The 72,089-nt window shown below is 40.5% G+C and overlaps 1 protein-coding gene across 1 annotated transcript; it reads left to right on the plus strand.

Moving 5' to 3' along the window:
* The first annotated feature begins 28,712 nt into the window (after positions 1 to 28,712).
* On the plus strand, positions 28,713 to 35,522 carry LOC130838906 (ADP-ribosylation factor-like protein 13A). Its single transcript, XM_057712626.1, has 7 exons — positions 28,713 to 28,771; positions 29,147 to 29,217; positions 32,675 to 32,924; positions 33,804 to 33,909; positions 34,431 to 34,618; positions 35,233 to 35,323; positions 35,418 to 35,522. Exons 1-7 carry the CDS (start codon positions 28,713 to 28,715, stop codon positions 35,520 to 35,522), a joined length of 870 nt encoding a protein of 289 aa, XP_057568609.1.
* Positions 35,523 to 72,089: the final 36,567 nt, after the last annotated feature.

A 72,089-nucleotide genomic window follows, 5' to 3' on the forward strand; every position in this document is an offset into this window, starting at 1 on the left:
TGTAAATAAGTTTGTTTATATATCACTTTTTTAGATTCCACATATAAGTGATATCATATGATTTTTGTCTTTCTCTGACTTATTTGACTAAAAATGATAATCTCTAGCTCCATCAGAACAGTATTTATAGCCTATTTCGATTTGTTTAAAAAAGAGGGAAAGAGGGATGTACGTAGACACACACACACACACACACACACAGAGAATATCTCTGGTAGGCTACATAAGAAACTAGCAAGAGTGGTGACATCTGAAGGACTAGAAGCCAGGAATAAGAAAAAAACTCATCATTCACTGCATGCACGTGCACTCTTATGTACTGTTTGAATTTTTTCTGCCATATGCACATACTGTCGTTTCAAAATAAAATTTTCTTGCCTTTTTGAGGCCATATTTATTGTTTTACTCAGGCTGAGTGTTAGCAGAATCCTAAGCTTACTCTTAATCGTTGCCTTTTTTAATCTATTGTTTTGCACAATAAATATTTTCATTTTATTCAAAAGTGCAACAACATATAAAGGTATATAGTGAAGTTTCTCCCCACCTCTGACTCCCATCCCTGCAGTATTCCCCCACCATAGATTACTATTATCAGTTTCTTTTGGGGGGGGGCTCCATGCCACACAGCATGTGGGAACTTGTGTCCCCTGCAGTGGAAGCACAGAGTCTTAACCACTGGACCTCCAGAGAAGTCCTTTTTTTAAAAAATTTTTTTTCTACTATAAGTTTCTTATAAAACTTACCAGTTTCCCTATGCATGTACAGCAAATACAAATCAATATCCTTCTCTTCATCTTTTGCCCTTTTTTACAAAGATAGTTACTATTATATAAACAATTCTGCATACCTTGCTATTTCCACTTAGAACCAAAAATCACAAGCCACAAAAGAAAAAAACACACTGGACATCATCACAATTAAATAATCTTGTGCTTCAAAGGATAATGTCAAGAAAGTGAACAAACAACCCAAAGAAAAGAAAAGTTTTGCAAATCATGTATCTGATAAGGAACTTATATCTAGAATTTTAAAAGAATTCTTAAAACTCAATAATAAAAAGATGACCCAACTGAAAAACGGGCAAAAGATCTAAATAGGTCTCCAAGGAAGATATATATATATATATCCAATAAACATATGAAAAAATGTTCAACGTCATTACCATGGGGAAATGCAATCAAAACCCCAAGGAGGTACCACTTCTCATCCATTAGGATGTATATAATAAAAAAGACAGTAGAGCTGACAAGGACGTACAGAAATTGGAACACATATACCACTGGTGGGAATGTAAGATGGGACAGCTGCTTTGGAAATAGTCTGGCAGTTGTTCAAAAGGGTAAAATAGGTACCATATGACCCAGCAATTTCATCAAGAGAAATGAAAACATATGTCCCCACAAAAAGTTGCACATGAATGTTCATAGCCACATTATTCATAATAGCCAAAAGGTGGAAACAACCTAAGTATCCATCAACTGATGAGTGAATAAAATGTGGTATATCCATAAAATGGAATATTATTTAGCCATAAAAAGGACTGAAGTCCTGCTACATGCTACAACACAGATGAACCTTACAAACCTCATGCTAAGAGAAAGAAGCCAGATGCAAGGGACCACATTTGCAAAGAACTTCACTGGTATCAGTTGTGCAGAACAGGCAAATCCATACAGACATAAAGTACATTAGTGCTTGCCTAGGGCCAGGGGGTTAGGGAAAAATGGGACATGACAGATCAGAGATGCTGGGTTCCTCTTGGAGTAATGAAAATGTTCACAATTAGCACAAGTCTGTGAATGTACCCAAAACCTCTGAATTGTACATTTTAATTAAGGATGAATTTTATGATATGTGAATTATATCTCAATAAAGTTGTTAACAAAAAATAACATACCTTAGAGATCTTTCCATATCAGTAAACAGAGAACATCTTCATTCTTTTTTATAGCAGCATGGTACTCCATTGTATGGCTGTAGCATATCTGATTTAACTAGTTCCTCACTGATGGACTTTTAGGATATTTCATCATTTGCTGTTACAATATTACTATCAATTAATCAATCAATGCATGTCATTTTACATGTGTGTCAGCATATTTGTAAGATAAAGCGTCAGGAATGGAATTCCTGGGTCAAAGAGTATATATACATTTATAATCTTAATCTAGATTGCTAAATTTCCCTCCATAGGGATAGTGCCAATTTACACTCCGACCAGTAATTTTTTAGAATTCATGTTTCCCCATAGTATTGCCAACAGTACATTATTGAACTTTTGCCAATCTGAGATATAAAAAGTGGTATCTCAGGGTACTTTTAATTTGCATTTCCACTATAACGTAAGAGACTGAGCATCCTTTCGTGGTTCATAAACGCATTTATGTTTTCTTTTTATATCTTTCGTTCATTTTTCTTTTAGGCTGTTGTTCTTTTTCTCATCGATTTCCAGTTCATTATAAATTAAGGACAAAAGTCTTTGTGGTATGAACTGCAAATTTTTTCCAGTTTGTATGTTGTTTCCTCTCTTTGCTTTTGATGCTTTTTATCATACAAGTTATTGATTTCTTAAACTGTTTTATTGCAATGTAATTCACATACCACACAGCTCAACCATTTATTCAGTTCAGTGGTTTTTAGCATATTCACAGGGTTACGCATCTATCACAACAACCAATTTTGGAATATTTGCATTAACTCCTTAGCAATCATTCCCCAGTTCTCCCAAAACCCCCCATCTTAAGCCCTAGGCAACCACAAATCTACTATCTCTAGAAATTTGTCTAGTCTGGACATTTCCTATAAATGGAATCATATAATATGTGGCCTTTTGTGTCTGGCTTCTGGATACCAGTCTCTTATCAGGTAAATGATTTTCAAATATCTTCTCCCATTCTGTGGGCTGTCTTTTCACTTTCTTGATGGTATCATTTGCAGCACAAAAAGTTTTTTTAACTTTGATGATATTCAATTACACACATACACACTTATAGCTGTTCCTTGGGTCTTTGATGTTATATCTAAGAAGGCTTTGCTTAACCCAAGGTCACAAATATTTACTCCCATGTTTCAAGCTCTTACATTTAGTTCTGTAATCCATTTTGAATTCATTTTTGTGCATGGTGTAACAAAGGAAGTTGTGTTTTTTGTAGCCAAATTTAACAACCTTTTATTAGATGGCTTCTGAATTTTCATAGTTAGAAAGGGCTTCTACACTCCAAGATTATTAAAAAAAATTCTCTGATTTCCTAGGATCCATTTATGATTTACCCCTTTTACACTTAAATATCTTAACTCTTTTCAAACAGCATTTGAACCTCTTTATCTAAGGGAGAGGACATAGGACTCTTGCTAAGAAGCTGGGCCCCCTTGTAGTTGGGGCACAGGCATGCGATTAGGCTCCCTCAATCCAAGGATCCATCCCTTGAATTGGGAGCCAGTGACCCAAAGAAGTGGACAATCTTCTCCAGTTCAGACAGTCATGGAAATGTGTCTCTCGGTTCTTCCAGTGTGGGGTGTGTCACTGACCTTTGCCCCAGCTGCTGTGCTTTAAATTCACCCCAATATTTCCTGCTTTGTTCTGAAGGCACACTGCTCCCAGCCAATGACTGAGCACAGCAGGGATACTAAGTCAGGCCCATTTCTGGGAGACACAGGACTATATGGCCTGTGACTTTGGCAACAGGACTCCCAATCAGCTTGGTCGAAATTTATTAGCAGTGCACTTCAGTCTATGACTCTTCCTACCTAACCTCCTTCTTTCCTTCTCTCATCAATAAAGGTCAGACTTACACTACAGTTTAACACCTCTCCCAGCTTCCTCCAGCTCCCTCCCTATGTTCTCTTACAGACATTTTCCCCAATAAATCTGCATGTTTAGTCCCAGCTTGGTTTCTGCATCTCCGAGGACCTGACTTAACCCACTAATGGTGCTAGCATGGTGGCAGTAATGGTGACAGCTGTGAGGTTGGCTGTATAGCCCTGAGTCTGGTTCTCCAGTCCAACTTGTGATTCTGTGAGCTATTCAATATGCTTTCAAGACAGGCATTTTCTGCTTCAATTAGCCAATCAATTTCTGTTACTCACAACTGAGGATCCTCTGGATTATAGGGGAAGGGACAAAAACATTCAACTACAATACAGTGTGACAAGGGTTATAATAGAAGCACAGTCTGTGGAAGCACATAGGAGGCACCTCACCCAGTCTTTATATCTTCTCAAATGAAATATCCATATACTACCTGGAATTGCTAGTCAGCTCTTCTCACTAACTTTACAGGCCACCCCAAATTCAAAGACTAATAACCATCCTCTCAATTTACCATTCCTTAGGCAGTAGCTCTCATAGTTACATTCATATAAGAATTATTTGGGGAAGAAGACTACTTACAGACTCCAGGGCCCCATCCTTCAAGTAATGCAGGTGCTCAGAGAATCATAACTCGAGAAAAACTGTCCTAGGGATAGCTCTACAATCTGTTCCTAAAACAATTTTATCCATCATCATAGTGCATATTTCATAAATATTGGCAGCAGTTGACCCCTCTGTGGCCTGAGCCAAAATGAAGACAGACTTAAGAGTTAGTCCACACATGAGTCCTTGATTTCCTTGAGATGCCCACAAAGAATATCACCTGTAGTTTGCTCCCTAGCACAATTCAGTAAGAATTAAACTATCCGCACACACTTTCATATTCTTTCCTACTGGGCACATTATATACTCACTGGACCTTAAGGTGCTCAGTCTTATGGCCAAGGAAAGGAGATATTCCAGCCATGCCAAGAGGAGAAAGGGACTCCCCCTAGACTATACAATGACTCACTGGATGAACTAGGAGTAGAAAGCTTGGATAAGATCGTAAATCTTATGCCATTACCAGACATCCTCCCCAGTACTCCTACTTCTCCTACTTGGCTTTACTACTAAAGGGTCCCCCAATTGTCAAGGACTTCAGTTCTAACTTATTAAAAAAAAGATGGAGTTATTATTAGTGGGAGAAGTCAGAGCATCAGGGAAAAGTAGGGTAAATTAGGTTAGCAAACTCAGATCCTGGGAAGAGAAATCACGTAAAGACAGGGTAGTGAGATCACAGTGGGCCAGATAATGCACAGCCTTGCCTGTCAGGACAGAAACCAGGCCATGCCAGATCTCTCTGACCCACAGCAGTGTGGTGTAGCAAAAAGAGCTACGTTGTAGGACTGGAATAAAACACTGTGGGTTTTAATCCTGGACTTGCTTCTAAATCTCTGTGTGATCTTGGCCCTCTCTAGGATTTCCAAGAGTCTGTCTAGCTTAACATCCCATGACATCTGTGTAGTTAGGCATGGCTAGGCCTCCTAGAATCTTTGATTTCACACATAGTACTGTGGTTTTATCGCCACCAAGCAACTGAACAAGCCAATGACCCAAGTACCCTAACCAATTCCTCCTAGAGATATACCCTCACAAGTGAAATATAAAATGTGTAAGCATGTTTATAATAGCCAAAGGTTGGACACTACCTAAATGTCCACCAACAAAGAACTACTTAAATAAACTCTGGTATATCTATAATAATTATGGAATACTGTGCAGCCACGCAGCCATAAAGAAGCTCTTTAGGTACTGATATGAAACAGTCTTCTATGTAAAAAGTGAAAAAAAAGATTTGAATAGAAAATTTGAATATTAGGAATCGATTGAACAATTCCAAGGATACCAGCCAGAAAGAAGATCAGGATCTGTGAAGTTCATATCTGAACTACTTTAACAGTCACCTAACTGGTTTCCTTAGCTAGTTTCTATATCCTACAGCTTCTCTCCTTAGCAAGCTTCCTATAATTCCTCTATCATCATGTCACTCATTTGATCAAAAAGCTTCCAAGGGCTCCTTTCTGCGTATCTGATAGATCTCAAACTTGAATGTGCATCATACACACCTGCGGAGCTTACTTATAATACTGGTTTCCTGAGCTGCAACCCAGAAAATTTGGTTTAGTAGGCTAGGGTGGGGCCTGGGGATCTGTGTTTTAAGCAGGCTTTGCAAAACATTGGCCTATGTGGGCTTCCCTGGTGGCACAGTGGTTAAGAATCCACCTGCCAATGCAGGGGACACGGGTTTGATACCTGGGCCGGGAAGATCCCACATGCCACGGAGGAACTAAGCCCGTGTGCCATAACTACTGATCCTGTGCTCTAGAGGCAGCAAGCCACAACTACTGAAGCCCGCGTGCCTACAGCCTGTGCTCCACAAGAGAAGCCTCCGCAATGAGAAGCCCATGCACTGCAAAGAAGAGTAGCCCCCCGCTCGCCACAACTAGAGAAAGCCCGTGCGCAGCAACAGACCCAACAAAGCCAAAAAAATAAATAAAAATAAATTTATAAAAACAAACAAACTGGCCTATGTGGACAAAGCCTAAATGCTTTGTTCTAGCACTCAAGGATGTCCATGACCTGGCCCCAACCCACCTAACTCCTGATATGAATACTCTATTCTAGAAAGGCCATTGTCCTCAAACGTCTCATATAAGAGGCATTTCTAACTCAAAACCTTTGCCCACACCCTCCTACCCATCTGAAATGACCTCCTGCCTTCTTTCCTCCTATCCAAACACTATATATATCCTTCAAGTTGTAGTCTAAGTTTCATCTGCTCTACAAGACTTGAAATCCTTCAACTCTCCAGCCCAGAAGGGTATCACTCTTTTTCTGAACAATTAAGTCTCTACTGTCTGACCCCAATCCTTTTGGTATTTAACTGGTTTCAAGAGCATATACCTTTTACAGATTCAATGCAATCCCTATCAAATTACCAATGGCATTTTTCACAGAACTAGAACAAGAAATTTTATGATTTGTATGGAAATGCAAAAGACCTTGAATAGCCAAAGCAATCTTGAGAAGCAAAGATGGAGTTGGTGGAATCAGGCTTCCTGACTTCAGGCTATACTACAAGGCTACAGTGATGAAGACAGTATGGTACTGGCACACAAACAGAAATATAGATCAATGGAACAGGATAGGAAGCCCAGAGATCAACTATGGTCAACTAATCTATGACAAAGGAGGCAAGGATATACAATGGAGAAAAGGCAGCCTCTTCAATAAGTGGTGCTGGGAAAACTGGACAGCTACATGGAAAAGAATGAAATCGGAACACTCCCTAACACCATACACAAAAATAAACTCAAAATGGATTAAAGACCTAAATGTAAGGCCAGACACTATAAAACTCCTGGAGGAAAACATAGCAAGAACACTCTTCGACATAAATCACAGCAAGATCATTTTTGATCCACCCCCTAGAGTAATGGAAATAAAAACAAAAATAAATAAGTGGCACCTAATGAAACTTCAAAGCTTCTGCACAGCAAAGGAAACTATAAGCAAGACGGAAAGACAACCCTCAGAATGGGAGAAAATATCTGCAAGTGAATCAACCGACAAAGGATTAATCTCCAAAATGTATAAACAGTTCATCCAGCTCCATATCAAAAAAACAAACAACCCAATCAAAAAATGGGCAGAAGACCTAAATAGGCACTTCTCCAAAGAAGACATACGGATGGCCAAGAGGCACATAAAAAGCTGCTCAACATCACTAATTATTAGAGAAATGCAAATTAAAACTACAATGAGGTATCACCTCACACCCGTGAGAATGGGCATCATTAGAAAATCGACAAACAGTAAATGCTGGAGAGGGTGTGGAGAAAAGGGAACGCTCTTGCACTGTTGGTGGGAATGTAAATTGATACAGCCACTGTGGAGAACAGTATGGAGGTTCCTGGCAAAACTAAACGTAGAGTTACCATATGACCCAGCAATCTCACTACTAGGCATATACCCAGAGAAAACCATCATTCAAAAAGACACATGCACTCCAATGTGCATTGCAGCACTATTTACAATAGCCAGGACATGGAAGCAACCTAAATGTCCATCCACAGAGGAATGGATAAAGAAGATGTGGTACATATATACAATGGAATATTACTCAGCTGTAAAAAGCAATGAAGCTGGGACATTTGTAGAGACATGGATGGACCTAGAGGCTGTCATACAGAGTGAAGTGAGTCAGAAAGAGAAAAACAAATATTGTATATTAATACATATATGCGGAATATAGAAAAATGGTACAAATCAACCAGTTTGCAAGGCAGAAATAGAGACACAGATGCAGAGAACAAACATATGGACACCAAGTGGGGAAAGCGGGGAGGGTTGGGGGGGAATGAATTGGGAGATTGGGATACCAAATTATACACTCTAAATACATGCAGTTTATTGTAAAAAGTAAATAAATAAATATATGCAGCTTATTGTATGTTAACTGTATCTCAATAAAAGTTCTTAACAAAAAAGAGTATTATGCCTTGCTTCCCCAATTAGACTGATGGCTACCACTACCTACATGTGGCTATTTAAATTTAAGGTAATTAAGATGAAATAAAATTAAAATGTCTGTTCCTCAGTCACAGTAGCCACATTTCAAGTGCTCAACAGCCACATGTGTATTGGTCAGCACAGATAAAGAACATTTCCACGTCACAGAAGATTCTAATGGACAGCATGGCAGGAGTCTACTATGGCTGTCACAACCCCAGCTAGCTTCTTATATACTCTCCCTACAAACACTGCTTGCTCTGAAGTTAAAGTAAATATGTATCCTGACCACAAAAAGTGATGGGTTTTCTTTTTAAACTCTGATTCCTATTTCTAGTAAAAATAAGGCCCTCAGAAGATAAGCCTCAAATGTAAATATCACTCAGCACTTCTAATCAAGTCTCAAAACCCTTGCCTTTTCTGAATTCTCATCCTACTTGACCTCTCAGCTATACTTGGCATTATGTAGAGCAGATTTCCTTTGTCTACTCAAAATGCTCTCCTCCTTTGCTTCCATGATGCTGTAACAACAAGAATGATCATCATTAATATATTGCGCTCTTACCGTGTGCCAGGAACTCTGCGAAGCGTTTTACATCAACCATATCAGGTAAGTACTATTACTATCACCATTTTATAGATGAGGCATCTAAAGTTCAAAGAGGTTAATTGATTTGGTCAAGGTCACAGAGCTAGTAAGTGGTGGTGCTGGGACTAGAAACCTAAACCTCTCTTAAGGTTTTTCTCAAGGGTCATTACTAGATCAAATGCCTAAAACAGGCAAGGCAGACCATCAATTCCAACATCAAAGAAAGGAAACAACCCATCAAAGGGAATCTCTTCTTTTCTTTTCTCCTTTTTTTCCCCTGTCCTTCTAAAACTCTTTTATTCTATCTCACATACCCCTCTGATAGATTTGCAGGGTCTTAATAGCCTGGGGAATTTAAACCCAATTACTAAGTACTTGAGAAAAAGTAACCATAGTAGGTCAAGGAGAGCAGGGACCAAAGCATATACTGCCTTTCATTTGCAGGAATTCTGTTTTTTTCCTAAATACCCTGTGGGCCCTTAACATTAAAACTTTTGTTGTTCAGGACTTATCATTTCAATTCAAGCACTCTGCCAATAGTCCATTTTAATTACACTGGAGACTGTTTATAGCTTTTCTGTTCTCTGGGCTAGGCTTTGTCCAGCAGCTACTGCCAGAGCTAGTCAAATATGACAGAGAAATGCTGGAGGAGTTTGGCTTTAGGCTGGAACAGTCACCTGCTTACTAGCGTTTCACGTTACCCTGTTTACTGATACCCTTAAGCAGGTCAAACTCAGCATTCGTTGCCGGTACACAGAGGATGAGGATATAGGAAAAAAAGGTTTGTAGCAACCTTGAGCCCTGACTTCATGTAAAAGAAACAACCTGTTGATCCCCCAAAATCACCAGGCTCCCATAATGTACTCTGAGCTATAGAAGGCGTAGTTACTCGAGACAGGGGGCTATGTTAATGACTGTGCAGACCCTTTAGGGTTTGAAGCCTCCATTGCTTAGGTTAAAGAAGAATAAGGAGTATGGAAAATCTCTGTACCTTCCCCTCAATTTTACTGTGAACATTAAACTGCTCTAAAAAATAAAGTCTTTGTGGTTGCCAAGGTGGGTGCGGGGGGAGAGGGCGGGATGGATTGGGAGTTTGGGATTAGCAGATGCAAACTAGTATATACAGGACGGATAAACAACAAGGTCCTACTGTATAGCACAGGGAACTATATTCAACATCCTGTGATAAATTACGATGGAAAAGAATATGAAAAAGAATGTATATATGTATAACTGAGTCACTTTGCTGTACACTTTGATGTACAATGTGTTACAGCACAACATTGTAAATCAACTATACTTCAATAAAATTAATTACAACAATAAAGTCTTAATAAAAAAAGAAAAATAAGGAATATTGGTTTCTCTTCCTAGCTCTGCCACTAAGTGGCTCTGTGCGTGTGTGTGTGTGTGTGTACAAATATTTAGTGAGAACTTTTTTCCTTTTACTATCCATTCATATACCATAAACATGATAGGATATTGTTTTGTGTTCTTGTATTTTACATAAATGTAAGTGTACAGAATTTTATGCAAGTTTTTTTTTCTCAACAGTATGGTTTTGATACATTTTGCTTCCGTTCTATGTTGCTACATGTAGTTATAATTCATTTCAACTGCTTTATGGAATTTCATCAGATGACTACACCATACTATAATTTATGTATTCATTCTGTTGATAGTCATTTAGGTTGTTTTCCATTTTTTACTATCACAAACTAAATTCTTCAGTGGGCATCTGTACATGCATATGTATCCTTGTTCACACTTGGGAGAGTTTCTCTTGATTAAAAACCCATGAGTGCTGTACACCTGAAACACGACATTGTAAATCAACTATACTTCAATCAAGCAAGCAATAAATAAAGTAAATAAAATGTACAATTTAAGAAATATCCATAAGTGGAATTACTTGGTCATAGGGTATGCCTAAGTTCAACTTTAGTAGACACTGACAAATACTTCCAAAGTAGTTGTACCAATTTACACTACCACCAATAGTGGGAGAAAGTTCCAACTGACCCACATTTTCATCAGTACATAGTAGTGTAGGTCTCTTTTCATTTTAACTACTGCGATGGATGTGTAGTGGGATCTCATTGTGGTTTGTTGTAATTCCCATGATGACTAGTGAGATGGAGCACATTTAATAGGTTTATCATCTGATATGCTTTCTTAAAGCAGATATGGACAAGAAAGAAAAAGAGGTAAGAAGAAGGATATGGGGTGTGGGTGGGGGGTAGTGACTAAGGGATGTGGGTGAGATGAGAACACTGTAGAAAGGAGATCCAGAGGGCATTAAATCACACTTTCTGAGCAGACCAGTTTTTCTGAGGGCTAGCCAAGTGCACACAGATTTGGGAGTCTCTTAAGTTCAGCAGCTGGAGGTGCATGTAAAAGTGTATGTTAGACATGTTTGAAGTAAATCATAAAAATCTGGCAGAGACCAAAGGCCAGGTTCTCTTTTCTACAACAGCAGCAGCTCTGGCTGCTTCCTGGCACCTTTCACCAAACCGAGTTCTCAGTGGGCTCTCGAGGACCTCATCTCAAAAAATGACAGATCTGGCTTGGCAGGTTCCACTCACAAGGCCATGTGATGCCCATGTTAAAGAGCACAGAATGGTAAATAGTCTTCCCTTCCAGCTTTCCTGAAGTATAACTGACAAAATAAAATTGTAAATATTTAAGGTGGACAACGTAGTGTTTTGATACATGTATACATTGTGAAATGATTACTACAATCAAGCTAATTAACACATCTATCACCTCACACAGTTACCTTCTTTAAAAAAATAAATGTTCTTTTTACCCAGCACCAGACAGAACTTTCTACAGTATTTGGCAATAGATTGTAATGGTTTAGAGTACTGCGTCTCAAACCTTCATGTACGTGTGACTCCCCTGGAGGTCTGTAACAGTGCAGATTCTGATTCAGGAAGTTTGAGGTGACGCCTGAGAGTCTGTGTTTCTAACAAGCTCCTGGATGCTGCTGATCCAGGACCAGACTCTGTGTTTCCAACATGAGCTATGGAGTCACACAGACCTGAGTTTAAACCCCAGCTCTGCTTTCTTAGCTGTGACATCGCTGGTAAATTATTTAATCTCTCTGAGCCTTAGTTTCCTCACCTATAAAAAGATAAAGGTAATGACCTACTTCATAGGGTTGCTGGGAAGGTTCAGTAAAATAATGCATATACAAAATGTATAGCCCAGTGCATGGAAAGAGTAAGTAATTGATAAATGCCAGCTATTGGTAATATTCCATGAACTGGCACTCCTACACATTATGGTTCTCTGAAGACTGTGCTTCAGAATGATTATCTGGAAGCACTGCAAGAGCCTAGATTAATCAGAGAGAGACAGACTGAATCATATGTAGTCATATTTTATGTTAGGCTGCCTTTATTGTATTCTAAGCCTTTGAAAATTGAGACTTCATCTGTTTCAGTCAGGGTCCCAGCAGGAAACAGATGGTACACTCAAATTAGCATAATGAGTGGCAAGTTTAACAAAAGGACTATCCACAAAAGTGTGAGCAGAGTATAGGAAAACAAAGAGGGATAGATAGTGCAGCAACTTGGGGCTATGACCACCCCTACACCCGAAAGGATGAGGGGAGGGAACAGATATCAGAAAAAGGAGAATGTGGTGTAGAGAGGGTCCCCTTGAAAGGCTCTATGACCTTTAATTAAGGATAGCAGCCAGCCAGAGGCAATCCTATAAGGAGGAAGCCAGGAAGAAACACCCTGACCTCAGTTTATTTCCTCCCTTTGATGTCCTGCCAGGGATCTTCACTGCCCAAACCCTAGCAGAGGCCAAGAAGGAAAGGGAACTCACTGATGGAATCCATATAGGTTAGCCTCCTGGGGCACACAGCAGGGTAGAAAAGGCTAGAGGGCGGATCAGGAAGGGTAAGCAAAAGATACCTGGTACATCAGCACAACACATATACTCCACCAAAACATACTCTCCAAAACAGAACACGATTCTTCTGACCAAGCCAAGAGAGAACAGACTACTATTCTAGACAAAGCTACACTCAACTCGTTTATCACCAAATGAGGATCAATGACGTCCAAGGCAACTCCCCATCAGATGTCCTATACTCATCCAAAACTCAACCCAGCTAAAACTGAAATCATCTTCCTCTACCACCATAACTCAACTTTCCCATTTCCATCAAAGGTGGCCTTTGATATGTCCGTCTTTCAGCCTGAAACATTCTTCCCTTTCCTCCTTTAAATCTTACCTACTTAACTTTAAGGTCGAACTCAAACACTTCTCCTTCCTTCAAAAGGTCTTCCCCCAGCTACTTTAGCTTACAGGGATTTCCCTTTTCTCTGGACCCTCATTGCCAGTAACTTAGGCACTAGTGTCAGGTATTGCCTTAAGTAGTTTGGGGTATACATACCATTGCCCCAACTAGATAGTACACTTCTTAAAGGCAGGAACTATGTCTTTATTTTTGTCTCCTTGTCAAGACCAAGCATCTTGAGACTTACTGAATATACGTACATGATACACATCTAATGAATGAAGAATAGGGAAAGAATAGCAGGGTTCAAATTATATTCTCATTTTTCTATCAGAGCTTCTCAGAAAAAGGGTCTCTGAAGAACTGCCTGGCCTTATGTAGAAATATGCAGGCACAAAGGAAAGCTCTGCTCTCATCTATCCACTTGGCATTTTAAAAACACTCTTCTAAATAACCCTTGGGTTAAATAGAGAATCAAAACAGAAATTACAAACTCTTTAGAAATCATCAGCAAGGAAATCAACACCCATCAAAACCCATGATATGCAGCTAAAGTGGTATGCATAAGAAAGTTGTAGCGTTAAATTCATTTATTTGTTCCAATATATTCCAATATATTTCAACTGATAATACATGAATTATTCTGACTGACAATAAATGAATGAAAGTCAACTCAAGAATACATATAAATAACAATAAAATATACTCAAAGAAAGAAGGAAAGAATTAAATATTTTTTGAAAATTAATGGCCCATTTTTCACTAGTCTTCCTTCTTACAACAACAAAAACACCCTGGACAAAATAACAATCAAGCATAGGTAGACTCTGAAAACTGGAAAGAAGAAAGTGGACTGCCTGGGGACTTTAGAATGTGAGAAACACTACAGTGGTGAGTTGCCTGAGATTTCTTTTTGCTTCCCAGATATTGCAAAGAGGGCACTGGAGAAGACTACAACCTGAAATTGCCAGAAGGCCCAGACCAAGAAAAGCCCAAAGAGAAGATCATTCCCTTCTGTTAAATAATCAGGGACATGGTGGCCAGGCAGAACAGAAAGTCTTTCTGACAATACCCAACCTACTCTAATCAAACATCAAAGGAAAAACTGTCCCTTCCCTGTGGTGTCAGGGGTGCCAAATAGAGCCACCCATGTCTGGCCCCACATGGCAGCAGTTAGACAGGGAGAGTTGGCCCTCTGTCTCCCCCACAGGTGTGATAGCAGTGGGACCAGAGAGCAGAAATTCTACCCCACCTCCCTGGTAGCAAAGAAGTAGAACAAAGCAATGCAAGGTGGTGCTAGTTGCCACTCCATTTGCCACGGGAATAATGTTAGTGGGGCCATCCTCACCTGGCAGCATGAGGTAGTAAGAGTCAACCCTCCATTCCCCATTTTTCCACCTGGTGTTGAGGGGATCTAGCAGGGAGGTGAACTGCCATGCCCTCCCAGCAGTAACTGGAAAGAAATGAACAGAGCCTCAGGGGGGCTGTGGCAAAATGAAAAAAGGACAGAATTTCTATCATTGGAGTCTCAGCAAAAGAGAAAAAAAGACTATGGAGCTGAAAAAGTATTTGAAGAAATAATGGCTGAAAGCTTCCCAAAGATTAAAATGTAGATATTAGTATACTGTGATAAGTTACTTACATATAATGTAATAATTAGAGAAACCACTAAAAAATCTATTAAAAAACATGCTCAAAATGTGTATAGATAAACCGAAATGGAATTCTTTAAAAAGGTTCAAGTAATGCATAGCAAGGCAGAAAAAAGTGAGAAGAGGAACAAAAAACAGAGGGAACAAACAAGAAAAAAAAAATAAAACAGCAAACATAAGCCTTAACATATTAACAATTACATGAAATGTAAATGGCCTAAATAAACCAATTAAAAATGAGTTTGGCAAAGTGGTTTAAAAAAACATGACCCAAACATGCTGTCTACAAGAAATCCACTTCAAACATAATGACATAGGTAGGTTGACAAGAAAAGGATGTAAAAAGATATACCATGCAAATAGTGTCAAAAGATAAAAATAGACTTTGGAACAAAGAAAATTACAGGAGACAGAGAAGGACATTACATAATGACAAAAGGGTCAATTCCACAAGAAGACAGCAAATCCAAGTGTGTATGCATCAAACAGCAGAGATGCAAAACAGATAAGGCAAACACTAATAGAAATGAAAAGACAAATATACAAATACACTTAGAAAGTTCAATATCCCTCTCTCAACAATGGATAGAACTATTAGAAAATCAGCAAGGATACAGAAGAACTAAACAACACCATCAACCAACATCTGCAAAACATTCAACCCAATAGCAGAACAGACATTCTTTTCAAGAGCCCATGGAACATTCACCAAGACAGACCATCTCCTAGACCATAAAATAAATCTGAACAAATTTTCAAAAAACCAAAACTTTAAAAGTGTGTTCTCTGACCACTGTGAAACCAAACTAGAAATCAATAACAGAAAAACAACAGGAAAAGTTCCAAACATTTGGAAATTAGACAACTCACATATAAACATATCATGGATCAAAGAAGAAATCTCAAGGGAAACTTTAAAAATACATTGAACTGAATAAAAATGAAAACACAATATAGTATCAAAATTTGCAGGATACAGCCAAAACCAGTGCCAAGAGGGAAATTTATAGCACTAAAATCCTTACATGAGAAAAGAGGAAAACTCTCAAAAAAAAAAAAAAAAATCTAAGCTCCCATCCTACCTTAAGAAACTATAAAAATAACAGTAAAATAAACTCAAAGCAAAGAAGGAAAGAAATCATAATAAGATCATAAATCAATAAAACTGAAAACAAAAACTATACATAAAATGAATGAAACAAAAAGCTGGTTCTTTGAAAAAAATCAACAAAACTGATAAACCTCTAGAAAGACTAACCAAAAAAAGAAGATGCACTCTACCAATATGAGGAATAAAAGATGAAATATTGCCACAGAACTGGTATACGTCAACAGGATACGGAAATACCATGAACAACTTTACACAAACAGATCTGACAACTTAGATGAAATGGACCAATTCTTTCAAAAGCACAAATTGCCACAACTCACCCAATATGAAATAAATAATTTGAATAGTTCTATAACCATTAAGAACATTACACTCATGGTTCAAAAACTGCTGAAAGTGAGATCTCCAAGCCCAAATGGTTTTAGTAGAGAATTCTACCAAATCACTTAAAGAATTCACATTAATTCTACACAATCTCTTTCAGAAAAGAGGAGGGAATTCCAAGTTACTTTATGAGGCCAATATTATCTTGAGATAGAAATCAGATAAAGCACAAAAAAAAATCAGATAAAGCCAGTAGAAAAAAAGAAAACTACAGTCCATTACCACTCATGAACAAAGATTCAAAAATCATCAACAAAATATGAACAAATAGAATTCCGCAACATATAAAAATAATTATGCACCACAACTAAGTGAGGTTTATTCCAGGATACAAGGCTGGCTCAATAGTTGAAAATCAATGTAATCCAACTATCAACAGGCTAAAAAAGGAAAACCATATTGTCATATCAAATGATGTAGAAAAAGCATTTGACTAAATTCAACATCCATTCATGATCAAAGCTCTCAGCAAATAAGAAAGACAAGATAACTTCACTAACCTAGTAAAGAACATCCACAAAAAACCAGAGCTAGCATATTCCTTAAGGCTGAAAGACCGAATGCTTTCAGAAATAAGGCAAGAATGTCTGCTCTCACCACTGCTATTCAGCACAGTACTAGACATTCTAACCAGCACAAGGCAAGAAAAATGAAATTAAAGGAAAAAAGATTGGAAAGGAAGAAATAAAACCACCTATTTATAGATGAGATGCTTGTCTATGTAGAAATTCACACACACACAGACACACACACACTATTGATACTACACACAACAAATTGGATGGGTCCAAAGGGAATTATGTTGAGTGACAAATCTAATCTCAAGAGGTTACATACTGTATGATTCCATTTCTATAACATTCTCAATGATAAAATTATAGAGATGAAGAACAGATAAGTGGTTGCCAAGACTTAGAGACATGGAAAGAAATGACTGTGACTACAAAGGGGTAGCAAGAAGGATCTTTGTAGTTAAGGAACAGTTCTGTATTTTCATTACGGTGGTGGTTATAAAAATCTGCACACGTGTTAAAATTGCCCAGAATTTCAGGACAACTTGATATCCACCAGCAAAAGAACGAAGTTGGACCACTTCCTCATACCATTTATAAAAACTAACTTTAAATGGATGAAAAACCTAAGTGTAAGGAGTAAAATTATACAACTCAGAAGAAAAGAGGCATAAATCTTGGATTAGGCAGTGGTTTCATAGATATGATACCAAAAGCACAAATAACAAAAGGAATAATGGATAAACTGGACTTCACCAAATTTAAAAAATTTTGCTGCAAAGGACACCATCAAGAAAGTAAAAACATGACCCACATGATGGGAGAAAACCTTGAAAATCACATATCTGATAAAGTTCTTGAATTCAGACTACATAAATAACTTACCACTCAACAACAAAAAGACAAACAACCAAACTTTTTAAATGGACAAAAGATTTGAATAGATATTTCTCCAAAGAAGATATACAAACATAAAACTGGTGACATTTGAGTATGGTTTGTACATTTTTATCAGTGTCAGTTTCATGGTTCTAATATTGTACTATAGTTATCCAAGCTATTATCATTAATAATAGGGAAAGCCAGGTGAAATGTACATAGGACCTCCTTGTACTGTGAATCTACAGTTATTTCAAAATAAAAAGTAAAAAAGGCAAAACCAAAAACTCCTGATTATACCATTAACGCATGAATGGATAAAGAAGTTGCTTTATATATATATACACACACACACACACACACACACATACATACACAATGGGATATTACTCAGCCATAAAAAAAAAATGAAAAATTGCCATTTGCAACAATATGGATGGACCTGGAGAGTATTATGCTTAGTGAAATAAATCAAACAGAGAAAGACAAATACTATGTTATGACTTATATGTAGAATCTAAAAAATAAAACTAGTGACTGTAACAAAAAAGAAACAGACTCACAGGTATAGAGAACAAACTAGTGGTTACCAGTAGGGACAGAGATGCGGGGAGAGGCAAGATATGGGTAGGGGATTAAGAGGCACAAACTACTATGTATAAAATAAATAAGCGACAAGGAAATATTGTGCAGCACAGGGAATATAGTCAATATTTTATAATAACTATAATTGGAGTATAATCTAAAAACATTTTGAATCACTATGTTGTACACCTGAAATTAATAATATAAATCAACTACACCTCAATTAAAAAATATAAATATCCATTTTGTTTTTAAAAAATCCTGAATATGAATGTTTATTCTAGCTCCATTTGCAAGTGCCAAAAATTGGAAATAATCCAAATGTTCCTCCAAAGATAGAATAAATACACTGTGGTACATCCACACAATGGAATACTATTTAGCAATAAAGAGAAACCGACTATTTATATACACAACTACTTGGATGAATTTCAATGGCATTAGGCTGATGTAAAAAAGCCACTTCTAATCATAAATGTATGATTCCATATATATATAACACTCTCGAAATGACAAAACTATATAATAGAGAACAGATTATTAGTTGCCAGAGGTTAAGGTGGCAGGGAAGTTGGGGGAGAGTAGAAGCTATAAAGGGGTAGCAACAGAGTTTTTTGGGTTGATGGAACTCTTCTGGATATAGATTGTGGTGGTGGATACATGAATCTATGTGTCTTTGCTTTACTCAGTCTCTCTATTTAAATGTTAATCTCATCCAAAAACACCCTCACAGAATCAGCCAGCATAATGTTTGGCCAAATATCTGGGCACATCATGACCCAGTCAAGTTGACACCCAAAATTAACTTATTACAGTATGTGTATTACAAATGTATGAAACAACTTTATTGAGGCAGGCCTGGTAAGTGTATTGATTCAGCTAACTTTGGAAATAAGTGGACTCTATAACACTAAAGGCAAAAGGGACTACATTAATGACATGTGAATGAGGTATATACTTTAGCTAATAGTAATGTATCAATACTGGTTCTTTAATTTTAACAAATACTAGTGTAAGGTGATATAAAAATGAATAAACAGAAACCTCAAATAAAATAGAGCCAAGAAGCCAGAAGGGGGCACTCTCACAACCTACAACAATAGCAGCCCCCAACAGGAAAAAGAAAGACTTCCTCTTTTTGCCTGGCAAGAGCTCAGCCAATGAGAGATTGCCACAACTCAGCCAATGCAAAGCCACTATACTTTGAAGACACAATTCCACCAGTGGACTCCTGCTTACTAGCCCTCCCAACTTCCTCTTCCCTTCTATAAAAGACTTCTTTCTGCCTTGTGGTAGAGGGACTTGCGTGTGGTTCTCCACAGGTATGGACCCCAAATTACAGTTATTTGCTGATTCTGAGTAAATCCATTTTCACTGGAAAAGTAACTGTAACTGGTCGTCTGTTTAAGGTCAGTATTTTGGTGGCCCATAAAGGCATGGAGAGAAGACATCCAACAACTCTGAGGTGGTGAGGAGATAGGTACCGTACCTCAAAGCCCCACTGAACTGTTCTTTATTGCCAGCCCTGAGGTTTAAGGGTACGTTTTTCTCCTGGATCCAAACTTCTGCCCTCTTTGTGTTTTGAAGCTCTCCAGGTTTAATGTAGGATCTAACTTTAAGTGTTTGTTCTTCCTTATTAAGGCCTTATTCTGTCTGTGGGTACTTGTTTGGCACTTCGGCCTGTCTTTTTTGGAAATCAGGCTATTCCAACCAGAACCGTGGTAGCCTTCAGCTCAATTTCTTTTGGAACAGGAGCTGTTTCGTTGGACCTGTGCTATTCAGCCTTCAGCCTGACTCATTCAAGATTAGGCTATTCCATTCGAGCTGTGCAGAGCAGCCTTTGGTCTGATTCCTTTGAAACTAGACTGTTCCCTTAGAACTAGCTGGTATTAGGCCTGCAGGCTGTTTGAAAATCACTATTTTACTCTAAAGAAAAACCTCTGAGAAATGGGATCCCAATTATCTAAACACTTTGAGGGCACTCCTATCTAGGGGGACCCTGGCACATTTTATGTTTAAAAACCGCAGTCCTTCCTCATGTACACTTCTCAGTAAATGGACCAACCTAACCAAAGGCAATTTAGAACATGATGGCCATTATGGAGAACTATGGAAATCCCAAACTTACTTTTCTTAAAACCAAATTGGACATCTGCATCTGTGAAATTTCCAAAACTGAATGGAATCTTATTTCAGTTATTTGGAGGCTTCCAAATGTTATCAGGAGTCTAAAATTGCACCTCTGCAAAATAACATTTTAAGATCAACTGAAGCAAACAAAGAAAGATAAAATAGCTGCCAAAGCCTCATGTACCTCTTCCCTGGCTTCTGCATCTCAGATACTACCTCCAGCATCATCTTGTTCCTTTCCCCTGGTTTTGCCTCCAGCCCCATCCTCCTTCTTCCCTTTCATACCACTTATACTTCCTCTATATCCCTCAGTTCCCCCATACTAATTCTCTCACCGGACTTTCCCTTTTCTCTGAAACTCTCCTCACTGCCATTTCCTCTGAACTTATCAGAACCTGTCTCTTTAAAACTAAGTCTTCTGAGGATCCAGAGGCTAAACTATTAATTTTTTTATATCCCCTGGACTAAAGCGGAACTGCAAAGCCATCGTCAAAAATTTTCCCAAAGTAACTGAAATCCTTACAGATTTGCCAAGGAATTTAATATAGTCATTCAGACTTATCAACTCTGACTTAAATCAGCTAGTTCATATATTTGTCGGTGAAGGCCAGGCCCAGCTTTGGATAAAAATCACCAACTGGGAACATCCTGAAAGGTCTCTAGAATTACAACTGGGAGACCAGCCCATTAACCTGTATGATCAAGCTCAGGCAATTGCTAAGTGACTTCATAGAGCAATGCATAGTGTTTTCCAAAGCCTGTTTACTGGAACAAAATTCAGGCTTGCACACAAAAATCGAATGAACCTGTTCATGACTATTATGATCAAGTTCAGAATGTGTTTAAGGAAAATTCTAATCTCACTTCAGATGTTGTTCCCCCTGGGTAGCTTTTAACCTATTTTTATTAGTGGGCAGAACCAGGATCTTTCTCTTCTAGTAAAAAAGACCAGGATGGACTGGGAGACTTTGTTCACTCCAGATTTAGTTAATCTGGCAAAGCAGCTCTCTTACACTCTCGATGAGTCTCATAAAAGGAAGACTGCTAACGTTTTTAATCTTCAACTCCAGAAATGGAGGCCCCTAAATAAAAACAAAACCCTCCTAGTTTCTGCTATTATTTCAAAAAGCCAGGATATCAGAAAAGAGATTGTTACCAATGTAAGCACTTGAAGTGCCTTCAGCCTTCTAACTTGTCTATCCAACATCCTCCCAATTCTCAGTGACAGGATGCAAAGGAACTATAAGGGCTATTCCCAATCCCTCCCTCTTAATTATCTTGCAGAACATTTCTCCAGATTAAGGATAAATCTTTTCCAGCCCTGACACCAGAGCCACACTCTTGGTGCTCAACCCCACTACAATAAAACAGTCTCTACCTTGGAGTACTAAGACAGTTCAAATAGTAGGGATCACTAATGAACCTCCAGAGGTTCCTGTCTCTGAACCTATTCTCTTTTGTTTAGGTCCTTTGAGAGATACACACCCTTTCTCCTTAGTTCCTCCACCCCTATCCATTTCTTTGGCCGAGACTTCTTAGAAAAGTACAGTATCATGCTGGAATTTTTCTCTCCCAGAAGGAAGAAATAATTCTACAATTTGACAGTAGTCATCAAAGCAGTCAAGCAGGTGAATTACATGACCTTTTGACATCATTTATTTGCTCTGTCTCTGATGGTACTACAGCTGATTCTGGAAACATTGATCATTTGTCCCTATTGGGTCAGCTACTACCCTCCTTATGGGCAAAATCTCCAACTGATATTCGTAAAATTCGCAGGGTACCTCCCATCAAGATCCAAATACCTCCCCCTCAACCCCCGCCAACTTCTTCCCAGAATTAATCAACACCCCATAAGTAAAAACGGCCTTCAAGGTAAAAAGCCCATAATAGAAGATAGCAAGGCTCAAGGCCTCATTAAGCCTTGTACCTGTAATCCTCTGATTTTACCAGTAAGAAAACCTAATGACTAAGGGTGGAAGTTTGTCCAGGACCTCTGAGCAATAAACAAGACTATTATCCCTCAACACCCTGTTATTCCTAACTTTCATACACTACTAATATCCATTTCCAACAGAAGCAAACTCTTTAATTGATTTATGCTGTGCATTCTAACCAATACCTTTTTGCCTTCATTTGGGAAGAAAAACAATTCACCTGGACAGTAATGCCTGAGGGTTTTACTGAGAGTCCTTATTTCTCACAAATCTGAAGGCCCGTTCTGGATGATATAAAGTTCCTTAGGGCTTCTACTTTGTTGCAATATGTGGATGATTTCCTTCTTTGCTCTCCTTCTCAAGCCTCCAAACAGGAAAACAGCATCCACTTGCTAAATCTTTTAGCCTTAAAGGGACATAAGGTTGCCAAGGAAAAATCGCAGTTTTCCCAAACCCAGGTTTGATACTTAGGGCATCTGATACCAGAAGAAGGGCTATTCCTGGATCCAGAAGGCTTCATGATGTCCTAAGTTTCTGAAAATCCAAAATTAAGCACCAACTGCAAGGTTCTCTCAGTCTGGTTGGATATTGCTGAAACTGGATTCCAAATTTCTCTCTTATGGTCAAATCTCTGTATCTTTTACTAAAGAGCAACCTCAACCCAATTTTATGGGAAGAACCAGACAAAACAGCTCTTAAGGCCTTAAGGGAGAATCTGATGAACCCACACATCCTTGGGGATCCAATGATCAGATTCCTTTTTCCATTTTTATATATGAAAAGGAAGGTAATGCCTTTGGGGTACTCAGCCCAAAACATGCGGACCACCATTGATCCACAGGGTATTACAGCAGCAACTGGACCCTGTGGCACAGGGACACTCCCTCCCCCCCAACACACCCCCCCCCCTTGCCTTAGAGCCATTACTGTCACTCCCTTTTTGGTTAAGGCCATCAAAAAGGTCGTGGTGGGATCCTTTTTAACCATTTTTGTATCTCCTGCAGTGGAAGCCCTTCTGAATTCTCACCACACTTAACATTTCTCAGTCAGCCGCCTCAACTCCTAAGAAGTCCTTTTGTTAACTTCCTCACATAACTCTTTTCAGTTGTAATAACCTTAATCCTGCTACTCCTCTGTCCTCCATCACCAATGAAGTCCCTCACAGCTGCTTAACACTGATGGATCACCTCCTGATGCCTCGCGATGATCTGCAAGAAAATCTTTTGGGTCATGCTGACTTCTCATGGTTTGCTGATGGCTCTTATTTAAAAGGGGATCATGGTAAATATTGTGCTGAGTATGCTATTGGATCTCCTTTTGATGTTGTTGAGGCAGCATCTTTACCTATGGCTACTTCAGCCCAAAAGGGTTGTACTTTAGCCAAGTACAAAACTGCCAATATTTATACTGATAGTAGATGTGCATTTGCAGAAGCTTGTGATTTTGGAATGCTGTGGAAGCAACATGGCTTCCTAACTTCCAGTAGAAATAAAGTTTAAAATGGCCCCTATGGTCAGGAATTATTGAATGTAATACTTTTATCTGCCACTTAAGCTATTATTAAAATTCCAAGGCATTCTAAAATTGACTCCCTGGAAGCTAAGGGAAATTACCTTGCTGACAGTTCCACAGGGAATACTGCCTTTAAAGGAACCAATAGCAGTCAAACTTCTGTCATGGTCCAAAGAGATATTTCCCCAAATGATAACTCAAAAAAAAACTGGCCGGAGAAGCCCAAAAATTGGCCTCAGAAAAGAAAAAACAAGATTGGAAATTCAACAACTCTTGGTTTGATAAAAAGTGAAATCTCTGGTTCAGATCAAATAACAACTCAGTCCTACTGGAGACTCTAATAAAATTCCTACTCCTAACGAACTGTACATGCACTAAACCACTGGTCTACTGACAAAATTACAGCTTTCATGAGTCAATACTGGTGGGGAAACATGAACAAAGCTGCAAATAGTGCCTACCTCATTTGTCCCACTAGTCCAAAGGACAACCCAGGGAAGCCTGTTCTTATTGCTCCCAAACATTTTAAACTGCCTAATGGACCACTCAAAGTCTGGCAATTGGATTTCATACAACTTACTCCATCTCAGGGATATAAATGTTTTGGTCATGGTCTGAATGTTTTCCCACTGGACTGTAGCCTTCCCTTGCAGACAGGCTACTGTCTCTTCTGTGGCTAAAATCTTTTTGGAAAATATTATACCTACCTGGGGAAATCCTCTCCAACTTCATAATGATCGAGGGGCCAATTTTACTGGTCAGATGTTTTGATGTCTATACTGTTTGGCCAGTTTTACGACACTTTCACTACGCTTAGCACCTTCAATCCTCTGATTTAGTCAAATGCACTAACAACATTATTAAAACTCAATTGGCAAAATGTGTATGGGCCCTCCAAATATGTTGGCCAAAAGCATTGCCATGGATCCTTCTAAATCTTATATCCATCCCTTTTGGGAACTCAAACACTCACCCTTTAAGATAGTCACAGGACACTCAATGCACTTGGCTCATACCTCTTTTGCCCCACAACTGACAAAACGAGAAATACTTCAACATTGCAAAGACCTAATTGCTTCTATTAAAAATAACCATGTTTTGGTAGAGCAATGTTTTCACAGTGCACTCTCAGGAGACGAAGACCTTAAGCACCCTTGCAACCTGGAGATTTCATCTACTGGAAAAGACACCTCCAGAAGGACTCTCTTTAACCTCACTGCTAAGGCCCCTATCAGGTACTACTAACCAACCCTTGTGCCATCAAACTCCAGGGAACAGATTCTTGGATTCACATGACACATGTAAAGAAAGCACCATACCCTAAGTGGACCTGCACAACATCTGGTGACCTGAAAGTAAACAGTTCCCAGAATTGAAGCAAACACATCTGATGAGACAGTTTTCACAAGATATCTAGAACAGGCTTGTCAGAAGTTTGTCAGCCAAACCTTTGAGGATGAAATAACACTTCATGTGATCTCCAATGTCTATGATCTTGATGATATATGGACTTTAGATAAAAAGTGCCTCAGAGTTGTCCCTCCTATCCTTCCTTATTACTCAAATGTGACCTCAGCAGGTTTCCAATATGTGCACTTTCCTTCCATTGTGGGACACTACACCCAGGAAAGGTCCCTTCTGGCACTGAGGGACAAAAAGCCACCGAAACCAGAAAACCTGACTCTTACTCAGCGATGCTTTCAGAGAAAGATCATGATCAAAGGGAGGAAATGTAAAAATTAATAAACAAAAACCACAATGAAAATAGTCAAGAGGCCAGAAGGGGAAGCTCTCACACCCTATGACAACAGCACAGCCCAACAGGAAGACTTTCTTTTCTTGTCTGGCAAGACTTCAGCCAATGAGAGATTGCCACAACTCAGCCAATGAAAAGCCACAAGACTTCGAACTCTCAATTCCTTCAATGGACTCTCTGTAGTATAGCCCACCCAACTGCCTTTTCTCTTCCTTGCTGTAAGAGGTACTTGTGTGTGGCTTGTCATGGTTGCAGACCCCAAATTGTAAATCTTTGTTGATCCCAAATAAACCCATTTTTGCTGGAGAAATAACTGGCCATTTATGTGATTTAGGTCAACACTGTTAATAAAAGGGGAAAATGTGTACCCAAAAAATGTGTGCAAAGTATATGGGAACTCTGTACTATCTTTGTAATTTTTCTGTATATCTAAAACTGTTCTAAAAAATAAAGTCAACTTAAAAGAAAGAATAAGTACAATACAGTTTGTCCAGAAAAGATGGAAAGACCCAGAGCTGAGGCAGTTTCCCTGGTCCCTGAAATCTCACTCGCATAGCCTGTGAGACCCTTAACTTAATACACAGACTCTGAAACCAGACTGCCTGGATTTGAATTCTGGGCTTTACCACTCACGAGCTAGGTAAACTTGGGCAAATTACTTAACCTCTTTGTGAACCTCATCTCTTAAAAAGAATGATAGCTCCTACTTTTTGTAATGTTATAATAAGGATGAAATGAGTTTAATATGTATGAAGTGCTTAAATGAGTGGTGGCACATAGTAAGTTCTATATAAATACTTTGTAAACAAAAAAAAATGATGACTAAAAGTTCATTTAGTGATTAACTGTAATCAGGCAAGGTAGGGAGATGTGGGTTGGCTGCTGGTTACCATGGATATGTCAGAACCTTGACAGCCATTGTGAGGACATCGCCTTACCCGTTAGAAGGGGGCAACTGAGCTCAGTTACTCTGGCAAGAAGGCTAGAGAGCTCAATACACTTTTCTGTTACTCTACCCATCTTAGGTCTTTCACCCAAAAAGAACCAACTTCTACTCAGATACATAATTAACCACCTCAAGGTAAGCAAAATATATCATTATCTCCATTCTATAGATAAGAAATCTGAAAATGGTAGGTTTAATTTAGGTGATTTCATTCCAGAGTGCCCAGGAGAGGCGCTAGAAATGAAGGACCTGGTAATCCCTAGTCCAATTATTTTCCTTCTCAGTTATCCCACTTATCCTTCTTTAAGATATGTTCTTAAGCAAGAATTTGCGTGATGCCAGTTTGATCTTTCTTAGTGGTACTAACAAATACAGACTGCCTGAGATCAAGTTAGCAAGCTCTGACAATTATCAGGAAACAGACATGAAGCTGCTACTTCTCATCTCAAAGGGAGGTGGCTATCATGGAACCCAGACAATCAGACTCCAGTGTTTCAGGCTCTAGGTCTTATCAGCTTCATGAGCAAAGCTGGAGCAAGGCTGGTTTGATCACAGGCCACATATAAGGTTTCCCTTTCATCTGGCATAAGCCAGAGCTATCCTCCAGAAGGTCCTTATGGGAATCTGAATGATTTTCTAGGGAATGAACTATGCTCTAAGAAATGCTATGGAATGTGAGTCCCTATTTGGAGATGGCAATTCTCTAAAACAGTGGGTGACTCTGTAGAACCCTGCTAAGTTATCCATTGATAAGTGGGCACATACACCATGCTCATCAGATAGCTAAGCAAAGCCCATCTGAGTATCAGCCTAAGTACTTTGTAAACCCAACCAGAGCTTCCCCCAGCTCTGGACCCCAACATAATTAGTCATTAGGAAAATATGAATCAAAACCACAATTAGATACCACTTCACATCCACCAGTATGGCTATAAAAAAATACAACAACGAGAGTTGGAGAGGATGTGGAGAAATTGGAACCATCCTGCAATTCTGGTAGGAATGTAAAATGTAGAAACAATCTGGCACTTCCTAAAGGTTAAACATAGAATTATCAAATGACCCAGCAGTTACACTCCTAGGTATATACCCAAGAGAACTGAAAACATATGTCCACACAAAACTTATGCACACATGCACATAGCAGGATTATTCATGAGTCAAAAAGTAGAAACAATCCAAATGTCCATCAACTGATGAGTGGATAAACAAAAGGTGGTATATCCATACAATGGAATATTATTCAGCCATAAAAAGGAATGAAATACTAATACAGGCTACAACATGGATTAATTGTGAAGTGATTGTCTACATTACCCTTTCTACTTAGGCAGTCACTTCCAAATATGGCTGTACTTTGATATCACCTGGGGAGCTTATGCTACTCCCTGAGAATCCTTGAGAGTCGGGTACCTGGACTGTTGTTTGAAATCAATTAGAGTAGATGATCTCTAAAATCCCTTATAGCACTTGGAATTGTATGAAATCTATGATAGTGGGTCACCAACACCCACATTTTTGAAGCAGAGGCAGTAAGAGAACCAAGCCCAATGAATAGCTGTTACTTAGAACAGATCTTCCAATAGGTCCTTCTTTTTTTTTTTATGGAATCTAAAAAAATGGTACTGATGAACCCACTGACAGGGCAAGAATCAAGATGCAGATGTAGAGAACGGACTTGAGGACATGGGGTGGGGGGCGAAGGGGAAGCTGGGACAAAGTGAGAGAGTACCAATAGGTCCTTCTTGAAACCTAAGCTGGTTCTTCTCTAAGACAGCTCTCCACCCCACCCTCACCTCCAAGGTTGCATGAAGATATTCAAAACAGGAATGAACTATGGCTGAAGGGGTGCCATTATGCCTGTGTGGGTTGCTTTAATAAGAAATCACCCCATTTTGCCACTAGAGTTGATGATAACCAGTCCCTCCCTCTATGACAAGGACAAGGTTGGGTAGAATGAAATAATGGACTTCTGACAGTCCCAGGCTTTCTGTTTCTCAGTACCTGTGTACTTATAAGCTGATTTAAGTTCAGAGCTAATAACGGGGCTGATTTCTTGTTTCCTTGTTTCCCTTAATATTAAAGAACTAAGCTGAATCATGCTCCGGCTACTGACCGGCTGCTGTTCTCGTCTAAAGGCAACTGAAGAGCCGCGAAGGTAATACTATAATTATTTCTCTAGACCTGTTCCACCATGTCCTCCAATGTACCTGCCCATGGTCCCTCAAAGGACAAATCTTTATGATATATATCATTAGGGGAGGTGACTAAGTAGTATCTACAAGATGAGGGGAAGGGTTGGGGAGAGGATGACCAATTCTACAAGGCAAGTGAACCAGGGAAGAAAAGCATCCTTGGAGGCTTTAGAGAGGGGTTCCCACACCACCTTCTACCACCCGGCTGTCCCTTTTATGACTGCATTGGGACCACTGCAGGCAGAGCCCCAAACACCAAGGAAGAGTATAATCTTTCTTAAGCCTAAGAACTAACAGTACTTTTAAAGCTTTGGCTCATTTTCCTTTTCCATTTCTAGGTATGCAACCGTCGCCATAGTGGGACTGGACAGCTCAGGCAAGACTCTTCTTGCGGAGGCATTCCAGAGATGTAAGGAACTGAGAGCATTAGATACTGGTTGAGGTCTCCCATGGGTCCCGGTGACCAATGAAATAATCATTCCTTCCTAGCCTTATTTCATGACCCTCAAGTTTCCTCTTTTGAAGGTAAACACTTCCCAACACAGAGACACACAGACACAGATACAGACACACACACTCCTCTCCTCGGGTATTATCAGCCTGTTTATGTCATGTCTGTCATCTGCTCCCTTTACAAGATATCCTAATTGAAGTTCTTCTCACAGTGTCAGGATGAATGAACTCAGACTACGTAAAGCACTGCAGTTGATTAGGAAGGCTGGCATGTTTGAAAGTGTCTGGTTCAGAGCTCAATTAAAGTGGAATTTGGTCTAGATAAGAGAGGCAAGTGTGGGATGATGAAGTTCATTCAATAACTCTTTGTGACAGCTCATATAGAGGGTTGGAGCTTAAGAAACGGTGTCAGTTCAGAGACATGCTAGTTTAATACCAAGTCTCCAGATTGCTACCGTGACATTTCAGGAAGCCATTACACAGAATTGCAGGGAGCTACTTTTCCAGTTGCGAAGCCCCAGCTAACGAAGCCAATCAGTCAAAGAGCCCGGCACAGTGGCTGGCATAGGATGCCCTCCACTGATTTTTATTAAATAAAACATGGATTATGATGAGGTGGTTGTTTATATAACCTGGCAGCAATCTACAAAGTAGAGGAAAGGGCCAACGTGACTCCTGTCTCTGGCCGCCTTGAAGCCAGCATCAATGTCTTTGAAATACAGCAAACAGCCTGCTGGCTGATCTTGCCGTCTGTGGTTGTCTCCCCAGTATTCAGTCCACACAGCTGCCCGAAGGACTTAATGCAAACATCGGATCGTGGCCCTTTCCTGCTTGAAACCACTCAGTGCCTCCCAGTTGCTGTCCAAATAAAAGTTAAATTGCTTATCCACACACTATGAAGGCCCTCCATGATGTGGTCCCTGATTTCTCCTCCAGCTTCGTTTTCCATGCTCTCCACATAGGCCCCCTGATGCAGCCAAAACAAATGACTTGCCATTCATCTGCACCACGCCATTCTAGTTCACATGCCCACGCGTTCTGTATATGCTCTCCTGCTACCTAGCATTTCATCCCCTCCATCATCTACCTGCTTCACAAAATGCCTGAAGACACAGCCTAAGCTTGACCTCAGGAAAGTCATCCCTAATGCCCAGTGCCTCCTTCCTCAGCTCCCACTCTATTCTGTGCCTCCCTTGATCATGCACTTATCACAACATCATTGCACAACTGCAAGTCCATCCCCTATACTGTGAGCCCTTGAGGAAAAAGGATGGATCCTTTCAGCTCTGTATCTTCAATCTCTGTACTTTTACTACCTTCAGGTAGGTACTCATTCATTTATGGAATGAATAGTCTCCCCCATTCGATCCTTCTCCTCAGGCTACATGTTGCCTCTTTCCAACTTTTCCCTCTCTCCCCCTCCCCCCACCCTTGGAGTGGCAGCCCCAAGCATATTTTAGCCAGTGGTTCAGCCTGGTATCTCACCTTATAGGCAGCAAACTTGACTCTGCCTCTCCTAATTCTCTGAGTGGCAGACATGGTGAAAAGGTAAGCAGCAGCAAGAAAATCAAGGAGCCAGGATGAATCACAAGATTCCTGATAAAAGTGGGGATAATTTTTAGAACCCAACTCAGCTCCACCCATAGATTCCCATCCAGTCTGGGTGGGGCCTGGGAACCTATATTTGAAGAACTCCCCAGGCCTTTCTAATGGCTAGTAAGCTTTGGGAAGCACTCATCTGTAATTAGCCCTACGGTATTTTGCCTATGAGAACAGTGTCTGCTTTCCATGCTAATTCCTAGAGGACAGAGCCTGGAGTCTATTTAATTTGTTACTGTATAACTTGCCTTGTGTTTGGTGAGTAACTTGGGGCTGATTCATAAACCAATAGGTTTATGGCTGTGACGTCACAGAGACGTTTTTAATGGCTAAGAAGCAAAGTGCCACTGATGTCACATTCTGAAGACTATCTCAGGCCACCCCTGCCCATGCAGGCCTGCCAGAGTCAATCTAGTAGGTTCCTCTGTACCCAAAATGCAATCGCTTGCCCCTCCCCCCCAACGCCTGCAAATGGTTATGACAGGTAACAGCCTAGGGAGGAAGTTCCAATCTACAAGTAGTAACTTGTGTGAACATTTGAAGACACCAGCTATAAAACATTTTGGGACATAGGCCATTATTATCAACATCATTCACTATAACTGTTTTGTCTGCCATGGTCATTCGGGGCAAGGAACCCAAGCATGAGCACAGGTAAGTGCTGTCAGTTCAAAGAACTGGAATGTGTCTACAGACTGTCATGCTGAACCACAGTTCTCAGGGGGCTACGTGAAGGGTGGAATGCCCTGTGGGATTGTATGGTCTGGTCATAGCCTTGAAAGGGCGAACGTATCTGAGTTTGGCATGGCTGCTCAGAGGAGACATAAGAGGATTTCATACTCTCATCCACAGTAACCGGTATGATCAACATTTACTGAATACCTACTGTGTCTAAGGAGATGCAGAGCCCCTCCCTCACAGAGTTTATATCTTAGCTGGGGAGACAGCACATGCACAGAATGAGGGGAAGGACCAGTTTAACAGATCATGTGCTCAACAAGAGAAAAGGGAGAGCTGGGCCAGTCAGAGAGGCTTCCTAAAGAAAGAGGTGTTTGAGCTGGGCCTTGAAGAAAGGATGTTCATTCATTCATCAGATTCATTCAACACATATTTATTGAGCACCTGTGTACCAGCTTCTGTGCTCAGCATCGTGAATATAACAGTAAATAAAACTGAAGGGGTTCCTATCTTGTCGCAGTTTCTAACCCAGATAAATAAATCATAGAATCTATAACACTGTAATATGTGCTGTGATAGTGGTAAGCGCAGGAGAAAGGCACCTTATCTGTACTGGGGGATGGTGGTGTGAGAGAAAACTTTCTAGAAGAAACAAGATCTAAATTGATATTAGAAAAACAAAATAGGTGTTAATCAAGCAGAGGGTAGTGGAAGAGTGTTCTAACCAGCAGGAATAGCATCTTATGAAGGCTCAAGGCAAGAGAGAGCAAGACCTTCATGCGGAGTCGGGGGTGGAGAGGCAAACGAGTCAAGAAGCATAGGAAGAGATTGGGTACGAGGGACCCTGGACACCAGTCAGGGAAGCGATGGATCTGACAGGTTAGGAAGGAAAGGAGTCTGTATTCTATCTTCGGTGCAGTGGGTACTCACAGAAGGTTACTGAGCCAGGAGAGGGTGGCATGAACAAAGTGCCAATTTAGGAGGACGGATCGGTGAGTGGGAGCAGGATGGCAGGATACCTCCGTAGGATTCCTCAGGGCAGGCTCTAGTCAAGGTTCAGATCATCGTTTAACAAATTCTTTCATCTAACTAGAGTCCCCTGTTTTCTTCTCGCTTCTTTCTTCCCCTATGCATAGTCCTCCCCAGTAGGACAGACAGTTCTGTGAAACCTGAAACAACCACACTCCTGCTGGATAATTATGACGTTTCCATCTACGACCTGAATGGAGACAGGAAGAGCCAAGGAATCTGGCCCAACTACTATGCTCGGGCACATGGGCTGGTTTTTGTTCTGGATTCCAGTAACTTAAGGCGCATTCAGGAAGCGAGGGTCATCTTAACCCGCCTGCTGTCTGATAGAAGAGTTTCCGGGAAACCCATTCTACTGTAAGAGTCTGCTTTTGTGTCCAATTTCCCCTTCCCATCTTATGCCTTTAGAAGAGAAGTAGACAGAGAAAGGGCTAGGTGGTCCCTTTGTCACATCCAGTTAGAGCTCCTCTCCTCTTTGAGTGGCGCAAAGGGGCCCCCCTCTCCTCTGGGGCCTGTTTTTAAGAGCTACTTTCTACCAGGCACTGCCATGGGGGAACCTGTTATCTAACTGTGCAAAGGTAATTTTGAAGGCAAGCATTAAAGGGAAATGGAGAGTAATATCTGGATCTTCCAACACTGTCCCCCCCCCAACCCATCCCTCAACTCTTCCTGAAGACTGCCTTCCTACATTTGCTTCTTTATTCTGGCTTCAGTCTCTGACCCTGAGACGAGGGTAGAAAACCCCTCTTTTGTATATTCAGTGCCATTGGCCTCCTCACTCGACAGTTACGTAACTCTTATTCCAGGGTAATAATTCAGGTGGCCTGTCAATTCTCACCTCTCTCCCACTCCCTTTTAGCCTTTTTTGTTGCTGGTTAGCACCCCCATCTCAAACATGAAGAGAGTTCGGGGGAGGATGTAAAAGCTCCAAATCTGTTCCTATCCCAGTTGGCAATTCTAATTAAAGTTTGAGTGTGTCGTGTGGAAGTGAGACGTGAGACCTGGGGATTATCTCAGGTTCAAATTACTTGTGCTATTCTCTCCTTCATTGAGAGCTGGCTAGAAAAATGTCTGGCTCACCTCACTGGGGATGGCTTAAAAGCTGGTCCCTGCATATATAGCAGCTGTACCAGAATTGGTTGCCCCCCTCTTTCCCTTCTTTTCTTGCCCTTGGCCTCTATCTTAGTTTCACTCTTCCTCTCTCCTTCCCTCCCTCTCTCCAATGCCTGGCTTTAGCCTGGCCAACAAGCAAGACAAGAAAGACGCCCTGCTACCTTGTGATATTGTTAAATATCTGCTGCTGGAAAAGCTAATGAGCAAGAGCAAGTCCATGTGCCGAGTGGTAAGTGTCCAGCCCTCCCCTCCCTTGTCCTCTCAAATAAGGCTGATGCCTCCCTTGGCCCAGTCCGTGATCAGCCTCCTATGCTGGGTATCAGGCAAGGCCTCTCCCTGCCAGGCAACAGCTACAGTGATGATTTCTGACTCAACAGCGATCATAAACATCACGCTTTTATAACACATTCCCATCTGTTTTCTCATTAGGCCTGCAAAATAGCTCTTTAAAGTTGGAAGTTTCAATAGCCTCATTTTATGGTTAAGAAAGCAAAGGCTCAGAGACTCTTGAGTGACCTGTCCAAGGTCACACATTCAAGATGTTACACTTGATTAAAGGATCTTAGCTTTTGTACCTCTCATTTACCTTCTCAGGAGTGAATGCTGAATGTCTCCTAGGAAGTATTAAGAGCTTTGTCAAGCACAGCAGAACTTATGTGTAGCTGAGCTCTTTGGCTGCGGGTGACTGGGACTGTGAACCCCAGGGGTCCCAGCCTCCTGAGCTGAAGCCTACTCTTCTTTTTGTCACAGGAACCCTGTTCAGCCATCAAAAACCTCCAAAGAGGGAACCAACAGCCTATAATTGAAGGCCTGCGCTGGCTGTTATCTGCCATTGGGGATACATATGAAGAGCTGTGTACTCCCCAAGAGCCACCCCCATCGAGAATCCCAGCCTCTAAGGGCACCAGAGGCTTTGGGGAAAGATGCTCATCAGACAGGTACTGAGCTGCCTCTATTAGGTGAACTGATAAGAACATGCAAAAGTCAATCTTCAAAAATAAGCAAGGAGTTCTGGGAGGGGATGGATTCTGTGCAGTGCTGAGTAAGTCTCTCAAGATGAGTTGGCCCAAATGGGGCAAGGGCAGTGACCACAAACATCCCAACATTGTTAGGTACACCCTCCCCTCGGCACAATTGGAGTGGTCACGTCAGTGGGATGAGTTAAGCCATCAGTATCAGAGCATCTCCAAAACAGGGCTTCAACGTCCTGGTTTGTCACATAGAGGAGAAAAGGAGAAAAAGCCCCTTAAGAAGCTTATTGGCAATATTCTATGGATGAATGTCCTGGAGGTACCCCACATTCTCTGCTTCCTGTTCCCCGATGATCCCAATGATAAGGAAAGATGGGAGGGAACAGGAATATGGAAAAGAAGAAGAAAAAGAACAACAGGAGGTGATCAAGATTTTGAGGAATGAAGGGATTAAATGTTCTGTTGTTCTGTTGTCCCTTTAATTTTCCAAAGACATATGGCAGGGATGGAGTGATAGCTGGATTTGATAAAGGAGCTTGCATCTGTTTTCACTATGGCTTTGTCCTTTCTATCTTCCCCAGCGTTGCTACCAGGATGCAAATGTCCAAAGAAAAAGGACAGCATCTAGAACAACAGTCAATGGCACCTAGGCCTCTAAAGTCAATCCTATACGTAAGTGGCTGATTAAATGTTATTGCCCCAGGGACTCATCCGTGAGCTCTCCGGCACCAACTGACTTTTTTTCCTTCATCTTCCTGCTCTACAGAAAGGAGATATAAGAACAAGACCTAAAAAGAACTTATCAGTAACATTTGCTTTAGACGAACCCATGGAGAAGGGTGAATGTTCTCGGGGGCGATGGTGCATGTAACACCACTAAGCTTCGCTACAATCAGAAAGATGACTTTCGGCCCCCAGCTCCATATGCCAAGGGCAATCTTTTTGAAGGTAATCCTGGATCAGTGGTTAGCAGAGAAGAAAAGATATAAAGGCCTTCCCTCACAATTTATGAAACAGTATTCCTATTTGAGTCCAAAACTCTTTTCTCTTACTGTGGTTGGTGGTCAGGAGAAAGAAAAGTAGATGAAGTGCTTGGGGATCACCATCTGGCAGCCCAGTATGATGCCCCAAGACCTTTGTTTGGATGGCTATCGGGTTATCTTTAAGGTTATGATTTCCAGTGGTGGAAGTACACATTGGTACAACCTTTAGGGAGAGTCGTTTAGTTGTCTGTCTCCCTTCTACTCTCCCCTCCTCTCTCTCAATAGATAGATATCGAGAACTTTAAAATTGTGCAAACCCTATGAGCCAATCATCTCATGTCTTGAACTGAAGCCAAAGATAATTACACAAGTACCCACAAAGGATGCTCATGGTTGTTCAATCATAGCATTATGTATAACAGCTAAAAGTTGGAAACAAGCTTAAATGCCTAACCATGGTGAATGGCTACATTGTGGTGCACCCACCCAATGGAATACTATGCAGACCTTCAAAGGGCTAATGTTGACTTGTATTTACTGCCATGGAAAGTTTTCCACAACCTGATGTTCTGTTAGGGAAAACAGCAAGTGAGAGTACAACATGTAGAGCGTGATGTATATACACATCACGTACGGAATATCTGGAGGGGAATCACCAAACACAAGCAGTGGTTTTCTCTAGGGGTAAGATTCTAGGTGATTTTGAGAAGAGCCAAGGTACCTTTCCTTGGCCATTTGTGTTATTGGAAAGCTTTTTAATAATAATATATGATTTCTCCCAGTATACTAATGGCACTAAAAAAAAGCTGTGAGGACTTAAAGGACCATTGTTGCTAATGGCTACTCCATCTCAGTATTCCTTAGCCCCAGTCTCCACAATAGTAAACTGTCAATATTATAATGTTACTTCTGCTCTCCAAAGGATCTGGTCCTTCAGGCTACCCCAGAGCCTTGGGTTGTTATCCCTACACAGAGGGCTCTAGACAGGAACACTGAGGAGGAGAGAGGTACTGCTCTGGGAATGGAGAGTTGAGTGGAAGGAATCTGGAAGAAGAGTGGAGGAAGTGTCTTTCTAGATGTCAGAATCTACCCCTACATCTCTGTCCAAAATTGAAATCCATTTTTCATTTCTATAAGCTCAGAACCAAGGGCAAAGAAGAGAATGGACACCTGGGACACAGAGGAGATGTGACTGGAAGATCCCAGGGAAGAAGCCTTTGGATCCTACAGTTAGTATTCCTTAAGTGGAGGGGAGCGAACAAAAGGGAGAGAAAGTATGAGGCCAGGGCAGAGGGTGGGCACCTAGTGGGGGGAGGGGAATCTACACCCCTTGGAAAGTAGCTAACAGCCTCCTGACCTGGAAGGACAGGAAGCCTGGTGCTTAGCTTCACTTGCAGTGACTGCCTATTTTCTTTCTCTTTTTAGACTTTTAACAGAGCGCTAAAGAGAAAAAAGGAGGGAAGTCCAAAGAAACATCGCATATCCCTCCTTTAGCAAATGGTTGCATCTACAGAACCATTACAATTATTCAGTTTTTTAATTTCTGTTTGTGAATACCTCTACAGTCCACCTACAACTCCACCTACTCTAACATAATATCCCTGAGAACTCCCATTGTGCCTGTATATCGACATTCGAGCCATCAAATGAATCTTACCCCCACCAACAGGCTCAAGAACAGTCAGGGGGCATCCGTTTGAGAATGAAGACGACCTTAGCAAAGAAGATCAGAGCCCCGACTCTTTGTACCCAGATGCTCCTGATGAAGTTCGTTAGCAACATGTTGTGGGTGACCAATGGCAACGGAGCCTTAGAAGTACAGGGTCAGTTTAGAATTACATTCCCCGCCCCTCCCCCCCCCCCCAAACCATGTTCTTGGGTGGAAGAGGACTGGCAAAAATAAATAGAATTGTTCTGCTGAGAAGTACGCTTTGCTGAATCATTTTCCGTCAGGCCTCCGAAAATAACTCCGTTTTACATTCCCAGCCACTGTCTGAGAAGCCTGGCAACAATTCTTTTGCTGTCCCTTCAGGAGTAGCCATTGCTGTCTCTCCTAACACTTAGGTTAGGTATGCAAAAAACTGTATGAGCTTCAACACATTCAACTCTCCATTCCAAGGAGGGCCGTGGTAGTGGTGGTGATCATGAGTCACGATTCCTGTAGCTGTTACTTTCAGTACCACAGCCCCCATTTACCGAGTGCCTTCTGGATGTCAGGCGCAGCACTAAGCTCTTCACATTCATTATCGTATTCTTAAAAACCCTTGGGAGTAGGCTGTAGACCTGCCAGCATTTTACAGAGACGTTAAATAACGTATCCAAGGCCCCACAGCCTGTAAGATGCAGAGCAAGGAACCAAATCCACATCGGACTCCAGAGCAACTTTAGGCCAGAAAGATCTGCTTATGCTTTTTTCAGACTCTAACCAGAAGGAGAAAGCTATACCGAGGAAAAATGCTGCAGCTTCACCGTGCCCATGTCAGGAGAACGACGTTGACAGCAATAAGCACATCCATGGTCGCGGCAGACACGGGTGCGTGAGCACTTCCATTCTGCCAGACTTGGCTAAGTGGTTTACAAACATTACTGCCTTTCATTTTCACAAGTCTATGAGGTCGGTTCTATGACGAGCATCTTACAGAGGCAGAAACGGATGTTTGGAGAGGTCAAATCATTTGTCCCAGGGCACCCATAAGGAAATGGTAGAACTGGGTTTCAAACAAAGTTCCAACTCCATAACTCATGCTCTTAACTCCTACCCTATATGGTCTCACCAGGCAATATAAACCAACTAGCCCATAATTGTTTCTGAGAGATAGAAACCTGGCACATAAGGATCAGTCTCACAACCCCATCTGGAGGGCCTGACACGGTCAAAGGCTGCAGAATTTGCTATTATGCATTGCATATGGCCTTATATCCAAGGGGACCACCTCCAGGCATTTTGTGGGTCTTTGACAGGATTCCGACTAAGGCTCAGCTTATTGCTCATGGAGCTGGAAGGAACCTTACAGAACCTCTAGTCCAACCCCAGTTGTTATACAGATTAGGCATTTGATACAGAGAGGTTAAGTGACTTGCCCACGACTGTACAGCTGACCACTGACAGACATGCTCCTAAAATCCACATCTCCTGCATGCCCAAGCTAGTATGCTGTCTTCCTTCCCTTCCCTGGGTCTTCTCTGGCCACTCTTGACCCACCTACTTTCCTCCAATTTTCCCAATAAATGTCACTGGAGAATTCTGCTGACAATCATTCTCACCCAGGGACGCAGCAAATATCTTTACTGAAGAAGAGTTGTATCAGGCAGGAGACTATAATTCAAAAAACCAAGGTTCTTCAGAAAATTGGACCACCCGTATTTCTCTTTATGGCATGTATGTCTATGAGGCAGGCACACTTCCTCAGCCAAGAGGGAAGGGAAAGTATGGCTAAAAGGGGTTGGGAGTGCTATCTTATGGGCAAGGTGGAGAATTTAGGTTGAAACAACCTCTGACAAAACTGAATTTCAGTGTATTGGTATACTTCCCTTTGTACAATATATGTGTTCCTGGGTGTGAACCAAATTTTCCTACATAAAATCTCTCAGTCAAAAATATTTAAAGAATATCCTCCAAATACAGCCAGCATACTCATTTTTTTTCTTTTTTGCTTATTTATTTTTGAGGGAATAATATTGTTGCTGCAGGCTGTTACCATACTTTCCAAACCCTTTATCAAGCTGCGTGACCAGGCAATTTCCCCCAGTGAAGACAGGAATAAGAGTATGTACCTCACGGGCTCGTCGTGAAGACCAAAGGGGACAATCTAGAGCAAAATGCTTAGCAGAGTGCCTGGTACATAATAAGTAGCTCATGAAATGTTAGCTACTATTATTATGATTAGGGGAGGGTCTTAGATCCTTCGATAGCTATACCTCTTCTCTGGGAGAAGTATCCTCTTTTCTGCAGAGAACAACCCAAAGAGAGATGTCTTAGTGCAAAGAGTATAGAGAATCTAGGGTAACTATAACCACTGCCAACCACTGCCTCCCATATCCTTGTCTTTGAGAATCCGGAACCTGCCAAAAACATCTTACAAATCTGTCTCAGCGTGGCACCCCAGGGACCAAGATGAATGAGAGTTTCTTGAGCCTTGAGGGCAAATTTTCTTTCAGGCAAGTGGTTGCCTTGGCGTTCTCTCCTTTCATTGTCAAGGTCTTGGCCTCCCTCCTCCAGGACTTGTAAAGTCTCGTTTCTGTCAGATGCACTTCGAAAATATGACCCTGGCCCATCATTCAACAAGCTCCGGGTACTTGTCCATTTTGTCTTGCAAGACAGACCTGGGCTTTCAGACTAGAGAATTCCATATGTATAGGTAGAGGGGTCCCTCTGCTCTGAGTGGTTTTTACTCCTGAAATCGTGTCACCACTCTTCATATACTGTTTCTACCCACCCTGTAGTGTCTCATCAGTAGGGTTAGTATCCAGTATGACCTGCAGAACACGGGTCAGAGAGTCAGTACACCACAAGGGTTAAGGAAGAACTGTGGTGATTTAGGGTTGGAGATGGAAACCAAGAATAGCTAACCTAGTCACGAATCCCCTGAAGGTTTGAGTGTTTGGTGTATGGGCCATCCCAGTTGTGTTTCACATATCACTCTTCCCTCCCAGAATCCTATTAAATATCCCTCATTTTCAAGGCCGTTGCAACCGGCAAGACTTAACCAAATACACTGAACACAACACCACTCAGGAGAATTTTGCCAACTAACATTCTTAACTATAAAACACCATTGGCTATGGGTGAGTAGGGGGCAAGCCTGGACTCACTGCTTTGTCATTCACCCCTGTAAACCCTTTATTGGATGGCCCAGACTTGGATTTCTGACAGGAAGGGGTGTAGAGAACAGAAGCTCTATCGCCCAGCTTTCCAGGACTTGAAACCATCCCCCCATCCCACTCCATGTTCACAGGTGCACCTAAAAACTGCAGCCATGGCACCCCTGACCTGTGCCTTTTTCCTTTCGCTATAATCATCCATCCTCCCACTCCCCCTTGCCTTTTCTCTCATATTAAGCTCTGTGGGAAACACAGGTGGAGTTGGTACCCAGGTAAGAGAGAGAGCAGCAGGAACGTCCTGCTGTTGGCAGGGAGATAGTATCACCTGTGGGTCGTAGGACGGGTACTTCCGCTCTGGTGCCCCTGACGTGCCTGGCTCGGGACCAGAGAGCCCGGGGGGCTCTGCTGTCGGGTGGTGGGCAGAGGGATGTTAACAAAGCGCTCAAACTGTGCTGTGTGATGATGACTCAGGAATCCCACGCACTCCCACGCTCCTGCGAGTCGCCACTTCCAGGAACGAAAATAGACCTCTGGTGCTAAGAGACAGCAGGCCTTTTATGTCTGCTCAGAAAAACAAGTCCAGCCCTAAGAACTATCCTGCTATTCGATACAATGGAATGGTAGACAGCCATGAAAGATGCCAATGACGCACCCTGTGCAGGTGGGAACCAGAATGTGAAATAATGGTACATGAAAACAGCAAAATAGGAACTAGGTACACATGCTGATCAAAACTATGGAAAACACATCGAAGAGTTCATCCCTAACGAAGCAAAGAGACTGAAGAGCACCACAGTCCTTTGAGTTTCCACCCTACCCCCGCCCCCCGCCACAACACCTTTGATTATAATACACTTTTTAAAATTGTCATGCTGCTCATCCTAGGTTACTGAGGCACCTGCCTTTTTAGTGACACAGGAGTTAACTCTGCAGATCATTTGATTCAGGGAATCAAGAATTGAATGCTAAGGGGGCTGGTGCTTTAAAATGACTGCATCCTTCCTCTTCCCATGCCCCTTCTCAAGATCAGGGTACATGACCATTTCAGGTTTAGCACTCCAATGAGAAATTCCTTCAGAACATCTAGCCCACCAAACTCCAAGATGGGAGTTTAAGGAAACATGGATTTGGACCTCTCTTAAGTAGGGCTGCTGTGTTTTGAACGAAGCTAGCTTCTACGGAGAGAAAGGAACTATTTTTTGATAGGCTGCCAGAAATTCCTTATTGAAAAAGAAATGCTAAATGCTCTCCCCCAGCCCCACCCCGTTACCTTGTGACTGGTGGTGCTTACCGTTAGCCAAACATCTAGCACATATCTGGGTGTCTGGATGAGCACTATTCTCTTTCTGGGGCCCTGGCCTCAACACCTGCCCAGACTGGGTTTTTCTAGAATGAGCTTCCAATCAGTATTAGTTTTTAAAAGACTATGTGTAGGGTTTAAAAAAAAAAAACTGTATTTTGAAATAATTTTAGATTTATGGAAGAGTTGTAAATATAGTCAAAGAGTTCCCATATACCCTTCACCCAGCTTCCCCTAACGTTAACACCTCATATAACTCCAGCACATTGATCAAAACTATGACATGAACATGAGCACAATTCTATTTACTAAGGCTTTATTCAGATTTCACCAGTTTTTCCACTAATGTCCTTCTTCTGTGCAGGATTCAACCCAGGATCCCATGCAGCGATTATAGTATATTTAGTTAAAAAAACAAAACAAAAAAACAAAACACAACACCTCTAGAAACAAGTTTCCTTTTAGGAGGTGGAACAGGTAAGCTAGTAGGTGTCTGGGCAATTTGTGATCCTGAGCTATTCTACCCAGAAGGGAACTCTATCACTTCTGTACCAAAGCCCTTCATTCATAACACCTCATCATGGTTATTTTCAGAAAATATGTCTCACATCAGCACGTCTCACAGCAGTACACAGGGATTTGACAAGTGGGTTATTTTAGCAACCACTATTATGAGGATGACAAAATGAGCGGGAAGGCCTTACCTGTTTCCTATGCGTCATTTTTTTTTCAAACTGTATTTAAACTTTTTACTAGAAGCTGTAATATCTGACTGTAACACAAATGCTGAGAAACACCCACACCAACAGGGAAGGGACTCTTTCCAATATGTGTTTGCTTTTGTTTGCCTGAAATTAAGTATTGCAGTCTTACAGACACCAAATTGATTCTTTTGACTCGTTCATCTCAAGAGAGGAAAGGGAAAGCAGGCTATCACATCCATGTATTCCTTCAACAAATAATTGAATTGTTAGGAATAACTCCCCCCCTTAATCCATGCCAACTATGCGCCAGGCAATGTGCAAAGTGCTTTACAAATATTGTTTCGCTGACTACGTCTCATGAAGGAAGTACTATTATTACCCTTCTTTTACAGCTAGAGGGGCAGGGAACAGAGGATGGAAGAGGTTATGTAACTTGCCCTAGGTCACACAGCAGGGAGTGATGGAGCCAGAATTCAAGGCTAGGTCAGGCTGATTCCAAAGCTGGTTGTCTTGGCCAGCATGCTATATTGCCACTCTGAGCACCTGCTACATTTCGGACACACGGCTGATGCTAGAGAGAGATACAATAACGGAACACCCCTTATTCCCTCAAATCTTACAGTCCAGTTGGAGGAGAGTGACCCTTAAACAGCTAAGTACCTGCCCTCTCTTCTCCTCCTCAGTATTCCTTGTATTGGTTACAAGTAAAGGTGATCCGTACATGCAAGCAGGGAATCCCAACACCTTTATGTATTGAAATCTCTTTTTTAGGTCCTCAGAGAAAACACCTCTCCCCTCTGTGGACCCTGAGGACCCCTAACAGTTAGGAATGGACGTGAGGACTTGACATGCGCCTCCACGTTGTGGCTCTGGGCTAGATGTCACCATTGCCCCCGCCCCTCCAACACAGTCTCCTTGGACGAGAAACCACGGGAACTATAATGTGCAAATACACACAATGATGAAATCAAATCCGCTGATGGAAAATTTTAACGTCTGGGACATCGTAATCATATTCCATTTCAACTGTCCTTTCGAACGTGCATGAATTGGTGAGCTCTAAGGGAGCTTCCATTGGTTCATGACTACTTTATGGCATGCCATTTTGAAATATATTTCTTAGAAAAATGGCAATGACCCTGTAAATTATAAACTGGAAACATGATTTTAAAAGTGATGGGCTGGCAGATGTAAACCTCAGCAACTGACAATCATTCTCTTCTCTCTCCCAACCTCCAATCAAATACCGTAACCCTGTGGTTTTCAACACTGGCTGCACATGGGAATCCCTGGGGAAACTTCAAAATTACCAACACCTGTGACCCACCCCAGCGATTGTGATGATTTCATGGACCTGGGGTGTGGCCTGGGTTTTGGAAGGTTTAAAAGATCCCCAGGGGATTTTAATGTGCAGACAAGTTCAGGAACCACAACCTTCATTGGAGGATCATAACCCTGGCTGAATATTAGAATCACCTTTGGAGAATCTTTTAAAAATCCAGATGCTTGGGCCACATCCCAGACCAATTAAATGAGAAGATCTGGGGGTAGTGCCCAAGTCCCAGGAACCAGGATTTTTGGAAGATCTCCCAGAGGAGTCCAATGTGCAGCCAAGACTGGGAAGCACAGCTGTAGGTGCAACTCCACACCCGCAATAAGGGCAAAGGCAAAATTTGCACTCAGAGGTTCAGCAACTCTAAGATGTGCCTAATGAGAAGCAGCCCGTTCTAGAAGCCAGGTAGAAAGCAGGCTGGGACCAACCCTTAGAACAACTGTCTTAGTTTAATATTAAAATAAGCTCACTTTTCTCTTGCCACGTATGAGGGTCAACTTTAAGGCTTGTCTAGGATCACTAGTCCGTGATGGCATCGAAGCCCTACTCCCTACTACACCCACCAAAATCACTGCAGAAAGAATGGGAAAGAAAGTGCTTTAAAGGGATGAAAACCTTTGCAAAGGACTGCAAACCAGTGTTCAGAGACTCTGCATGTATGTAGACAAGGAGGAAGCAGAAAAGCAAGCTATTTGGCCTATATATTTCCCAACTAGTTAGTTTTTATCTGCAACTTGATGTGCGTTTTTACTCATCAAGCCAAACGCTGGGCTTGTAGGAAAAAAAAAACCCTATGCCATGATTCTCATCCTTACCTTACATTAGAGTCATCTGGGGAGCTTTTAAAATAATGATGCTAGGGCCACACCCAAGGAGAATTAAATCAGAATCTCTGAAGGGGTGACGCCCAGGAATCTGTTTTAAAAGGTTCCCAAGTGGAAAGGTGAGGGAGAGGGATAAACTAGGAGGTTGGGATTAACATATACACACTGCTATATATAATCAACAAGGACCTACTGTATAGCACAGGGAACTCTACTCAATATTCTGGAATAACCTAAATGGGAAAAGAATCTGAAAAAGAAGATAGATGTAAAACTAAATCACTTTGCTGTACACCTGAAACTAATATAACACTGTGAATCAACTATACTCAAATATAAAATAAAAAGTTTAAAAAATACATACCTTAAATAAAAATACTTTTAAAATAAAAATCGCTTAAAAATGCTAAAAAAAAAAAAAAAGGTCTGCAGGTGATTCTAATGTTGCCAACTGTAAAACAAAGAATGTTGCCTGCCATTCAGTTCTACCTACAGTACACCCTGAAAGGAATTCAGGAAGAAGATCAGGAATGACGTACTCTGCTCTGGGAAAACAGGCAGAACAGGCCCTCAGATAGTTACATATTTTCAGGAAAACTTTTTATGAGCCCAGATTGTTGTATCTTCCCATACTTAGAAAAGCACCAGGGACGTCCCTGGTGGTGCAGTGGTTAAGAATCCACTTGCCAATGCAGGGGACACGGGTTCAATCCCTGGTCTGGGAAGGTCCCACATGCTGCAGAGCAACTAAGCCTGTGCCCCACAACTACTGGGCCTGCACTCTAGAGCCCGTGAGCCACAACTACTGGGCCCATATGCCACACCTACTGAAGCCCATGTGCCTAAAGCCTGTGCTCCCAAACAAGAGAAGCCACTGCACTACGAAGCCTGCGCACTGCAACGAAGAGTAGCCCCTGCTCCCCACAAGCAGAGAAAGCCCGCGTGCAGCCATGAAGACCCAACACAGCCAAGGAAAGAAGGAAGGAAGGAAGGGACGGAGGGAAGGAGGAAGGAAAGCACCAAAATCATTAGCTAAGATATTTGTTCCTCGTGACTAGCAGCAACCTTCTACCAAGATGTGTGCTTGGCTTGCATGTATCCCCTTCTCCAAAATAACATACATGCTGACCTCCTCACCTCATCTTTTTGGAGCAGTTCCTCAGAGCTCTCTGACAGGCTGTCTCCCGGGCTTTAGTCCTCACTAAGTCCCCAAAGAAAACTGAACTCACAGCTCTCACACTGCATGTTTTTATTTCCGTTGACACAACCAAGGCTGAGAATTGTCACTCTAAACCAGTGGTTCTCAAACTTGAGTGTGCATCAGAATCACCTGGAAAGCACATGAAATAAAACACAGATAGCTGGGCCTCACCCTCAGAGGGTCTCATCCAATTAGGGTGGAACCTGAAAGTCTGCATTTCTAACAAGCTCCTAAGTGATGACAATTCTGTTGGTCCAGGGACCACACCGTGAAAGGGAGAGCCCCAAGTGGACCACTGGTTCTCAGCCTTGGCTGCACGTGAGAATCACTGGGAGGCATTTGAAACATACTGATGCCTGAGCCCCTCCCTAAACCAATTACATTGGAATGTCTGAGGCCCAGGGATCAGGATTTTAAAGGTGATACTAATGTGCACTGAAGTTTGTGATCCACTGCCCTAGACCTAGATATTTTACAGCTGGAAGAGATCATTTAGTATAAACCCTTAAATTGCCTGAGCATTTAGAGCTACTTTAGCTACTATTGGTCCACATGTCCCAATCCCAATTTCCACTATTCTTCCGTAATCATTACCACGTATTGACAATGTGAATTGTAAATCAACTGTACTTCAATGAAATTTAAAAAATGATAATAAAAGACAATATGGCCAATTCAGGGTGACCAACTTGTCCTGGTTTGTTTAGGACACTCCTGGTTTTAGCACTGAAAGTTACAGTTTCCGAGTAAATCAGGACAGTTGTCACCGTAGTAATGTTTTACAGCTCACAGACTGGAATACAGGACTACTAGATTTGGCTTCTAACATCCAGCATCCAGATCTTGGTGTCTAAATACCATTCCCCACTTGGAACCAGGGCTCCTTGAAAATGGCTGATTCCAGGACTAGCGCAGAAAAATGTATGGGTGAGCCTAGGACTCTTCTGTCAGAATCTAAGGAAGCGCTCAAAGACTCATGGAAGCATGTCAAAAGGACTCAAGGGACTCCCACTGCTCAAACCGGAGAAAATTTGAGCATTACAAAGAAAATGACTGAACTGAATGTAAAACACTGAATTTACATTAAGAAAAACATTGAATTAAGTGAATTTCAAAAAATAAACAAAACTACTTCTCTACTATTGGAAGTAACTATTACATGAAAATTGGTATTTGAGGGGAAAGAATTAGGTCTTTACCTGGCCTTTTTGGTTCATATCCTCTCGATGAGAGAAAGCTCATCTTTGCAGAAGAATGCCAGAGCCAGGAAGCATAGACTGGATGGCAGAATTAGGAAATCACCATTTTGCAACCCCCAATTAAATCACAAAGTCAGGAAATACATTTTAAAAATTAGAACAACAAATTACCGAGTCAGGAAACAGTGACTGATGGATGCTGAAATTTTTAGATGAGAGGTTATTGGGGAACAGGACAGTCACATGGTATCAAAGTAACACCGTAGTTTTCTTGTTAATTAGGAAGAGAAATTTAAAAGTACATGGAGACTTCTGAGGGCCACCACCTTAACCATCACCTTTACTAAGAGTGGACAACTGGAACTTCCTAGGTGGCGCAGTGGTAAAGAATCTGCCTGCCAATGCAGGGGACACGGGTTCGAGCCCTGCCCTAGGAAGATTCCACATGCCACAGAGCAACTAAGCCCATGCGCCACAACTATTGAGCCTGTGCTCTAGAGCCCGTGAGCCACAACTACTGAGCCCATGTGCTGCAACTACTGAAGCCCACGCGCCTAGGGCCTGTGCTCCACAACAAGAGAAGCCACTACAATGAGGAGCCTGCGCACCACAATGAAGAGTAGCCTCCGCTCGCAGCAACTAGAGAAAGCCTGTGTGCAGCAACGAAGACCCAATGCAGCCAATACATAAATCAAATAAATAAATTTATAAAAAAAAAAGTGGACAACTGCCATTATGTACCACCGGATGGGATATTACATGAAGTATGCAGCATGATTTATGAAGCATTCTTATCAAAACTGAATCTATTCAAGCCTCTAGATCCAACAACTTCCAGTGTACAGGAAATCCGGGGGCTGGAAGGGAAAGCTAAACACCATCATAAGAAAACAAACCATCCTGGTTTGCCCAGGACTGAGGAATGTCCCGGATGCAGGATCAGCATTAAACAGGAGACTCCCAGGAAAACCAGGATGGTTGGGCACACACACAACAATCAGATTCGTAAGTGAGGCAGACCTGGTCTCTAAAAGTCAGTGCCATTCACAAAAAGTGGGGGGTTTCCTAGGTGGCGCAGTGGTTAAGAATCCACCTGCCAATGCAGGGGACATGGGTTCGATCCCTGCTCCAGGAAGATCCCACATGCCGCACAGCAACTAAGCTCATGCGCCACAACTATGGAGCCTGCGCTTTAGAGCCCGTGAGCCACAACTATTGAGACCATGTGCTGCAACTACTGAAGCCCATGCGCCTAGAGCCCATGCTCCACAACAAGAGAAGCCACGGCAATGAGGAGCCCACGCACCACAATGAAGAGGAGCTCCCATTTCACTGCAACTAAAAGAAAGCCCGCGCACAGCAAAAAAAAAAAAAAAGACCCAACACAGCCAATTAAATAAATAAATAAATAAATTTATAGAAAAAAAAAGTGGGGAGACTGTTCTAGATGAAAAGAGACCTCACTCAAATACAACATGTGAACTGGCCATAAAAGACATTGAGGGGACAGGTGGGGGAACCTGAATATAGAGCAGTCCTACTCAGCCAGCCCACACATGTAAATGAACCAGGTCACTAAGCACACAACTTAGTCCAGCTGATATATTTTTGGTAGTGAAACTTCCTAAATGAAGGATGTGGCACACTGATACACACTCTGGCACAAGCTCCTTATCTCCCTATGAACCATCAAAGCAGTTTGCAGACCACACTTTGGGAAGCACTGGACTAGATACTGGATAACATTCGTAACGATCAGTGAGGTACTGGAATTTCTTTTTTAGCTGGGCTTACAGTATTATGGTTATGGAGAAAAATGTCCTTATACTTAGAAGATGTATGCTGAGATGTTTAAAGGTGAAGTGTCATGGTGTCTACCACTTACTTTCAAATGGTTTATCAAAGAACAGACACACACACAGATGAAGCAAATATGGCAAAATGTTAACTTTTGTTGAGTCTTGGCAGTGGATATACTCGTGTTCATTGTACTATTCTTTCAACTTTCTTGTATGTTTAAAGTTTTCATTATAAAAAGGACGAAAACATGATTCTAAAATCATCTTACTTACAACATGTAACACTAACAGAATCACCAGGAAGCTGATTATCTACAGCTAATCTTATATTTATTCATTAGATATTCCTTAGGGGATAGCTAAGTTAAAAACAGAAAAATGAGTTGTTAGCCAAAACAAAAAAAGCACATTCCAAGCTGAGGAAACAGAATGTAGAAAGGACCAGAATGGAAGAAATTTGTCTTTTGCAAGGAAAGAAACTCAATGTGTATAGAAAAATGACGCTACCCAGATTATGAAGGGTCTTTGAGGCTACATGAAGAATCGGGGACTTAATTTTAAAAGAAGTCCATGACAGATTTCAAGCACTGGAGAAACACAATGAGATTGGCATTTCAGAAAACTCACTCTGGCTCTAGAGACTGGAATGGATGGGGGCAACAGTGAATACAGCAGCACAAGTTGGGAAGATGGCCCTTTCAGGAAGAATTTGGTGAGAGAGGATGGTAACCTGCAGGGATGGAAACTTGGTGATACACTGCATGTGGGCAGAGGGTATAGGAGAAGAAGGACTCATTCCCAGGCTTCTGGCTTGAGTGACCAAGGAGATTGGTATATTCATCAAAATTGGAAATATGGTTTGGGGGAAAGATGAGAAGCATGCAACATTAGATATGAGTTCAGAGTACCTAGGAGATTCCCAGGTGGAATCCACCTTGTAGGCAGTTGGCTATGAGAATGAGCAAGATAACTCTGGCTTCCAGTTTACATAAATAATAGATGGGATTGCCATTTACAAATATGGGGAACAAAGGAGGAGAAAATAAAAGTCACTTTACACTTCTGCTTTACATTAAGATGTTTCAGTTATAAAAATAATATTTATATAAAATAAAAAATAGGGAAATGGAAATATACAATGTATATGATATATAAATATATAATAATATTTACATAAAATGGAATAGGGAAATTGAAATAAAATTTATCTGACTACCATTAATCAACACTTTTTATCATTTTAGATTACTTCCTTCTAATATTTTTTATATAGATATTTATATAGTAGCTTTAAGAGCCTTATTTTTCTGAGAAAGAGGCTTCTCTAGAGATATTTAGGATTGAGAATTAAAAACACTAGCTGACCTGATATCAGTTTGTAAATCAGACAGTGCTGAGTTACAAGTCCTTAGGCTATTACGATTCAAAACATAATTTAATTGTTGGGCACGTATCCCATATCAACTCCAGAGTTGAAGAAATCATGACTAGAGAATGTCAGTTTCAATATCCAGTTTATTATAGTATATATATACTGGATCATTAGGGGATTCTGGAGCTTTCTGCCTCCATACTACAAAGCACAATTACAGGTATTCAGTGTCTTCTTTGATGGTCTCCCTTCCCATAGGGTCTCTACTACAACCACTTCTCCCTCCATAGGTGAGAGCTAATTGGCGGTATTGCTCTTCAGTGTAACCACATTTTTAAAGGCTGTTCTGGAAGCCTCAAAGCCCAGAAAACCCAAAGGAATGAATCTCTACTGAGATCACGCAGTCACTCTGTAATCGCTTCAAAGCTTACTCTGCTTTTTAAAAAAGCTAGACTTGTTTCTAGTTCTAATCTTTGTCTCCTTCATGAATGCAGAACACATCTAGTAAAATTTCTGGGCAGATATAGTAACCCAGGTCAATGTGACATTATGACCAGATACAGAGAAAAGCTCAGCTGTCACCCCACCTCAGGCAGAGCCAGACAGAGGAGACAGACTATATAGACTAGGATCAAGGGAGCCATAACAGGCTGACAGCAAAAGGAAGGAACAGTCCAGATCCAGGGCCAAGGAGTGGTCACAACCAGGCAAACATGCAAGAGAGCCAGCAAACCTGAAAACTAAGGTTAGAAATGAGCCTCAGGTAGGAGACCCACTGTATTCTTCCTGCTCAGGATCCAAAGATTGCTTTCCCTGGTAATGCTCTCAGGGTCTGCGAGGTAGCAATATGCCGAACCTGCAAGTTACCTGACACTTCAGCCTTAACAAAGAACCTGCAGGCTTGTAGGAGGCTGCTTATCGAGTGAAGAGAAGCACGAGTTCGCAGTGCGGGGTGTGAGGGAACAGATCCACGGGCACAGCTTGTCTTAGGACGAAAGGCTCGCCGAGGAGCTTCTTAGCAGAGTTTGGAGGACAGCACAACCTGTAGAAACAGATCATAATATCAGTTTAAGAAACCAAGGAGAAACTACAGGGACACAATTCCTTAAAATTTAAGTCCTTCCTCTGGGTTCCCACAGCCCTCTGTGTTTCTCCCTGTAACAGCATTTATCATATTTAATGTAACTACCTGGGTTTTTTTAACCATCTTCCTCATGGGAGTATATAATCTTTTGGAGGGTAGAAACGAGGCAAAAACTGCTTATTTTTCATCTCTGTGTTCTCAGTGTGTGACACAGAGTAAGGGTTCAATGGTGAATGGAGCAAGGGGCCTGAGTCATACACTTTTCTGTATGATTTGTACATATGTAATATACATTACTGAAGCAAATTATTTTTTCCCTGATTTCACGGAAGTCAGGTAAAAATGAGAACAAAAATTCACCTATAAACTCACCATTCAGAGAAGAACACCGCTGCTAAGTTTTCAGGATATATCTTTCCAAATATGTACATTTAAATTGGTTTCTTAAAGTGGAGTCACACTGTACGTATTACACATACTGCTTTACAACAGTTTCTTCACATAATAATGCATCATGAGCATCTCTCCAGTATATTATATGTAGTTACCTCACTTTTATTAGCTATATGCTATTTCATTAAATAAATGTAATGTTGTTTATTTATCTATTCTTTGCTATTGGAAATGTAAGCTGTTTCTAACCTTTTGCTATTTCAAAAAGTCCCTTCATGAATATTCTTATAGTTATATCTTCACACACATTTTTAGTTATTTAGTGGAACTGCTGAGTTGAAGGGCCTACATGTTTTTAAGACCCTAAGATATGTACGACTAAATAGCTGTTTAAAAAGGTTGTACTAATTTACACTCAAACCAACAAAGCAGAAGAGTTCTTGTTTCCCTCGCTAACACTCAGTAGTTTCAATAGCACTGTCCTATTAAAACAAGGAACAAGACAAGATATTCACTAGCATTCCTACACTGGAACATCTTCTTATCCAATGTAACAACAACAAAAAAAAGTATTGTAAGGAGAGAGACAAAACTGTTTTTATATGGTGATCATATGGCCAGCTACCAATAAAATGCAAGAGAATCAACTGGAAAACATATTAAACAGATAAAAGAATAGGTAGCTTGACACAAAATCAGCAATAACCAGTTAGAAATATCATGAAAAAGGTCCCTTTCATAGTAGCAATAGAAACTTTACAGTATCTCGTATTAATCTGAAGAAAAAAGACCTATATTGGGAAAAAATATGACTGTATTTTTAGAGAATGACATAAGCCTAGAGTAAATGAAGAGACAGGTCACATACCTGGACAGAAAAAAATACTGTAAAGCTTTCAATTCTCTGTAAATTAATTAATAAACTGGAATCAATAAATTCCAATCACAAGCCCAAAAGAGTATTTTTGATAGGTTGATTCTAGAGTTCTGTTAGAAAATACATGAAAGAGCACATATCCTTTCACCCAGCAATTCCACATCAGGGATTTATCTAATATATATAGTATCACATACACTTATCACATATACATAGTTACTACACAAATATGCAAAGATACATGCACAAGGACATTCACTGTAATATTGTGGTAACAACAGAGTAGAAACAACCTTAAAGTTCATTAGCAAGGGACAAGTTAAATGATATAAGTTAAAACTATATAGCCTATTTTAAAAATTAAGTAGGCCTAGAAGTACTGATGTAGATTCTATATCATTGTAGAACAATCTCTAAAATCTATTAAGGGATAAGCATTGTGAAGAACAGTGGGGTTTTTTAAAAAATTTTTTAATTGAAGTATCGTTCATTTACAATGTTGTGTTAGTTTCAGGTGTACAGCAAAGTGATTTAGTTTTATAAATATATATATATACACATATATATACTTTTTTTTGGGGGGGGTACATCAGGTTCAATCATCTGTTTTTTTTTGTTTTTTTGTTTTTTATTTATTTATTTTTTTTATTTTTTTGGGGGTACACCAGGTTCAATCAACTGTTTTTATACACATATCCCCATATTCCCTCCCTTCCTTGACGCCCCCCCCTCGAGTCCCCCCCACCCTCCCCGTCCCAGTCCTCTAAGGCATCTTCCATCCTCGAGTTGGACTCCCTTTGTTATACAACAACTTCCCACTGACTATTTTACAGTTGGTAGTATATATATGTCTGTGCTACTCTCTCGCTTCGTCTCAGCTTCCCCTTCACCCCCCGCCCCCTCCCATACCTCGAGTTCTCCAGTCCATTCTCTGTATCTGCTTCCTTGTTCTTGTTACTGAGTTCATCAGTACCATTTTTAGATTCCGTATATGTGAGTTAGCATACAATATTTGTCCTTCTCTTTCTGACTTACTTCACTATGTATGACAGATTGTAGTTCTATCCACCTCATGACATGTAGCTCCATCTCATCCCTTTTTATAGCTGAGTAATATTCCATTGTATATATATGCCACATCTTCTGTATCCATTCATTTGTTGATGGGCATTTAGGTTGCTTCCATGTCCTGGCTATTGTAAATAGTGCTGCAGTAAACATGATGGTACATGTTTCTTTTGGGATTATGGTTTTCTTTGGGTATATGCCCAGGAGTGGGATGACTGGATCATATGGTATTTCTATTTGTAGTTTTTTAAGGAACCTCCAAATTGTTTTCCATAGTGGCTGTACCAACTTACAGTCCCACCAACAGTGCAGGAGAGTTCCCTTTTCTCCACACCCTCTCCAACATTTGTTGTTTCCAGACTTTGTGATGATGGCCATTCTGACTGGTGTGAGGTGATACCTCATTGTGGCTTTGACTTGCATTTCTCTGATGATGAGTGATGTTGAGCATCTTTTCATGTGTTTGTTGGCCATCTGTATGTCTTCTTTGGAGAAATGTCTATTTAGGTCTTCTGCCCATTTGTGGATTGGGTTATTTGCTTTTTTGGTATGAAGCTGCATGAGCTGCTTGTATATTTTGGAGGTTAATCCTTTGTCCGTTGTTTCATAGGCAATTATTTTTTCCCATTCTGAGGGTTGCCTTTTAGTCTTGTTTATGGTTTCTTTTGCTGTGCAAAAGCTTTTAACTTTCATGAGGTCCCATTCATTTATTCTTGATTTTATTTCCATGATTCTAGGAGGTGGGTCAAAAAGGATGTTGCTTTGATGTATGTCAAAGAGTGTTCTGCCTATGTTTTCCTCTAGGAGTTTTATCGTGTCTGGCCTTACATGTAGGTCTTTAATCCATTTGGAGTTTATTTTTGTGTATGGTGTTAGGAAGTGTTCGAATTTCATTCTTTGACATGTTGCTGTCCAATTTTGCCAGCACCACTTATTGAAGAGGCTGTCTTTTTTCCATTGTATACTCGTGCCTCCTTTGTCAAAGATAAGGTGCCCATATGTGTTTGGGCTTACTTCTGAGTTCTCTATTCTATTCCATTGATCATCCTTTCTATTTTTGTGCCAGTACCATACTGTCTTGATCACTATGGCCTTGTAGTATAGTTTGAAGTCAGGAAGCCTGATTCCACCAACTCCATTTTTCCTTCTCAAGATTGCTTTGGCTATTCGGGGTCTTTTGCGTTTCCATACAAATCGTAAGATTTCTTGCTCTAGTTCTGTGAAGAATGCCATTGGTAATTTGATCGGGATTGCATTGAATCTGTAAATTGCTTTGGGTAGTACAGTCATTTTCACGATGTTGATTCTTCCAATCCAGGAACATGGTATGTCCCTCCATCTGTTTGTGTCATCTTTGATTTCTTTCATCAATGTCTTAAAGTTTTCTGCATACAGATCTTTTGCCTCCTTAGGCAGGTTTATTCCTAGGTATTTTATTCTTTTTGTTGCAATGGTGAATGGGAGAGTTTCCTTAATTTCTCTTTCTGCTCTTCCGTTGTTAGTGTATAGGAATGCAAGAGGTTTCTGTGCATTAATTTTGTATCCTGCTACTTTACTAAACTCATCAATTAGTGCTAGCAGTTTTCTGGTAGAGTCTTTAGGGTTTTCTATATATAATATCATGTCATCTGCAAAGAGTGACAATTTTACTTCTTCTTTTCCAATTTGGATTCCTTTGATTTCTTTTTCTTCTCTGATTGCTGTGGCTAACACTTCCAAAACTATGTTGAATAACAGTGGTGAGAGTGGACACCCTTGTCTTGTTCCTGTTCTTAGAGGAACTTCTTCCAGTTTTTCTCCATTGAGAACAATGTTGGCTTTTGGTTTGTCATATATGGCTTTTATTATGTTGAGGTAATTTCCTTCTATGCCCATTTTCTGGAGAGCTTTTATCATAAATGGATGTTGAACTTTGTCAAAAGCTTTTTCTGCATCTATTGAAATGATCATATGGTTTTTATCCTTCAATTTGTTGATATGATGTATCACGTTGATTGATTTGCGTATATTGCAGAATCCTTGCATCCCAGGGATAAACCCCACTTGATCATGGTGTATGATTTTTTTAATGCGCTGTTGCAGTCTGTTAGCTAGTATTTTGTTGGGGATTTTTGCATCTATATACATCAGTGATATTGGTCTGTAGTTTTCTTTTTTTGTGACATCTTTGCCTGGTTTTGGTATCAGTGTGATGGTAGCCTCGTAGAATGAGTTTGGGAGTGCTCCGCCTTCTGCAATATTTTGGAAGAGTTTGAGAAGGATAGGTGTTAACTCTTCTCGAAATGTTTGATAGAATTCGCCTGTGAATCCATCTGGTCCTGGGCTTTTGTGTGTTGGGAGATTTTTAATCACTGCCTCCATTTCTGTACTTGTGATTGGTCTGTTCATGGTTTCTATTTCTTCCTGGTTCAGTCTTGGAAGATTGTATTTTTCTAAGAATGTATCCATTTCTTCCAGGTTATCCAATTGATTGGCATATCGTTGCTTGTAGTAGTCTCTCATGATGTTTTGTATTTCGGAGGTGTCCGTTGTTACTTCTCCTTTTTCATTTCTAATTCTGTTGATTTGCATCTTCTCCCTTTTTTTCTTGATGAGTCTGGCTAATGGTTTATCAATTTTGTTAATCTTCTCAAAGAACCAGCTTTTAGTTTTATTTATTTTTCTTATGGTTTCTTTCCTTTCTTTTTCATTTATTTCTGCTCTGATCTTTATGATTTCTTTCCTTCTGCTCCCTTTGGGGTTTCTTTGTTCTTCTTTCTCTAGTTGTTTTAGGTGTAAGGTTAGGTTGTTTATTCGACCATTTTCTTGTTTCTTAAGGTAGGACTGTATTGCTATAAACTTCCCTCTTAGAACTGCTTTTGCTGCGTCCCATAGGTTTTGGGTTGTTGTGTTTTCGTTGTCATTTGTTTCTAGATATTTTTTGATTTCCTCTTTGATTTCTGTAGTGATTCCTTGGTTGTTTAATAGTGAATTGTTTAGCCTCCATGTGTTTGTATTTTTTGCAGTTTTTTTCCTGTAATTGATATCTAGTCTCATGGCGTTGTGGTCTGAGAAGATGCTTGATATGATTTCAATTTTCTTGAATTTGCTGAGGTTTGATTTGTGACCCAAGATGTGATCTATCCTGGAAAATGTTCCATGTGCACTTGAGAAGAAAGTGTAGTCTGTCGTTTTTGGATGGAATGTCCTATAAACATCAATGAAGTCGAGATGGTCTAATGTGTCATTTAAAGCTTGTGTGTCTTTATTTATTTTCTGTTTGGATGATCTGTCCATTGATGTAAGTGGGGTGTTCAAGTCTCCCACTATAATTGTGTTATTGTCGATGTCCCCTTTTATAGCTGTTAGCATTTGCCTTATGTATTGAGGTGCTCCTATATTGGGGGCATAGATATTTACCATTGTGATATGTTCTTCTTGGACGGATCCCTTGATCATTATGTAGTGCCCTTCCTTGTCTCTTTTAACAGTCTTTACTTTCAAGTCTAATTTGTGTGATATGAGTATTGCTACTCCAGCTTTCTTTTGACTTCCATTTGCATGGAATATCTTTTTCCATCCCTTCACTTTCAGTCTATATGTATCCCTTGGTCTGAAGTGGGTTTCTTGTAGGCAGCATATAGAAGGGTCTTGTTTTTGGATCCATTCAGCCAGTCTGTGTCTTTTGGTTGGAGCATTTAATCCATTTACATTTAAAGTGATTATTGACATGTGTGTTCCAATGACCATTTTCTGAATTGTTTTGGGTTTGTATTTGTAGGTGTTTTCCTTTTCTTGTGTTTCCTCCTTAGAGAAGTTCCTTTAGCACTTGTTGTAAGGCTGGTTTGGTGGTGCTGAATTCTCTTAACTTTTGCTTGTCTGGGAAGCTTTTGATTTCTCCCTCAAATCTGAATGAGATTCTTGCTGGGTAGAGTATTCTTGGCTGTAGGTTTCTCTCTTTCAGGACTTTCAGTATATCCTGCCATTCCCTTCTGGCCTGCAGAGTTTCTGTAGAAAGGTCAGCTGTTATCCTGATGGGTTTTCCCTTATATGTTGTTTGTTGCTTTTCTCTTGCTGCTTTTAATATTTTTTCTTTGTGTTTAATTGTCGTTAGTTTGATTAATAGGTGTCTTGGTGTATTTCTCCTTGGGTTTATTCTGTATGGGACTCTCTGTGCTTCTTGGACTTGGTTCATTATTTCCTTTCCCATGTTGGGGAAGTTTTCCACTAGAACCTCTTCAAATATTTTCTCAGACCCTTTCTTGTTTTCTTCTTCTTCTGGGATGCCTATAATTCGAATGTTGGTACGTTTAAGGTTATCACTGAGGTCTCTGAGGCTGTCTTCTAGTCTTTTTATTTTTTTTTCTTTTTCCTGCTCTGTGGCGTTTATTTCTCCCATTCTATCTTCCAACTCACTTATTCGTTCTTCTGCCTCAGTCATTCTGCTGGTTAGAGCATCTAGAGTATTTTTAATTTCAGTTATTTTGTTATCCATTGCTGTTTGTTTTTCTGAGTTCTTATGAACTGTTTCTTGTACTTTCTCTATTTTGTTATTGAGATTTTGTATCATTTTTACTATCATGACTCTAAATTCTTTTTCAGGCATTTTTCCTATTTCCTCCTCATTTATTTGGTCTTGTGGGTTTTTTTCCTGCTCCTTTGCCTGCATGGGGTTTCTTTGTTTCCTCATGGTTGTCCAAGCTTTTGGGGTTGCTTGTCCTGGTGATAGAGGTGTTTATAGAAGACTGTCCAAGCCTCAGACTAATGTCCAAGTATTGGATTAAACGAATATTCAGTCTAGGAAACACATACATGTATAAGACACACAATTATTGAATCCGTTAGGACATAAGGCTCTAGAAAGACCTGACAGAACCCCAGTGTGCTATCAGATATTCAAAGAGAAACCCAGCAGAAATTGACAACTGAAACAGAACAAATCAGAGACAAAAGCAAAAGCAAACAAACAACAAATAACAGCCTACACATACAAACATCAATCCAGGGAGATTTTGTAAGCTAGGATCAAATATAGAAAAGAGCTGGAGTACCACCAGAGAGAATGGAGATTCTCAGAATGTAATTAGACAACTGTACTAAGAACTAAGATAAAGACAACAGCCTAATATTAATACCAAGGCAGTGCATCATCTGGAGAATAGAGCAAGGAGTCTCAGCAGACCGATAGTGTTGCTTATAAGTATGTTAAGATAAAATAAACTTAAAATGGCTGGAAGAAAGGGGAACAGAAGAGCATAATGTGGTTGGAAATATGCAAAGAAAAAGAAAGGAATAGAAGTGTATAAAAGATAGGGATGAAAGGAAAGTATGAGAGATATTTTGTCCGTACGACCAAAAACTTAGCTAGATATAGAAGTATTTAAAAAGGCAAAAAAAAAAAAAAAAAAAAAAAAAGAAGAAAAAGTATCCTTAAAAAATTATGTTATAAAACTTGTAGATCCCTTAGGGCTAAGACCGTATTTAATAAATCAAAAAAAAAAAAAAAAAAAAAAGAGCGAGAGAAAGAAAAAAAAAAAAAAAAATCCAGAACTGATCCCAGAATGGACCAGTTCAATAGGTATTGATACTACTATTTCTGTTTCCTTAGCGTCTCAGCTGTAAGTGTCCTTCTCCTTGCCTTGAGTTTTTTTTTTTGCGTTATTCTGTGAACAGCAGAGGTTCCTTTATTGTTCGTCTGTAAGCCTCCGTGTGTGGGGAGGGAGAGGGTACAATAGTGGCTCCTTCTCCTGGGAGTGAGTGAGCAGTGGCGCACTGTTGTTTCAGTCAGGCTTGGAGGTGCCTGTTGCAGAGGGCGCTGGTGGCTCAGGCGTAAACAGAAAGTCTTAGAGTTGGGCCTCTCTCGGGGTTTTATTCTTATTGATGCTGTTTTTTTTTTTTTTTTTTTTTCTCTCAGCAGCCTCCCTGCTGCTGGCGTTGCAAGGGGTTTTAATCTAGCCCCACCCGAGCGCCTGAGGGTGCTTGTTATCCCTGAGCGCCTTAGGTGGCCCGCAGGGCATCTCTCCACTGCCTGTTGCAGAGGCACCGAAAGAGAGGGAAAGGCTATGCGCGCGGCTCCTCCCCCCCGCCCAGGAGCCTGCAGCCTCCAGCCGCCATGGCCGGGCAACTCTCAGGGACCGGCACTCCTCTCCGCGGACCTCCTCCCTCCTGTCCTCTCGGTCCGTCACCCTACCGGTAACAATGTTTCTCACCCTGAACCAGCTCTCTGGTTCCCACGCTCCCGCTCCTGGACCCTCCGTTCAGCCGTGGATCGATGTCTCGGTCCAGGAACGCTGAGCTGCGCTGCGGACCCTCCGTATGTTTCTCACTCCCTCCCGTCTGCCACAGCTCCGCCGCTTCACCCTCTTTGAGCCCTCGTAGATGCCTCCCTACCAGCTATCTTGGGCTCCCCGCAGCCCTTTCTGGTGTCCGAGGCCGTCAGCTGGTGTTCAGCTGGTTCTCTGTGGGAATGACGGTGTCCTTCCGTGCATTCCCCATGCATCTGTGGAGAGGGATGCACTCCACGTCTCTCTACTTTGCCGCCATCTTTTCTCTCCCAATCATCTGTTTTTATACACATATCCCCGTATTCCCTCCCTTCCTTGACTCCCCCCCCTCGAGTCCCCGCCACCCTCCCTGCCCCAGTCCTCTAAGGCATCTTCCATCCTCGAGTTGGACTCCCTTTGTTATACAACAACTTCCCACTGACTATTTTACAGTTGGTAGTATATATATGTCTGTGCTACTCTCTCGCTTCATCTCAGCTTCCCCTTCACCCCCCGCCCCCTCCCATACCTCGAGTTCTCCAGTCCATTCTCTGTATCTGCTTCCTTATTCTTGTCACTGAGTTCATCAGTACCATTTTTAGATTCCGTATATGTGAGTTAGCATACAATATTTGTCCTTCTCTTTCTGACTTACTTCACTCTGTATGACAGATTGTAGTTCTATCCACCTCATGACATATAGCTCCATCTCATCCCTTTTTATAGCTGAGTAATATTCCATTGTATATATATGCCACATCTTCTGTATCCATTCATTTGTTGATGGGCATTTCGGTTGCTTCCATGTCCTGGCTATTGTAAATAGTGCTGCAATAAACATGATGGTACATGTTTCTTTTGGGATTATGGTTTTCTTTGGATATATGCCCAGGAGTGGGATTACTGGATCATATGGTAGTTCTATTTGTAGTTTTTTAAGGAACCTCCAAATTGTTTTCCATAGTGGCTGTACCAACTTACATTCCCACCAACAGTGCAGGAGAGTTCCCTTTTCTCCACACCCTCTCCAACATTTGTGGTTTCCAGACTGTGATGATGGCCATTCTGATTGGTGTGAGGTGATACCTCACTGTGGCTTTGACTTGCATTTCTCTGATGATGAGTGATGTTGAGCATCTTTTCATGTGTTTGTTGGCCATCTGTATGTCTTCTTTGGAGAAATGTCTATTTAGGTCTTCTGCCCATTTGTGGATTGGGTTATTTGCTTTTTTGGTGTTAAGCTTCATGAGCTGCTTGTATATTTTGGAGGTTAATCCTTTGTCCGTTGTTTCATAGGCAATTATTTTTTCCCATTCTGAGGGTTGCCTTTTAGTCTTGTTTATGGTTTCTTTTGCTGTGCAAAAGCTTTTAAGTTTCATGAGGTCCCATTCGTTTATTCTTGATTTTATTTCCCTGATTCTAGGAGGTGGGTCACATATATATACTTTTTAAAATTCTTTTCCATTTTAGTTTATTACAAGATACTGAATATAGTTCCCTGTGCTATTCAGTAGGTCCTTGTTGTTCACCTATTTTATATATAGTAGTGTGTATATGCTAATCCCAAACTCCTAATTTATCTCCCCACCACCACTATCTGCTTTGGTAACCATAAGTTTGTTTTCTATGTCTGTGAGTCTATTTCTGTTTTGTAAATAAGTTTGTTTATATATCACTTTTTTAGATTCCACATATAAGTGATATCATATGATTTTTGTCTTTCTCTGACTTATTTGACTAAAAATGATAATCTCTAGCTCCATCAGAACAGTATTTATAGCCTATTTCGATTTGTTTAAAAAAGAGGGAAAGAGGGATGTACGTAGACACACACACACACACACACACACAGAGAATATCTCTGGTAGGCTACATAAGAAACTAGCAAGAGTGGTGACATCTGAAGGACTAGAAGCCAGGAATAAGAAAAAAACTCATCATTCACTGCATGCACGTGCACTCTTATGTACTGTTTGAATTTTTTCTGCCATATGCACATACTGTCGTTTCAAAATAAAATTTTCTTGCCTTTTTGAGGCCATATTTATTGTTTTACTCAGGCTGAGTGTTAGCAGAATCCTAAGCTTACTCTTAATCGTTGCCTTTTTTAATCTATTGTTTTGCACAATAAATATTTTCATTTTATTCAAAAGTGCAACAACATATAAAGGTATATAGTGAAGTTTCTCCCCACCTCTGACTCCCATCCCTGCAGTATTCCCCCACCATAGATTACTATTATCAGTTTCTTTTGGGGGGGGGCTCCATGCCACACAGCATGTGGGAACTTGTGTCCCCTGCAGTGGAAGCACAGAGTCTTAACCACTGGACCTCCAGAGAAGTCCTTTTTTTAAAAAATTTTTTTTCTACTATAAGTTTCTTATAAAACTTACCAGTTTCCCTATGCATGTACAGCAAATACAAATCAATATCCTTCTCTTCATCTTTTGCCCTTTTTTACAAAGATAGTTACTATTATATAAACAATTCTGCATACCTTGCTATTTCCACTTAGAACCAAAAATCACAAGCCACAAAAGAAAAAAACACACTGGACATCATCACAATTAAATAATCTTGTGCTTCAAAGGATAATGTCAAGAAAGTGAACAAACAACCCAAAGAAAAGAAAAGTTTTGCAAATCATGTATCTGATAAGGAACTTATATCTAGAATTTTAAAAGAATTCTTAAAACTCAATAATAAAAAGATGACCCAACTGAAAAACGGGCAAAAGATCTAAATAGGTCTCCAAGGAAGATATATATATATATATCCAATAAACATATGAAAAAATGTTCAACGTCATTACCATGGGGAAATGCAATCAAAACCCCAAGGAGGTACCACTTCTCATCCATTAGGATGTATATAATAAAAAAGACAGTAGAGCTGACAAGGACGTACAGAAATTGGAACACATATACCACTGGTGGGAATGTAAGATGGGACAGCTGCTTTGGAAATAGTCTGGCAGTTGTTCAAAAGGGTAAAATAGGTACCATATGACCCAGCAATTTCATCAAGAGAAATGAAAACATATGTCCCCACAAAAAGTTGCACATGAATGTTCATAGCCACATTATTCATAATAGCCAAAAGGTGGAAACAACCTAAGTATCCATCAACTGATGAGTGAATAAAATGTGGTATATCCATAAAATGGAATATTATTTAGCCATAAAAAGGACTAAGTCCTGCTACATGCTACAACACAGATGAACCTTACAAACCTCATGCTAAGAGAAAGAAGCCAGATGCAAGGGACCACATTTGCAAAGAACTTCACTGGTATCAGTTGTGCAGAACAGGCAAATCCATACAGACATAAAGTACATTAGTGCTTGCCTAGGGCCAGGGGGTTAGGGAAAAATGGGACATGACAGATCAGAGATGCTGGGTTCCTCTTGGAGTAATGAAAATGTTCACAATTAGCACAAGTCTGTGAATGTACCCAAAACCTCTGAATTGTACATTTTAATTAAGGATGAATTTTATGATATGTGAATTATATCTCAATAAAGTTGTTAACAAAAAATAACATACCTTAGAGATCTTTCCATATCAGTAAACAGAGAACATCTTCATTCTTTTTTATAGCAGCATGGTACTCCATTGTATGGCTGTAGCATATCTGATTTAACTAGTTCCTCACTGATGGACTTTTAGGATATTTCATCATTTGCTGTTACAATATTACTATCAATTAATCAATCAATGCATGTCATTTTACATGTGTGTCAGCATATTTGTAAGATAAAGCGTCAGGAATGGAATTCCTGGGTCAAAGAGTATATATACATTTATAATCTTAATCTAGATTGCTAAATTTCCCTCCATAGGGATAGTGCCAATTTACACTCCGACCAGTAATTTTTTAGAATTCATGTTTCCCCATAGTATTGCCAACAGTACATTATTGAACTTTTGCCAATCTGAGATATAAAAAGTGGTATCTCAGGGTACTTTTAATTTGCATTTCCACTATAACGTAAGAGACTGAGCATCCTTTCGTGGTTCATAAACGCATTTATGTTTTCTTTTTATATCTTTCGTTCATTTTTCTTTTAGGCTGTTGTTCTTTTTCTCATCGATTTCCAGTTCATTATAAATTAAGGACAAAAGTCTTTGTGGTATGAACTGCAAATTTTTTCCAGTTTGTATGTTGTTTCCTCTCTTTGCTTTTGATGCTTTTTATCATACAAGTTATTGATTTCTTAAACTGTTTTATTGCAATGTAATTCACATACCACACAGCTCAACCATTTATTCAGTTCAGTGGTTTTTAGCATATTCACAGGGTTACGCATCTATCACAACAACCAATTTTGGAATATTTGCATTAACTCCTTAGCAATCATTCCCCAGTTCTCCCAAAACCCCCCATCTTAAGCCCTAGGCAACCACAAATCTACTATCTCTAGAAATTTGTCTAGTCTGGACATTTCCTATAAATGGAATCATATAATATGTGGCCTTTTGTGTCTGGCTTCTGGATACCAGTCTCTTATCAGGTAAATGATTTTCAAATATCTTCTCCCATTCTGTGGGCTGTCTTTTCACTTTCTTGATGGTATCATTTGCAGCACAAAAAGTTTTTTTAACTTTGATGATATTCAATTACACACATACACACTTATAGCTGTTCCTTGGGTCTTTGATGTTATATCTAAGAAGGCTTTGCTTAACCCAAGGTCACAAATATTTACTCCCATGTTTCAAGCTCTTACATTTAGTTCTGTAATCCATTTTGAATTCATTTTTGTGCATGGTGTAACAAAGGAAGTTGTGTTTTTTGTAGCCAAATTTAACAACCTTTTATTAGATGGCTTCTGAATTTTCATAGTTAGAAAGGGCTTCTACACTCCAAGATTATTAAAAAAAATTCTCTGATTTCCTAGGATCCATTTATGATTTACCCCTTTTACACTTAAATATCTTAACTCTTTTCAAACAGCATTTGAACCTCTTTATCTAAGGGAGAGGACATAGGACTCTTGCTAAGAAGCTGGGCCCCCTTGTAGTTGGGGCACAGGCATGCGATTAGGCTCCCTCAATCCAAGGATCCATCCCTTGAATTGGGAGCCAGTGACCCAAAGAAGTGGACAATCTTCTCCAGTTCAGACAGTCATGGAAATGTGTCTCTCGGTTCTTCCAGTGTGGGGTGTGTCACTGACCTTTGCCCCAGCTGCTGTGCTTTAAATTCACCCCAATATTTCCTGCTTTGTTCTGAAGGCACACTGCTCCCAGCCAATGACTGAGCACAGCAGGGATACTAAGTCAGGCCCATTTCTGGGAGACACAGGACTATATGGCCTGTGACTTTGGCAACAGGACTCCCAATCAGCTTGGTCGAAATTTATTAGCAGTGCACTTCAGTCTATGACTCTTCCTACCTAACCTCCTTCTTTCCTTCTCTCATCAATAAAGGTCAGACTTACACTACAGTTTAACACCTCTCCCAGCTTCCTCCAGCTCCCTCCCTATGTTCTCTTACAGACATTTTCCCCAATAAATCTGCATGTTTAGTCCCAGCTTGGTTTCTGCATCTCCGAGGACCTGACTTAACCCACTAATGGTGCTAGCATGGTGGCAGTAATGGTGACAGCTGTGAGGTTGGCTGTATAGCCCTGAGTCTGGTTCTCCAGTCCAACTTGTGATTCTGTGAGCTATTCAATATGCTTTCAAGACAGGCATTTTCTGCTTCAATTAGCCAATCAATTTCTGTTACTCACAACTGAGGATCCTCTGGATTATAGGGGAAGGGACAAAAACATTCAACTACAATACAGTGTGACAAGGGTTATAATAGAAGCACAGTCTGTGGAAGCACATAGGAGGCACCTCACCCAGTCTTTATATCTTCTCAAATGAAATATCCATATACTACCTGGAATTGCTAGTCAGCTCTTCTCACTAACTTTACAGGCCACCCCAAATTCAAAGACTAATAACCATCCTCTCAATTTACCATTCCTTAGGCAGTAGCTCTCATAGTTACATTCATATAAGAATTATTTGGGGAAGAAGACTACTTACAGACTCCAGGGCCCCATCCTTCAAGTAATGCAGGTGCTCAGAGAATCATAACTCGAGAAAAACTGTCCTAGGGATAGCTCTACAATCTGTTCCTAAAACAATTTTATCCATCATCATAGTGCATATTTCATAAATATTGGCAGCAGTTGACCCCTCTGTGGCCTGAGCCAAAATGAAGACAGACTTAAGAGTTAGTCCACACATGAGTCCTTGATTTCCTTGAGATGCCCACAAAGAATATCACCTGTAGTTTGCTCCCTAGCACAATTCAGTAAGAATTAAACTATCCGCACACACTTTCATATTCTTTCCTACTGGGCACATTATATACTCACTGGACCTTAAGGTGCTCAGTCTTATGGCCAAGGAAAGGAGATATTCCAGCCATGCCAAGAGGAGAAAGGGACTCCCCCTAGACTATACAATGACTCACTGGATGAACTAGGAGTAGAAAGCTTGGATAAGATCGTAAATCTTATGCCATTACCAGACATCCTCCCCAGTACTCCTACTTCTCCTACTTGGCTTTACTACTAAAGGGTCCCCCAATTGTCAAGGACTTCAGTTCTAACTTATTAAAAAAAAGATGGAGTTATTATTAGTGGGAGAAGTCAGAGCATCAGGGAAAAGTAGGGTAAATTAGGTTAGCAAACTCAGATCCTGGGAAGAGAAATCACGTAAAGACAGGGTAGTGAGATCACAGTGGGCCAGATAATGCACAGCCTTGCCTGTCAGGACAGAAACCAGGCCATGCCAGATCTCTCTGACCCACAGCAGTGTGGTGTAGCAAAAAGAGCTACGTTGTAGGACTGGAATAAAACACTGTGGGTTTTAATCCTGGACTTGCTTCTAAATCTCTGTGTGATCTTGGCCCTCTCTAGGATTTCCAAGAGTCTGTCTAGCTTAACATCCCATGACATCTGTGTAGTTAGGCATGGCTAGGCCTCCTAGAATCTTTGATTTCACACATAGTACTGTGGTTTTATCGCCACCAAGCAACTGAACAAGCCAATGACCCAAGTACCCTAACCAATTCCTCCTAGAGATATACCCTCACAAGTGAAATATAAAATGTGTAAGCATGTTTATAATAGCCAAAGGTTGGACACTACCTAAATGTCCACCAACAAAGAACTACTTAAATAAACTCTGGTATATCTATAATAATTATGGAATACTGTGCAGCCACGCAGCCATAAAGAAGCTCTTTAGGTACTGATATGAAACAGTCTTCTATGTAAAAAGTGAAAAAAAAGATTTGAATAGAAAATTTGAATATTAGGAATCGATTGAACAATTCCAAGGATACCAGCCAGAAAGAAGATCAGGATCTGTGAAGTTCATATCTGAACTACTTTAACAGTCACCTAACTGGTTTCCTTAGCTAGTTTCTATATCCTACAGCTTCTCTCCTTAGCAAGCTTCCTATAATTCCTCTATCATCATGTCACTCATTTGATCAAAAAGCTTCCAAGGGCTCCTTTCTGCGTATCTGATAGATCTCAAACTTGAATGTGCATCATACACACCTGCGGAGCTTACTTATAATACTGGTTTCCTGAGCTGCAACCCAGAAAATTTGGTTTAGTAGGCTAGGGTGGGGCCTGGGGATCTGTGTTTTAAGCAGGCTTTGCAAAACATTGGCCTATGTGGGCTTCCCTGGTGGCACAGTGGTTAAGAATCCACCTGCCAATGCAGGGGACACGGGTTTGATACCTGGGCCGGGAAGATCCCACATGCCACGGAGGAACTAAGCCCGTGTGCCATAACTACTGATCCTGTGCTCTAGAGGCAGCAAGCCACAACTACTGAAGCCCGCGTGCCTACAGCCTGTGCTCCACAAGAGAAGCCTCCGCAATGAGAAGCCCATGCACTGCAAAGAAGAGTAGCCCCCCGCTCGCCACAACTAGAGAAAGCCCGTGCGCAGCAACAGACCCAACAAAGCCAAAAAAATAAATAAAAATAAATTTATAAAAACAAACAAACTGGCCTATGTGGACAAAGCCTAAATGCTTTGTTCTAGCACTCAAGGATGTCCATGACCTGGCCCCAACCCACCTAACTCCTGATATGAATACTCTATTCTAGAAAGGCCATTGTCCTCAAACGTCTCATATAAGAGGCATTTCTAACTCAAAACCTTTGCCCACACCCTCCTACCCATCTGAAATGACCTCCTGCCTTCTTTCCTCCTATCCAAACACTATATATATCCTTCAAGTTGTAGTCTAAGTTTCATCTGCTCTACAAGACTTGAAATCCTTCAACTCTCCAGCCCAGAAGGGTATCACTCTTTTTCTGAACAATTAAGTCTCTACTGTCTGACCCCAATCCTTTTGGTATTTAACTGGTTTCAAGAGCATATACCTTTTACAGATTCAATGCAATCCCTATCAAATTACCAATGGCATTTTTCACAGAACTAGAACAAGAAATTTTATGATTTGTATGGAAATGCAAAAGACCTTGAATAGCCAAAGCAATCTTGAGAAGCAAAGATGGAGTTGGTGGAATCAGGCTTCCTGACTTCAGGCTATACTACAAGGCTACAGTGATGAAGACAGTATGGTACTGGCACACAAACAGAAATATAGATCAATGGAACAGGATAGGAAGCCCAGAGATCAACTATGGTCAACTAATCTATGACAAAGGAGGCAAGGATATACAATGGAGAAAAGGCAGCCTCTTCAATAAGTGGTGCTGGGAAAACTGGACAGCTACATGGAAAAGAATGAAATCGGAACACTCCCTAACACCATACACAAAAATAAACTCAAAATGGATTAAAGACCTAAATGTAAGGCCAGACACTATAAAACTCCTGGAGGAAAACATAGCAAGAACACTCTTCGACATAAATCACAGCAAGATCATTTTTGATCCACCCCCTAGAGTAATGGAAATAAAAACAAAAATAAATAAGTGGCACCTAATGAAACTTCAAAGCTTCTGCACAGCAAAGGAAACTATAAGCAAGACGGAAAGACAACCCTCAGAATGGGAGAAAATATCTGCAAGTGAATCAACCGACAAAGGATTAATCTCCAAAATGTATAAACAGTTCATCCAGCTCCATATCAAAAAAACAAACAACCCAATCAAAAAATGGGCAGAAGACCTAAATAGGCACTTCTCCAAAGAAGACATACGGATGGCCAAGAGGCACATAAAAAGCTGCTCAACATCACTAATTATTAGAGAAATGCAAATTAAAACTACAATGAGGTATCACCTCACACCCGTGAGAATGGGCATCATTAGAAAATCGACAAACAGTAAATGCTGGAGAGGGTGTGGAGAAAAGGGAACGCTCTTGCACTGTTGGTGGGAATGTAAATTGATACAGCCACTGTGGAGAACAGTATGGAGGTTCCTGGCAAAACTAAACGTAGAGTTACCATATGACCCAGCAATCTCACTACTAGGCATATACCCAGAGAAAACCATCATTCAAAAAGACACATGCACTCCAATGTGCATTGCAGCACTATTTACAATAGCCAGGACATGGAAGCAACCTAAATGTCCATCCACAGAGGAATGGATAAAGAAGATGTGGTACATATATACAATGGAATATTACTCAGCTGTAAAAAGCAATGAAGCTGGGACATTTGTAGAGACATGGATGGACCTAGAGGCTGTCATACAGAGTGAAGTGAGTCAGAAAGAGAAAAACAAATATTGTATATTAATACATATATGCGGAATATAGAAAAATGGTACAAATCAACCAGTTTGCAAGGCAGAAATAGAGACACAGATGCAGAGAACAAACATATGGACACCAAGTGGGGAAAGCGGGGAGGGTTGGGGGGGAATGAATTGGGAGATTGGGATACCAAATTATACACTCTAAATACATGCAGTTTATTGTAAAAAGTAAATAAATAAATATATGCAGCTTATTGTATGTTAACTGTATCTCAATAAAAGTTCTTAACAAAAAAGAGTATTATGCCTTGCTTCCCCAATTAGACTGATGGCTACCACTACCTACATGTGGCTATTTAAATTTAAGGTAATTAAGATGAAATAAAATTAAAATGTCTGTTCCTCAGTCACAGTAGCCACATTTCAAGTGCTCAACAGCCACATGTGTATTGGTCAGCACAGATAAAGAACATTTCCACGTCACAGAAGATTCTAATGGACAGCATGGCAGGAGTCTACTATGGCTGTCACAACCCCAGCTAGCTTCTTATATACTCTCCCTACAAACACTGCTTGCTCTGAAGTTAAAGTAAATATGTATCCTGACCACAAAAAGTGATGGGTTTTCTTTTTAAACTCTGATTCCTATTTCTAGTAAAAATAAGGCCCTCAGAAGATAAGCCTCAAATGTAAATATCACTCAGCACTTCTAATCAAGTCTCAAAACCCTTGCCTTTTCTGAATTCTCATCCTACTTGACCTCTCAGCTATACTTGGCATTATGTAGAGCAGATTTCCTTTGTCTACTCAAAATGCTCTCCTCCTTTGCTTCCATGATGCTGTAACAACAAGAATGATCATCATTAATATATTGCGCTCTTACCGTGTGCCAGGAACTCTGCGAAGCGTTTTACATCAACCATATCAGGTAAGTACTATTACTATCACCATTTTATAGATGAGGCATCTAAAGTTCAAAGAGGTTAATTGATTTGGTCAAGGTCACAGAGCTAGTAAGTGGTGGTGCTGGGACTAGAAACCTAAACCTCTCTTAAGGTTTTTCTCAAGGGTCATTACTAGATCAAATGCCTAAAACAGGCAAGGCAGACCATCAATTCCAACATCAAAGAAAGGAAACAACCCATCAAAGGGAATCTCTTCTTTTCTTTTCTCCTTTTTTTCCCCTGTCCTTCTAAAACTCTTTTCTTCTATCTCACATACCCCTCTGATAGATTTGCAGGGTCTTAATAGCCTGGGGAATTTAAACCCAATTACTAAGTACTTGAGAAAAAGTAACCATAGTAGGTCAAGGAGAGCAGGGACCAAAGCATATACTGCCTTTCATTTGCAGGAATTCTGTTTTTTTCCTAAATACCCTGTGGGCCCTTAACATTAAAACTTTTGTTGTTCAGGACTTATCATTTCAATTCAAGCACTCTGCCAATAGTCCATTTTAATTACACTGGAGACTGTTTATAGCTTTTCTGTTCTCTGGGCTAGGCTTTGTCCAGCAGCTACTGCCAGAGCTAGTCAAATATGACAGAGAAATGCTGGAGGAGTTTGGCTTTAGGCTGGAACAGTCACCTGCTTACTAGCGTTTCACGTTACCCTGTTTACTGATACCCTTAAGCAGGTCAAACTCAGCATTCGTTGCCGGTACACAGAGGATGAGGATATAGGAAAAAAAGGTTTGTAGCAACCTTGAGCCCTGACTTCATGTAAAAGAAACAACCTGTTGATCCCCCAAAATCACCAGGCTCCCATAATGTACTCTGAGCTATAGAAGGCGTAGTTACTCGAGACAGGGGGCTATGTTAATGACTGTGCAGACCCTTTAGGGTTTGAAGCCTCCATTGCTTAGGTTAAAGAAGAATAAGGAGTATGGAAAATCTCTGTACCTTCCCCTCAATTTTACTGTGAACATTAAACTGCTCTAAAAAATAAAGTCTTTGTGGTTGCCAAGGTGGGTGCGGGGGGAGAGGGCGGGATGGATTGGGAGTTTGGGATTAGCAGATGCAAACTAGTATATACAGGACGGATAAACAACAAGGTCCTACTGTATAGCACAGGGAACTATATTCAACATCCTGTGATAAATTACGATGGAAAAGAATATGAAAAAGAATGTATATATGTATAACTGAGTCACTTTGCTGTACACTTTGATGTACAATGTGTTACAGCACAACATTGTAAATCAACTATACTTCAATAAAATTAATTACAACAATAAAGTCTTAATAAAAAAAGAAAAATAAGGAATATTGGTTTCTCTTCCTAGCTCTGCCACTAAGTGGCTCTGTGCGTGTGTGTGTGTGTGTGTACAAATATTTAGTGAGAACTTTTTTCCTTTTACTATCCATTCATATACCATAAACATGATAGGATATTGTTTTGTGTTCTTGTATTTTACATAAATGTAAGTGTACAGAATTTTATGCAAGTTTTTTTTTCTCAACAGTATGGTTTTGATACATTTTGCTTCCGTTCTATGTTGCTACATGTAGTTATAATTCATTTCAACTGCTTTATGGAATTTCAT

The sequence above is a fragment of the Hippopotamus amphibius genome, chromosome 16 (genome assembly GCF_030028045.1).
Source record: "Hippopotamus amphibius kiboko isolate mHipAmp2 chromosome 16, mHipAmp2.hap2, whole genome shotgun sequence".
In the NCBI taxonomy this organism is placed as follows: Eukaryota; Metazoa; Chordata; class Mammalia; order Artiodactyla; family Hippopotamidae; genus Hippopotamus; species Hippopotamus amphibius.

What these genes read in the sequence shown, in the direction of transcription:
- LOC130838906 (XM_057712626.1), top strand. Translation starts at nt 28,713, where the DNA reads ATGCTCCGGCTACTGACCGGCTGCTGTTCTCGTCTAAAGGCAACTGAA. An exon ending in TCCGGGAAACCCATTCTACT is followed by an intron (nt 32,925 to 33,803) that starts GTAAGAGTCTGC and finishes GCCTGGCTTTAG; the next exon opens with CCTGGCCAACAAGCAAGACA. An exon ending in GAAAGATGCTCATCAGACAG is followed by an intron (nt 34,619 to 35,232) that starts GTACTGAGCTGC and finishes TATCTTCCCCAG; the next exon opens with CGTTGCTACCAGGATGCAAA.